Raw genomic sequence first — 72089 nt, 5'->3', positions numbered from 1 at the left:
GGTGGAGTCTCTGTAGCCAATCATGGCCTAAAAGACTGGGTCCAGGCTCCTGCACCACTCTCAGTGCCAGGCGAACTGAATGCTGCCCATGGGTACCCAGAGTCGTCATTGTTCCAGTGATGGTTAATGGCTCTCCGGTATAGGTCGGCAACCGTGCCTTAGCGTGCCAGGTATTGGATCCCCACGCGGACTTTCCCGTATGTTTTCTGTCCAATGACCAAGACAACAACCCCTGTCTATTTCCACCTCTACTGAATGGCCATTTACTTGGATGGTGATCTTGATGGCAACTACGTTTGATGCCGTAATTAAATTGAATTGCATGCAATCATCCTCCTCGGGTTGCGCTAAGTGTAAAGCTCTGGCTGTGGGTAGACGTGTCCCCGACCAGGATGACGTGCTCGCTGGGACAGATAGGCGGTTCTGTGGCAACGAAAGAGACTCACGGATGGTATGTTGCCTCCCGGGTGACAGGGTCCGTGACGTCTCGGACCGTGTTTTCAGAATCCTTAAGGGGGAAGGGGAACAGTCACAAGTCGTGGTACACATCGGTATTAACGACATAGGTAAGAGAAGGGACGGGGATTTAAAACAGGAATTTAGGGAGCTAGGGTGAAAGCTGAGAGCCAGGACAAACCATGTTGTCATCTCTGGTTTGTTGCCGGTGCCACGTGCTAGTGAGGTGAGGAACAGGGAGAGAGTGCAGACAAACACGTGGCTGCAGGGATGGTGTAGGAGGGAGGGTTTCAGTTACATGGATAATTGGAGCACATTCTGGGGAAGGTGGTACCTGTACAGCCAGGATGGTTTGCACCTGAACGAGATCGGCACCAACATCCTGGGAGGGAAATTTGCTACGGCTCTTCGGGGGGGGGGTTAAACTAATTTGTCCCAGGGGAGATGGGAAAGCGAGCTATAGTCCAGAAGCCAGTGTTGAGAGTAGTGAGGTACTGAGGAGGGTATCAAGGTCGCAGGAGTGTACCAGTAGACAGAAAGGTGGGTTGAAGTGTGTCTACTTCAGTGCAAGGAGCATCCGGAATAAGGTAGGTGAACTTGGAGCAAGGACTGGTACTTGTGACCTACGATGTTGTGGCCATTACGGAGACATGGTTAGAACAGGGACAGGAATGGTTGTTGGACGTTCCGGGGTATAGATGTTTCAGTAAGAGTAGAGAAGGTGGTAAAAGAGGTGGAGGAGTAGCATTGTTAATCAAGGATAGTTTAACGGCTGCAGAAAGGTAGTTCGAGGGGGATCTACCTACTGAGGTAATATGGGCTGAAGTTAGAAATAGGAAAGGAGCGGTCATGTTGTTAGGAGTTTTCTATAGACCCCCAAATAGTAATAGAGATGTTGAGGAAGAAATTGCAAAACAGATTATGGATAGGTGTGGAGGTCACAGGGTAGTTGTCATGGGTGACTTCAACTTTCCAAATATTGTTTGGAACCTCTATAGGTCGAATAGTTCAGATGGGGCAGTTTTTGTACAGTGTGTGCAGGAGGGTTTCCTGACACAATATGTGGATAGGCCGACAAGAAGGGGGGCAACATTGGATTTGGTACTGGGTAATGAACCGGGCCAAGTGTTAGATTTGTTTGTGGGAGAGCACTTTGGAGATAGTGACCACAATTCGGTGTCTTTCACTATTGCAATGGAGAGGGATAGGGCCATACGGCAGGGCAAAGTTTATAATTGGGGGAGGGGTAATTATGATGTGATTAGGCAAGAATTAGGGAGCATAAGATTGGAACAGAAACTGTCAGGGAAAGGCACAAATGAAAACTGGAGTTTGTTCAAGGAACAAATACTGTGTGTCCTTGATAGGTATTATTAGGCAGGGAGGAAATGGCCATGTGAGGGAACCATGGTTCATAAAAGAGGTTGAATGTCTTGTCAAGAGGAAAAAGGAAGAGTATGTAAGGATGAGAAAACAAGGTTCAGTTGGGTCGCTTGAGGGTTACAAGGTAGCAAGGAATGAGCTAAAAAAAAAGGGCTTAGGAGAGCTAGGAGGGGGCATGAGAAGTCCTTGGTGGGTCGGATCAAGGAAAACCCAAAGGCTTTTTACTCTTATGTGAGAAATAAAAGAATGACCAGGGTGAGGGTAGGGCCGGTCAAGGTCAGTAGTGGGAACTTGTGCATGGAGTCAGAAGAAATAGGAGAGGCGTTGAATGAATACTTTTCTTCAGTGTTCACCAAGGAGAGGGGCCATGTTTTTGAGGATGAGAGTGTGATACAGGCGGATAGGCTGGAGGAGGTAGATGTTCTGAGGAAGGATGTATTAGCAATTTTGAAAAACCTTAGGGTCGACAAGTCCCCTGTGCCAGATGAGATATATCCTAGGATTCTTTGGGAGGCAAGGGATGAGATTTCAGAGCCTTTGGCTTTGACCTGTGGGTCCTTGCTGTCCACGGGGATAGTGCCAGAGGACTAGAGAGTGGCAAATGTTGTTCCTCTGTTCAAGAAAGGGAATGACCCTGGTAATTATAGGCCAGTTAGTCTTACTTTGGTGGTCGGTAAGTTAATGGAAAAGGTCCTGAAGGATAGGATTTATGACCATTTGGAAAGATGTAGCTTAATCCGGGATAGTCAACACGGATTCTTGCCTCACAAATTTGATTGAATTCTTTGAGGAGGTAACTAAGTGTGTAGATGAAGGTAGAGCAGTTGATGTCGTATGGATTTTAGTAAGGCGTTTGATAAGGTTCCCCATGGTCGGCTCATGAAGAAAGTAAGGAGATGTGGGATAGAGGGAAATTTGGCCAATTGGATAAGTAACTGGCTATCACATAGAAGACAGAGAGCGGTGGTGAATGGAAAATGTTCAGACTGGAGACCAGTTACCAGCGGTGTACCGCAGGGATCAGTGCTGGGTCCTCTACTATTTGTGATTTTTATCAATGACTTGGAGGAGGGGGCTGAAGGGTGGGTCAGTAAATTCGCTGATGACACCAAGATTGGTGGAGTAGTGGATGAGGTGGAGGGCTGTTGTAGGCTGCAAAGAGACATTGATAGGATGCAGAGCTGGGCCGAAAAATGGCAGATGGAGTTTAACCCTAATAAATGCGAGGTGATTCATTTTGGTAGAAAAGAATTGAATACGGATTACAGGGTCAATGGCAGGGTTCTGAGGAATGTGGAGGAACAGAGAGATCTTGGGGTTCATGTCCACAGATGTCTGAAGGTTGCCACTCAAGGGGATAGAGCCGTGAAGAAGGCTTATAATGTGTTAGTGTTTATTTACAGGGGGCTTGAGTTTAAGAGCCACGGGGTTATGCTGCAAGTATACATGACCCTGGTGAGACCACATTTGGAGTATTGTGCGCAGTTCTGGTCACCTCACTATAGGAAGGATGTGGAAGCATTGGAAAGGGTGCAAAGGAGATTTACCAGGATGCTGCCTGGTTTGCAGGATAGGTCTTATGAGGAAAGGTTGAGGGAGCTAGGGCTTTTCTCTTTGGAGTGGAGGAGGATGAGAGGCGACTTAATAGAGGTTTATAAGATGATGAGGGGGATAGATAGAGTGAACATTCAGAGACTATTTCCTCGGGTGGATGTAGCTGTTACAAGGGAGCATAACTAGAAGATTCAGGGTGGGAGATATAGGAGGGATGTCCGAGGTAGGTTCTTTACTCAGAGTGGTTAGGGTGTGGAATGGACTGCCTGCTGTGATAGTGGAGTCGGACACTTTAGGAACTTTCAAGCGGTTATTGGAATAGGAATGATCCTGGTAATTAAGGTAAGGCACATGGAGCATGCCAGAATGACAGGGAGTGGGATAGCATGATCTTGGTATCGGAGAATGCTCGGCACAACATCGAGGGCCGAAGGGCCTGTTCTGTGATGTTCTATGATGACTCTGGCTACCCGGGCCCCACAGGTTCAGGACCCCTGGAGCTCAGGAGAGATGTCTTGCCGCCTGCAGAAAAGGGTTTCCTTTACTCCACAACAGGCTGGTACTGGGTGTCACAGGTAACTGTGGGTGTCTCTCCCTCTCCTGCAGGTGTTGAAACCACGACCCGGAAGTGTCGCACTGGGACAGCTTCACAAGAGAGAGGGAACAAGTCTCACTGTTTATACCTAACCAGTGAGGTTGTCCTTATGCCACACCAGTCACCTTGACTGCCACCTGTGTGAATCTCTCTCCTGTGATGGTGAAATGTCACCCGGAAGCGCCCCACTAGTGCAACTTCACGAGAGAGAGAGAAAGAGGGACAACTGTTTATTCCTAACCAGTAGCCTCTCTTGAGTGACCGTGTTCAGATCCCCTTTTCTGGTCTTTGATGACGGGATTATGTCCTGGCAATTATTGTGACTTGACCAGCACGGACAGTGAAAGGAAGGTATGATAATAATGGTAATTTTAAAAATAATTCATTTATTCAAGAGAAATTGGGCCTTCTGCAACTCAGATTAACCCACACACACAAACACCAATTATGAAATACTATGTGTAAAACAAGAGATTAAACGGCACATTGAAAAATCCTTACTTTAAACAGTTTTAGCAATGTTTTACAGGAGGTTTTATATATATACACCGTCCCTTACCATCCCTCCTCAACAAGCCTAGCCTGATTGGCGGTTTCTGTAAACTGACAAAATATACTCACCACTTCCTAGCTGAATGGGTCTGTTTAAAAACACACATCTTAGGCTCCCCTCTGGCTTCTTGGGTCCTAGTTTATTACGTCTGTCTCTGCACCTGGTTCATGGAGACTTGCTTCTCCTGTTGAGTTCGTAGTTCTACCTTGGGGTGGTCGCTTCGTAGGTTTCTAGTTTCTTCTTCTTGGTTTACAAATCTCCTCCAGCCCAAATTTCTGTGCCAAACTTCTCAATCAGAAATTCTGAGTAACCAACCCAAGATCTCGCCCTACTTTTCTGTGTCTTGCATCTTCAAGCGAGCATGTTTCAAAGGAGCCGGCTGGCTCCTCCGAGTTCAAAGATTTCAAAGACAAAAGGCGCCCTAATCACCCTCAGGAAGAAGTTAACCTGACCAGTTCCTTCACAACAGCTGATGATGTCACCAGAGCTTGCCTGATTGCTTGCAAATGGCTCCCAGGAGATACTGGGACAGTGTGAATTGGTTTGCCATTAGTGGAATAGGTTTCTGCCTGGTTTGGGCAGAAACTCATTTCCATGGTCATTGCCTTCCTCAGTTCACTCTGAGCCATCCACATTCCTGGCATCATTTTTCAGTTAGCCCTGCCCTGGCCCATTGTCCCCTTTGTTCTTCTCTGGGATGATTTTGTGATGTGTATACCTCTGTCTGGCTGCTTCCAGCCATTTTGTTGCAGGCTTTTTGCAGGAAAGCTTTCTTATTTTAAAGTGTCTGTAAGCCTTGCCATTCCTGTAGCAATATTGCCCTAACTGGCACAGATGGAGAGTTGCCATAACTTACATGTACTGACCTTTTCCTCACGGAGGCTGAGCGCTAACTCTCATACACTTCCTCTGTTCTCCCCCTTGACCACAATTCCACCACCGAACACCAAGCTATTATTTCCAGGACTGTCATTGGCCTCATCACTTTTGGAGATCTTCCCTCCACAGCCTCCGACCTCATAGTTCCCCAACCCTGCACAGCCCACTTCTACCTCCTTCCCAAAATCCACAAACTGCACTGTCCCGGTAGGTCTATCGTATCAGCCTTTTTCTGCCCTAAGGAATTCATTTCTTCCTACCGTGACTCTATCCTCTCTCCCCTTGTCCAGTCCCACCTCACTTAGGTTCGTGGTTACCCTGATGCCCCATGTCACATCAACAATCTCCAGCTCCCCAGTCCTAACTGCCTCCCCCTCATTATGGATATCCAATCCCTCGACACCTACATCCCACATCAGGAGGATCTGAGGACCCTCCGCTTCTGCCTCGAGCAGAGGCCTGAACAGTTCCCGTCCACCACCACCACTCTCCTCCGCCTGGCTGAACTTGTTCGCTAACTCGATAATTTCTCCTTTAACTTGTTTCACTTCTTGCAAGTTCCAGAATCTGCAGCATTTTACTCTTATATTAAGGAATTGGGGACAGCCGGACTTACAGCTGCAGAGTTTTGTTGTCAATTAACTTTCCCCCATGGCTGAGTGAGAGCACGCTATCGTCAGAAAACGGTGAATATCTTATAAGGAAAGCCAAACTTTTCAAACTAACCAAAACAAATGAAAATACCTTATATAGAAATACATAGAAAAGAAAGGAACTTGCATTGTTGCACCATAGAGAGCATCCTAGAGAGCATCCTATCTGGCTACATCACAGCCTGGCACGGCAACTGCTCAGCCCAAGACTGTAAGAAACCACAGAGAGTCGTGAACACAGCCCAGTCCATCTCACAAAGCTGTCTCCCATCCACAGACTCTGACAACACCTCCCGCTACCTTGGGAAAGCAGGCAGCATAATCAAAGACCCCTTCCACCCGGGATGGGGCGATATGGTAGCACAGTGGCCAGTACTATTGCTTCACAGCACCAGGGACCCGGGTTCGATTCCTGGCTCGGGTCACTGTCTATGCAGAGTCTGCACGTTCTCCCCGTGTCTGCGTGGGTTTCCTCCCACAAGTCCCGAAAGACCTGCTTGCTGGATGAATTGGACATTCTGAATTCTCCCTCAGTGTACCCGAACAGGCATCAGAATGTAGCGACTGGGGATTTTCACAGTAATTTCATTGCAGTGTTAAGATAAACCGACTTGTGACACTAATAATTCTCTTTCAACCTCTTCCATCGAGCAAGAGATACAAAAGCCTGAGAACACATAATAACAGATTCAAAAACAGCTTCTTCCCCCCCCCCACTGTTTTTTTTTTAATGATTTTTTTTTAAATTTAGAGTGCCCAATTATTTTTTTCCAATTAAGGGGCAATTTAGCGTGGCCAATCCACCTATCCTGCACATCTTTGGGTTGTGGGGGTGAAACCCACGCAGACACTGGGAGAATGTGCAAACTCCACACGGACAGTGACCCAGAGCCGGGATTCGAACCCGGGTCCTCAGCTCCGTAGGCAGCAATGCTAACCACTGTGCCACCGTACTGCCCTTCTTCCCCACTGTTACCAGACTTCTGAATGACCCTCTTGTAGACTGAATTGATCTCTCCACGCATCTTCCCTACTGAGTAGCACTACACTCCGTATGCTTCACCCGATGCCTGTATCTATGTATTTACACTGTGTCACACCCAAGGTGCAGCAGACAGATGAGTAACCGCTAGAAAGGGCGGGCAGGCAGCCAGTGCAGGAATCCCCTGCGGCTGTCCCCCTCTCTAACAGGTATACCGTTTTGGATACTGTTAGAGGGGTTAGCCTGTCAGGGGAAAACAACAGCTGCCAGAATAGTGGCACCACAACTGGCTCTGTTGCTCAGCAGGAGAGGGAAAAGTGCAGGAGAAATGAAAAAAAATGAAAATCGCTTATTGTCACGAGTAGGCTTCAATGAAGTTACTGTGAAAAGCCCCTAGTCACCACATTCCGGCGCCTGTCCGGGGAGGCTGGAATTGAACCGTGCTGCTGGCCTGCTTGGTCTGCTTTAAAAGCCAGCGATTTAGCTGAGTGAGCTAAACCAGCCCCTTTGATAGAGCAATAGTTACAGGGGAAAGAGACTCCACGATGGTGTGTTGCCTCCCTGGTGCCAGGGTCAAGGATGTCCTGAAGGGGGAGGGCAAACAGCCAGAGGTCATAGTACACATAGGTACTAATGACATAGGCAGGAAGCGTGATGAGGTCCTGCAGAAGGAGTTCAGGGAGTTGGGCTGAAAGTTAAAAAGCAGGAACTCTAGGGTTGTATTCTCAAGATTACTGCCACATGCCAGTGAGGCTAGAAATAGGAGGACAGTGCAGCTAATCACGTGGCTAAACCGGTGGTGTAGGACGGAGAGTTTCATATTTCTGGACCTCTTCCGGGGCAGGTGGGACCGTACAAGAAGGACGGGGTCATCTAAACTGGAGGGGCACTGATATCCTGGCTGGGAGGTTTACTAGAGTCACTCGGGAGGATTTAAACTAGTCTGGCTGGGGGTGGGGAACCAGAGCGTTAGCATAGAGGGTGTAATAACTGAAGGGGAAATGGAGAACAAAAATAAGAGAACAACATCACCCTCAGGCAGAGCAAAAAGGTGACAAGTGTGAGAAGGGAGATGGTCAATGCAGGACTGAGGGTGTTGTACCTAAATGTGTGCAATATACGGAACAAGGTAAATGAACTTGTTGCACACATTGAAATTGGCCGGTACAATGTTGTGGGCATCACCGAGACGTGGCTGCAAGGGGATCAGGGCTGGGTCTAAATATACAAGGATATGTGTCCTATCGAAAGGACAGGCAGATGGGCAAAGGGGGCGGGGTTGCATTGTTTGTAAGGAATGAAGTTAAATCGATAGCAAGGAGTGATATTGGATCAGAAGGCATAGAATCTCTGTGGGTAGAGTTGAGGAATCGCAAAGGTAAAAAGACCCTGACGGGATTTATGTACAGGCACCCCGAGCAGTAATCAGGCTGTGGGGCAGAAAATAAATCAGGAGATAAAAAAGGCAATATCACAATAATCATGGGGACGTCAATATGCAGGTGGACAGGACTGGTGCAGTGGTTAGCACTCCAGCTTCACGGCGTCGAGGTCCCAGGTTCGATCCCGGCTTTGGGTCACTGTCTATGTGGAGTTTGCACATTCTCCTCATGTCTGAATGGGTTTCACCCCCACAATCCAAAGATGTGCAGGGTAAGGTGGATTGGCCACGCTAAATTACCCCTTAATTAGAAAGAATGAATTGGGTATTCTAAATTTATTTTTTAAAATATGCAGGTGGACTGGGAAAATTAGTTTGATCGTGGATCCCAAGAAAAAGAATTTGCTGAATGTCTAAGAGATTTTTTTGGAGCAGCTTGTGACAGAGCCTACTAGGGAACAGGCAATTCTGGATTTGGTGATGTGTAATGAGGCAGACTTGATTAGGGAACTTAAAGAACAAAGAACAAAGAAAAGCACAGCCCTCCAAACCTGTGCACGACCATGCTGCCCGTCTAAACTAAAATCTTCTACACTTCCGGGGTCCGTATCCCTCTATTCCCATCCTATTCATGTATTTGTCAAGATGCCGTTTAAATGTCACTATCGTCCCTGCTTCCAGCACCACCTCCGGCAACGAGTTCCAGGCACCCACTACCCTGTGTAAAAAAACTTGCTTTGTACATCTCCTCTAAACCTTGCCCCTCGCACCTTAAACCTATGCCTCCTAGTAATTGACCCCTCTACCCTGGGGAAAAGCCTCTGACTATCCACTCTGTCTATGCCCCTCATAATTTTGTAGACCTCTATCAGATCGCCCCTCAACCTCCGTCATTCCAGTGAGAACAAACCGAGTTTATTCAACCTCTCCACATAGCTAATGCCCTCCATACCAGGCAACATTCTAGTAAATCTCTTCTGCACCCTCTCTAAAGCCTCCACATCCTTCTGGTAGTGTGGCGACCAGAATTGAACACTATACTCCAAGTGTGGCCTAACTAAGGTTCTATACAGCTGCAACATGACTTGCCAATTTTTATACTCAATGCCCTGGCCAATGAAGGCAAGCATGCCGTATGCCTTCTTGACTACCTTCTCCACCTGTGTTGCTCCTTTCAATGACCTGTGGACCTGTACACCTAGATCTCTCTGACTGTCAATAGGGTTCTACCATTCACTGTATATCCCCTTCCTGCATTAGACTTTCCAAAATGCATTACCTCACATTTGTCCGGATTAAACTCCATCTGCCATCTCTCTGCCCAAGTCTCCAAACGATCTAAATCCTGCTGTATCCTCTGACAGTCCTCATCGCTATCCGCAATTCCACCAACCTTTGTGTCAGCCGCAAACTTACTAATCAGACCAGTTACATTTTCCTCAAAATCATTTATATATATTATGAACAGCAAAGATCCCAGCACTGATCACTGCGGAACACCACTAGTCACAGCCCTCCAAACAGAAAAGCACCTTTCCACTGCTACTCTCTGCCTTCTATGACCTAGCCAGTTCTGTATCCATCTTGCCAGCTCACCGCTGATCCCGTGTGACTTCACCTTCCCATGAGGGACCTTGTCAAAGGCCTTACTGAAGTCCATATAGACAACATCCACTGCCCTACCTGCATCAATCATCTTTGTACATCTACTGCCCGACATGCATCAATCATCTTTGTACATCCACTGCCCGACATGCATCAATCATCTTTGTGAAGGAGAAGGAACCCTTAGGGAGCTGTGACCACAATATGATAGAATTTACCCTGCAGTTTGAGAGGGAGAAGCTGGAATCAGATGTAACGGTATTGCAATTAAATAAGGGTAACTGCAAAGGGCAGCACAAGCGCCAGGGTCTCAGGTTCGATTCCCCGCTGGGTTGTTGTCTGTGCGGAGTCTGCACGTTCTCCCCGTGTCTGCGTGGGTTTCCTCTGGATGCTCCGGTTTCTTCCCACAGTCCAAAGACGTGCAGGTTAGGTGGATTGGCCATGCTAAATTGCCCTTAGTGTCCAAAAAAAAAAGGTTAGGAGGGGTTATTGGGTTATGGGGATGGGGTGGAAGTGAGGGCTTAAGTGGGTCAATGCAGACTCGATGGGCTGAATGGCCTCCTTCTGCACTGTATGTTCTATGAGGGAGGAGCTGGCCAGAGTTGATTGGAGAAGGAGCCTAGCAGGGAAGACAGAGGAACAGCAATGGCAGGAGTTTTTCGGAGTTATTCAGGAGGCAGAACAAAAATTCATCCCAAGGAGGAGGAAACATGCTAAGGGGAGGACAAGGCATCCATGGCTGACGAGGAAGTCAAGGACAACATAAAAGCAAAAGAAGAAGCAGACAAAATGGCAAGGATTAGTGGGAAGCCAAAGGATTGGGAAGCCTTTAAAAGCAAGCAGAGGACAACTAAAAAAGCAATAAGGGGGGAAAAGATGAAATATGAGTGCAAGCTAGCTCGTAATATAAAAGAAGATAGGAAGAGTTAAGACGTTATCCTTAGGAGAATCATGAACAAGGACTCCCAAGTCCCTTTGTGTTTCTGATTTCCGAAGCATTTCCCCATTTAGAAAATAGTCTATGCCTAAATTCCTCCTTCCAAAGTGCATAACCTCACACTTTTACACATTGTGTTCCATCTGCCACTTCATTGCCCACTCTCCTAGCTTGTCCAAATCCTTCTGCAACCCCCTTGCTTCCTCAATACTACCTGACCCTCTGCAGAACTTTGTATCATCTGTAAACATAGCAACAGTGCCTTCAGTTCCTTCTTTCAGACCATTAATGTATATAGTGAAATGTTGTAGTCCCAGCACCGACTCCTGAGGCACTCCACCAGTCACCGGCTGCCATCCTGAAAAAGACCCCTTTATCCCCACACTCTGCCTTCTGCCAGTCCTCTATCCATGCCAGGATCTTACCCTTAACACCATGGGCTCTTAACTTATACACAGAACAATACTTTTCACTGCACCTTGGTACATGTGGCAATAAATCTAATCTCAATCTTTATAGCCCCTTTCATTGCCTAATGGCATCTCAAAGTTCTTTATTTCTGAAGGGTTGTAAGATAAGAAACAGAACACAAGAACTGCAGCAGTTCAAGAAAAGCAACCATAAGAGCCACCATCTTCTCAAGCGCAACTAGGGATGGGCAATAGCTGCTGACCTGACCAGTGACATTCACATCCCATGAACCAATTTTGAAAAATCAAGTTGCGCAGCAAGGTCCCGACACAGTCATGTGATAGTGATCAGATTTTAGTAGAGGTTGGGTAGGGGATATTGGGCAGGGCTTCAGAAAGGACTGTCCTGCTCTTTGTGGAAGTAGTGGCGTAGATATCTCAGAGCCATGAGAGGGCAGATGAGGTCGCAGGTCAATGAAAGCACCTCTGACAGAGCAGCACTCCCTCAGTGTTAGACTGGACCTTCTGACAGTGCAGAACTCCCTCAGTGTTAGACTGGACCTTCTGACAGAGCAGCACTCCCTCAGTGTTAGACTGGACCTTCTGACAGAGCAGCACTCCCTCAGTGTTAGACTGGACCTTCTGACAGAGCAGAACTCCCTCAGTGTTAGACTGGACCTTCTGACAGAGCAGCACTCCCTCAGTGTTAGACTGGACCTTCTGACAGTGCAGAACTCCCTCAGTGTTAGACTGGACCTTCTGACAGAGCAGCACTCCCTCAGTGTTAGACTGGACCTTTTGACAGAGCAGCACTCCCTCAGTGTTAGACTGGACCTTCTGACAGAGCAGCACTCCCTCAGTGTTAGACTGGACCTTCTGACAGAGCAGCACTCCCTCAGTGTTAGACTGGACTTTCTGACAGTGCAGCACTTCCTCAGTTTTAGACTGGACCTCCTGACAGTGCAGCACTCCATCAGTGTTAGACTGGACTTTCTGACAGTGCAGAACTCCCTCAGTGTTAGACTAGACATTCTGACAGTGCAGAGCATGTAGAAGTGCACTGAAACGGCTGGTGATTTCAGTAAGATTGGGTTAAATTTGAAAATGAATCATTAACCACAGAGCAGGAATTGAATCTATGACACTCTGCTTTGCACAGCTCAGTTTAACCAGCTGAGCTGCCAGGACCGTGGCTGTGATGATGAGGAGTATGTTTGCAGGTTCACAGGATGGAGTGGAGGAAGATATGGAGTTCCATTCTGTACTGGGGCAATGCCCATGTTTGTGTTTGTGGACAGAGGTAATCCTCAGAGCTTCATCTGGCAGCCAACACAGCTCCCAAATGAAAGGTCTGTTTGTTTGTGAAAGGATCATTCCAGCTCCAGGGAACACCATACAAACAGAGAGGGAAGAGGAGGATAAACTCCGGTCCTTGCCATTACCTCTCACTCAAATTCACAATAATTTCACTGCAGTGTTAATGTAAGCCTACTTGTGACACTAATAAAGATCATTGTTAAAAACCCCACCCCTCCTGAAGGTAGGGGACCTTGCTGTGGCACTTTGTTGCCTTGCACAATGAGGGGGAGGGTAGGGGGAGGGTGGGGGCACGCAGGCAATCTCCATGTGTGTGTTGCAGTGCTATTTGACCACAGGTGGCATCACTGTCGAGCCATACCCTAGCCTTGTCCAACTTCCAGCTGTGCAATTTTCAGCAAAGTTGCTGGATTGTGATCTGAAGCAGATGCCTTGCTTCATTTTACCCCTCCCCAACCCCAGGGGTCCCGAGTCCCCCCGCCCCCGCTCCCCCCGGGAGCCCGTCTGTCGGTCTGGGGTGAGCTGGGCTGGTTTCTGCGCTGGGCTGGGCTTGGTGGGGGGGTTGCCTCTTGTCCAGCTTCTTTTTGCCTCTTTCACGACAAACACTGAGTCGATTTTTTAATTTAGGTTCCACCAATCACATTGCACGATTTAGCTCGGCAGCCAATCAGAGGGGAGGCGGCCGAGGCGGGAAAGATTTTTGTTACAAAGTGAAACTAACCGGAAACAATGAAAACGTCTGAGCGACATAGGGGGAGTGAGGGGTAAGAGAGAGACCCCCAGACAGGGGGAGTGAGGGGTAAGAGAGAGACCCCCAGATAGGGGGAGTGAGGGGTAAGAGAGAGACCCCCAGACAGGGGGAGTGAGGGGTAAGAGAGAGACCCCCAGATAGGGGGAGTGAGGGGTAAGAGAGAGACCCCCAGATAGGGGGAGTGAGGGGGTAAGAGAGAGACCCCCAGACAGGGGGAGTGAGGGGTAAGAGAGAGACCCCCCAGACAGGGGGAGTGAGGGGTAAGAGAGAGACCCCCAGACAGGGGGAGTGAGGGGTAAGAGAGACCCCCCAGACAGGGGGTGAGGGGTAAGCGAGAGACCCCCCTCCCAGACAGGGGGAGTGAGGGGTAAGAGAGAGACCCCCAGACAGGGGGAGTGAGGGGTAAGAGAGAGACCCCCAGACGGGGGAGAGTGAGGGGTAAGAGAGAGACCCCCAGACAGGGGAGAGTGAGGGGTAAGAGAGAGACCCCCAGACAGAGTGAGAGGGGAATAGGGGGAATGAGGGGGGAATAGGGGGGACAGGGGGAGTGAGGGTGGGCAGGGGGAGTGAGGGTGGGCAGGGGGAGTGAGGGTGGGCAGAGGGAGTGAGGGTGGGATAGGGGGTTAGCAGGCTCTGAGCCGGGCCAGGGGGAGCAGCCGCGGGCTGATGGAGCTGCTGGTCCCGGGCGCTGGGCAGGCGGAGCCCGGGAGTGGGCCTGTCCCCCCGGAGCTGCCCCGGGGTTTCCTGCACAGTCTCCAGACCCTGTTCGATATCCTGGACGATGAGCGGAGGGGGTCGGTTCACATCCTGGAGATCGAGTCCCGCTGGCAGGGTGGCTCTGGCCGGGCACTACCCCCGGGGGTGCTGCAGTGCCTGCGGAGAGTGGCACCGGCCTCCGGGTATCTCACCTTCGACAGCTTTGTGTCCGGGCTCCGCTCATCCCTGCTCAGCCCCGGGAACAACCGCTACCCGGGCCACAGGGGAGAGGCTGAGGAACACAGAGAGGGTGAGTGAGTGGAGGGGGGAGTGAGGGACCCAACCCACACCCTGAGAGAGCCACCTCATGCCCCCCTTACCCTCATGCCCACCTTACCCTCGTGCCCACCTCTCATCCCCCTTACCCTCTTGCCCACTGCATGCCCCCCTTGCTCTCGCCCACTCCCTCACACATACCCCCATGCCCACCCTTCACCTGCATGCTGTACCTGTCCTGGGAGTGTTTGATGGGGACAGTGTAGTGGGAGCTTTACTCTGTATCTAACCCCATGCTGTACCTGTCCTGGGAGTGTTTGGTGGGGACAATGTGGAGGGAGCTTTACTCTGTATCTAACCCCGTGCTGTACCTGTCCTGGGAGTGTTTGATGGGGACAGTGTGGAGGGAGCTTTACTCTGTATCTAACCCCGTGCTGTACCTGTCCTGGGAGTGTTTGATGGGGACAGTGTAGAGGGAACTTTACTCTGTATCTAACCCCGTGCTGTACCTGTCCTGGGAGTGTTTGATGGGGACAGTGTAGAGGGAACTTTACTCTGTATCTGACCCCGTGCTGTACCTGTCCTGGGAGTGTTTGATGGGGACAGTGTAGAGGGAACTTTACTCTGTATCTAACCCCGTGCTGTACCTGTCCTGGGAGTGTTTGATGGGGACAGTGTAGAGGGAACTTTACTCTGTATCTAACCCCGTGCTGTACCTGTCCTGGGAGTGTTTGATGGGGACAGTGTAGAGGGAACTTTACTCTGTATCTAACCCCATGCTGTACCTGATCTAGCTGCATTTGACCAAGTGTAGCATCAGGGAGCCCTAGCAAACTATGGTGACATAATGGTTAGCACTGGCTTTACAGTGCCAGGGTCCCAGGTTCGATTTACCAGCTTGGGTCACTGTCTGTGTGGAATCTGCACGTTCTCTCCGTGTCTGCGTAGGTATCCTCCAGGTGCTCCGGGTTTCTCCCACAAGTCCCAATAGACGTTCTTGTTCGGTGAATTGGACATTCTGAATTCTCCCTCTGTGTACCCGAACAGGTGCTGGAATGTGGCGACGAGGGGATTTTCACAGTAACCTGATTGCAACGTAAGCCTACTTGTGACAATAAAGATTATTATTGTTAACCGGCGTCGTTGGGACTCGGGGGGAAATTCTCCGCTGATCGGAGTCATACCTGGCACAAAGGACAATAGGTGATTCTGTTTATTGAAGATCAGTTATCTTAGCCCCATAGGATTGTGTCCTCGGATCAATCATCCTTAGCTCCATGGAATTCCTACAATCCATTCGGATCATCAAGTCAGCACTGACCCTCCGAAAGAGAATTCTACCGAGGCCCACTCCCCCACCCTATCCCTGTAACCCCGTGCATTGACCATGCCTCTGAAAGAGCATTCTGCAGAGGCCCACTCCCCCACCCTATCCCTGTAACCCCGCGCATTGACCATGCCTCTGAAAGAGAATTCTGCAGAGGCCCATTCCCCCACCCTATCCCTGTAACCCCGCGCATTGACCATGCCTCTGAAAGAGAATTCTACCGAGGCCCACTCCCCCACCCTATCCCTGTAACCCCGTGCATTGACCATGCCTCTGAAAGAGCATTCTGCAGAGGCCCATTCCCCCACCCTATCCCTGTAACCCCGTGCATTGACCATGCCTCTGAAAGGGCATTCTGCAGAGGCCCATTCCCCCACCCTATCCCTGTAACTTATTGACGGGGTTAACCATTGACCATGGCTAATCCACCTAACCTGCACATCTTTGGAGGAAACCGGAGCACCCGGATGAAACCCACGCAGATACGGGGAGAACGTGCAAACTCCACGTAGACAGTCACTCAAGAGTCAAACATGGGTCCCTGCTGCTGTGGGGGGCAGCAGTGCTGAACGCTGTGGGGGGGGGGCAGCAGTGCTGAACGCTGTGGGGGGGCAGCAGTGCTGAACGCTGTGGGGGGGCAGCAGTGCTGAACGCTGTGGGGGGGCAGCAGTGCTGAACGCTGTGGGGGGGCAGCAGTGCTGAACGCTGTGGGGGGGCAGCAGTGCTGAACGCTGTGAGGGGGGGCAGCAGTGCTGAACGCTGTGGGGGGGGCAGCAGTGCTGAACGCTGTGGGGGGGGCAGCAGTGCTGAACGCTGTGGGGGGGCAGCAGTGCTGAACGCTGTGGGGGGGGGCAGCAGTGCTGAACGCTGTGGGGGGGCAGCAGTGCTGAACGCTGTGGGGGGGCAGCAGTGCTGAACGCTGTGGGGGGGGCAGCAGTGCTGAACGCTGTGGGGGGGGCAGCAGTGCTGAACGCTGTGGGGGGGCAGCAGTGCTGAACGCTGTGGGGGGGCAGCAGTGCTGAACGCTGTGGGGGGGCAGCAGTGCTGAACGCTGTGGGGGGGGCAGCAGTGCTGAACGCTGTGGGGGGGGGCAGCAGTGCTGAACGCTGTGGGGGGGGCAGCAGTGCTGAACACTGCCACCGTGCTGCTTCATCAATGACCTTCCCACCATCATAAGGTTAGAAGTGGGGTTGTTCTCTTGTTCAGTTCCCTTTGTAACTCCAGAGATACTGTAGCAGTTAATGTCCAAATGCAGCAAGACCGGGACAATATCCAGGCTTGGGCTGACCAGTGGCAAGTAACGTTCATGCCACACCAGTGCTCAGCAATGACCATCCCAATAAGAGAGAATCAAAATATCACCCCTTGACATTCAATGGCATTAACATCACTGAATCACCCACCATCAACAACTTGGGAGTTACCATTGACCAAAAACTGAACTGAACTCCCCATTATATACTATGCTACCAGAGCAGGTCAGAGGCTAGCAATTCTGTGACGAGTAACTCTCCTCCCGAACTCCCCTCCTGACCCCCCCCCAACCCTGTTGACCACCTACAAGGCACATGTCAGGAATATCATGAATACTCTCCACTTGCCTGGATAAGTGCAGCTCCAACAACAATCAAGAAGCTTGACACCATCCAGGACAAAGCAGCCCACTTGATTAGCACCCCTTCCACAAACATTCACTCCATCCGTGCACAGTGGCAGCCCTGTTAACCTTCTCCAAGATGCACTGCAGGAACTTGCCATGGCTCCTTAAGCAGCACCTTCCAAACCCACGACTACTACCATTTAGAAGGACAACAGGGGCAGATATCTGGGAACCCCACATTCTGGATGTTACCCTCCAAATCACTCACTAACCTGACTTCGAAATATATCGCCATTCCTTCACTGTCACTGGGTCAAAATCCTAGAACTCCTTCCCTAACAGCACTGAGGGTGTACCTACACCTATGGAATACAGCAGCTCAAGAAGGTATCTCAAGGGTAATGGGCCATAAATGCTGGCCCAGCCAGCGATGCCCACATCCCATGAATGAATATAGAAAGCTGCAGTTTCTGAGATTGAGCTGCAAGGTGTTGAGTTGTCACGTCTCTCAGTAATTGTGATCTGGTGATGTTTGGTGAATCTCAGCGCTGCCTTGTGTAACCCCAGCTCTGTTTGCTGATGTATTACAGTGGGGAAGAGAAATAAGACTGACCCAGGGAGGAGGAGTGGACAGCAGCCATGCTCTAGAGGATCCAGTGTGTTGAAGCGGACGCAGCCAGTGATGATACATCACTGTCCAAAGTCAGATGTATATCGGGGTCATGGGGATCGGGCGAAGTCACCCCTGAGGATCAGATCCATGAACATTCCTGAGACGAGGACAGAGCTGGGTGGCAGCCCACGGAAGCAGTGCGAGTGCAAACCTGCTGAAATTGGCAGGGAGCTGCGAGTTGAAGAGAGAAAAACAAAGGCCGATCCGCGGCTCCAAGTCATTGAGTCTCTTGCATTGGAGGGGCAGAGATATCTCAAAGCAGGTGAGTGAGAGTGGAGGCAGTGTCAAAGGGAGAGGAATCTAAACGTCTTCGAACATTTCCAAGTGGCTCAGGCTGAGTTGGTGAAGGGGTCAGGACATTTGGCTTTCAGACAGGATTAGGAACAATTGCCATCATGGACAGGGTGCGCTGCATGGCCTGTGTGAGCGTACAAGATTCTGAGTTAATCTCTGAGCATGGATCCCAGAGTTTCCCTTTCTGTAAACTGTCGGTTTCCATTTGACAAAACCCAAGCGGTCAGAGTTTACAGCACAGACAGACCACTCACAACCCTGCTCACTGGCCCCTGGCAAGTCCACTGCCCCACTCTCTCCCCATAGCCCAGTATCAAACCCAAACTAATCCCATTGCCCCACTCTCTCCCCATAGCCCTGTATCAATCCCAAACTAATCCCATTGCCCCACTCTCTCCCCATAGCCCTGTATCTATCTCCAAACTAATCCCACTGCCCCACTCTCTCCCCATAGCCCTGTATCAATCTCAAACTACTCCCACTGCCCCATTCTCTCCCCATAGCCCTGTATCAATCCCCAAACTAATCCCACTGCCCCACACTCTCCCCATAGCCCAGTATCAATCCCAAACTACTCCCACTGCCCCACTCTCTCCCCATAGCCCAGTATCAATCCCAAACTACTCCCACTGCCCCACTCTCTCCCCATAGCCCAGTATCAATCCCAAACTACTCCCACTGCCCCACTCTCTCCCCATAGCCCTGTATCTATCTCCAAACTAATCCCACTGCCCCACTCTCTCCCCATAGCCCTGTATCTATCTCCACGGAGTCTGCACGTTCTCCCTGTGTGTGCGTGGGTTTCCTCCGGGTGCTCCGGTTTCCTCCCACAATCCAAAGATGTGCAGGTTAGGTGGATTGGTCATGATAAATTGCTTTTAGTGTCCAAAATTGCCCTTAGTGTTGGGTGGGGTTACTGGGTTATGGGCATAGGGTGGAGGTGTGGGTTTGGATAGGGTGCTCTTTCCAAGAGCCGGTGCAGACTCGATGGGCCGAATGGCCTCCTTCTGCACTGTAAATTCTAAGAAATAGATCCTTGCGGGACACCACTGGTCACTGACCTCCAGGCGGAATACTTTCCATCCACTACCACTCGCTGTCTTCTTTCGGCCAGCCAATTCTGTATCCAGACAGCCACATTTCCCTGTATCCGATGCCCGCTAACTTTCTGAATGAGCCTACCATGGGGAACCTTATCAAATGCCTTACTGAAATCCATATACACCACATCCACTGCCCGACCTTCATCAATGTGTCTCGTCACATCCTCAAAGAATTCAATGAGGCATGACTTGCCCCTCACAAAGCCATGCTGACTATCTTTAATCAAACTATGTTTTTCTAAATAATCATTAATCCTATCTCTCTGCATTCTTTCCAATATTTTGCTCACCACAGACGTAAGACTGACGGGTCTGTAATTCCCAGGGATTTCCCTATTCCCTTTCTTGAACAGCGGAACAACATTCGCCTCCCTCCAATCATCCAGTACTACTCCAGTGGAGAGTGAGGATGCAAAGATCATCGGCAACGGCGCAGCAATCTCCTCCCTCGCTTCCTGTAGTAACCTTGGGTATATCTCGTCAGGCCCAGGGGACTTATCTATCCTTTTTTTTTTGTGGACACTATGGGCAATTTATCATGGCCAATCCACCTAACCTGCACATCTTTGGACTGTGGGAGGAAACCGGAGCACCCGGAGGAAACCCACGCACACACGGGGAGGATGTGCAGACTCCGCACAGACAGTGACCCAAGCCGGAATCGAACCTGGGACCCTGGAGCTGTGAAGCGATTGTGCGGGGACTTATCTATCCTGATGCTTTTCAAAATTTCCAGAACATCCTCCTTCTTAATAGCAACCTGTTTGAGTCTATTAACCCGGTTCACATTGTTCTCATGAGCAACAAGGTCCCTCTGTCTAGTGAATACTGAAGCAAAATATTCATTTAGGGCCTCCCCCATCTCCCCAATCTCCCCAGACTCCAGGCACAAGTTCCCTCCACTATCCCGAATCGGCCCTACTCTTACTCTGATCATCCTCTTATTTCTCACAAGTGTAGAACGCCTTGGGGTTTTCCCTAATCCTACCCGCCAGGGCTTTTGCATTCCCCCTTCTAGCTCTCCTCAGTCCATTTTTGAGTTCCTTCCGGCTACCTTGTAACCCTCGAGAGCTGAGTCAGATCCTTGCTTCCTCAACCTTACATAAGCTTCCTCCTTCTTCTTGACTAGAAGCTCCACTTCTCTTGTCATCCAAGGCTCCTTCACCTTACCATTCCTTCATAGATAGAACAGTACAGCACAGAACAGGCCCTTCGGCCCTCTATGTTGTGCCGAGCAATGATCACCCTACTCAAACCCACGTATCCACCCTATACCCGTAACCCAACACCCCCCCCCCCCCCCCCCCCCCCCCCCCCCCCCCCCCCAACCTTACTTTTTAGGATATTAAGGGCAATTTAGCATGGCCAATCCACCTAACCCGCACATCTTTGGACTGTGGGAGGAAACCGGAGCACCCGGAGCAAACCCACGCACACACGGGGAGGACGTGCAGACTCTGCACAGACAGTGACCCAGCTGGGAACCGAACCTGGGACCCTGGAGCTGTGAAACATTGACGCTAACCACCATGCTACCGTGCTGCCCTCGTCTCAGTGGGACAAAACTATCCAGCACTCGCAGCAAGTGCTCCTTAAACAATCCCCACATTACTGTTGTGCATTTCCCCAAGAACAATTGTTCCCATTTTATGCTCCTCAGCTCCTGTCTAATAGCAGTATAATTTCCCCTCCCCCAATTAAATACCTTCCCATACTGTCTGCTCCGATCCCTCTCCATGACTATGGTAAAGGTAAAGGAGTTGTGGTTACTGTCACCAAAATGCTCTCCCACCTAGACATCTGACACCTGGCCTGGTTTGCTGCCGAGCACCAAGTCCAATATGGCCTCCCCCCTAGTCGGCCTATCAACATATTGAGTCAGGAATCCTTCCTGTACACACCTGACAAAATCTGCTCCATCCAAACCATTTGCACTAAGGATGTTCCAGTCAATATTAGGGAAGTTGAAGTCACCCATGACAACAACTCTGTTACTTCTGGACTTTTCCAAGATCTGCCACCCAATCTGTTGCTCTATCTCTCTGCTGCTATTGGGGGGTTCTGTAGAAAACTCCCAATAAAGTGACTGCTCCTTTCCTGTTTCTGACTTCCACCCATACTGACTCAGTAGACAAACCCTCCTCAACTACCTCCTTTTCTGCAGCTGTGGTGCACTCCCTAATTAACAGTGCCACTCCCCCTCCTCTTTTACCTCCCTCCCTATTCTTCTGAAAACATCTAAATCCTGGAACATCTAATAACCATTCCTGCCCCTGTGAAATCCATGTCTCCGTAATGGCCACAACATCGTAGTTCCAAGTACTGATCCATGCTCCAAGTTCATCTCCCTTATTCCTGACACTCCTTGCATTGAAACAGACACATTTTAACCCATTCCGCTGAGTGCAACTTTGGCCTATCAACTGTCTATCCTTCCTCACAGACTGGCTGCATACTATTCTTGCCTGTTCAACAGCTGCCCTGCCCTCTGATCCATAGCTCTGGTTCCCATTCCCCTGCCAAATAGTTTAAACCCTCCCGAAGAGCTCTAGCAAACCTCCCACCCAGGATATTGGTGCCCCTCCAGTTTAGGTGCAATTCGTCCTTCATTTACAGGTCCCACCTTCCCCAGACGATATCCCAATGATCCACATATCTGAAGCCTTCCCTCTTGCACCAGCCCTGTAGCCACGTGTTCAGCTGCACTCGCTCTCTGTTCCTTGCCTCACTTGCACGTGGCACCGGTAGCAATCCTGAGATCACTACTCTGCTTGTCCTGCTCTTTAGCTTCCAACCTAACTCCCTAAAATCACTTTTTAGATCCTCATCCCTTTTCTTAGTTATGTCGTTAGTGCCAATGTGCACCACGACTTCTGATTGCTCACCCTCCCCCTTAAGAATCCTGTAGACTCGATCCGAGACATCCCTGGCACCCGGGAGGCAACATACCTTCCAGGAGTCTCGCTCGCGACCACAGAATCTCCTATCCGTTCCCCTAACCATTCAGTCTCCCTATCAGTATTACTTTTCTATTCTTCCCCATCTCTTCTGAGCCACAGAGCCAGACTCAGTGCCAGAGACCTGGCCGCTGGGCCCTTCCCCGGTAGGGTGTACCCTGGGTGTGACTACCACCCTGTAACTCTTAATGTGAGTTAAGGGAGGTATCCACACCAGGGAGGGTTCATCTACTGAGTGATCTTGATGAACAGACTCTATCAGTGGAACTGCCTACTCCTCATCCTATTTCTTATGACTGCACAAAAGTCTTAACTGTTTCCTTTGGCATTATTTGTTCTTTCTCCAGTTCCTTTCCAGTCTGTCTAATGCCATTTTCCACCTGCCCACTCCCTCTGACCACTTATGGCACTGCCTGCCCTCACTTTCTCACATGCCTACATTTTAAATTTCTTTACTTAATCTGTTCATCCAGCAAACTCCATTCTTTTGAGCATGGCCTTTTTACTAGTGGATCATTTTGTTTTGTACTGTGTCCTGATCTCCTGCAGAAGCATCACAATTGCATCAGAGCCCAATTCTGACCTCGTCCCACGGGAAGTAGGAGCCTCACTGGGAGTAGGAAAGAGTCACTTATGCCAAATTGTGCCCCCCGCCCCCCAACCCCAACAGTCCAGGATCTGTTTGTGCATCTCCTCCCATGCATCTTATGAGTGGATGGTGGGGTTTGGCACTTTTTTGAAAATTCATGTACGGGATGTGGGCATCGCTGGTTAGGCCAGCATTTATTGTGTTTAAGAAGGTGGTGGTGAGTTGCCTTCTTGAACCGATGCAGTCCTTGACGTGTAGGTACACCCACTGTGCTGTAAGGGAGAGAGTTCCAGGATGTTGCCCCAGCGACAGTGCAGGAACAGCGATATATTTCCAAGCCTTGGTGGTGAGTGACTTGGAGCGGAACCTCCAGGTGGTGGGGTTCCCAGGTATCTACTGCTCTTGTCCTTCTAGATGGTAGTGGTGGTAGCTTTGGAAGGTGCTGACTAAGGAACCTTGGCGAGTTACTGCAGTGCATCTTGTAGCTGGTACACACGGCTGCCACTATGCATTAGTGTTGGAGGATTGACTGTGGCAACCCCGAGGAGATGTGGGCGCACAGTGTTGGCACCTTGGACTTTATGATGGTTTAAATTTGATCTTCTTTCCACACCTGCAGGCGGGAGGCCCATGGGCCGCTACCAAAGCGAGACCACCTGTGGCGGAACATCCAGCCGGCGACAGGCCCGAAATCGGAGTGAGCTCAGGCGCCACACTATAACCAGTGGGGTCGATTATGACAGGGTGAGTCACAGCCTCAGTCAGGGCAATAATCTCTCATTGTTATTCAGCTGCAACAGCCATGGACCTGGGTGTGGGGGGGGGGGGGGGGGGGGGAGGCCCTCGGCCCAAGGATCTCACTGCTGGCTTCACTGCTGCATTCCCAAAATAATGGGCGGAATTCTCCGCAGGGGGTCGAATTCGTGAAGGCCGTCGTGAACTCGGCCGAGGTTCAAGGCGGCCTCGGAGCCCGCTCCCCGCACCTAATTCACCCCCACCCGGGGGGGGCTAGGTGCGGGCCTCCGTCTTTCAGGGCCGTGACCTTGTCGCGCCGAGAATGTGAAGTCATCCACGCATGCGTGGGTTGCCGGTTCCAATCCGCGCATGCGCGGATGACTTCATCGCGCAGACGGCACAAACCCGCGCATGCGCGGTGGCTGTCTTTCTCCACCACCGCCCGGCAAGACGTGGCGGCTTCATCTTGCCGGGTGGCGGAGGGGAAAGAGTGCGTACGTTTTGGACGCTGGCCTGACGATCGGTGGGCACCAATCGCGGGCCTGTCCCCTCACAGTCGCGGTGCTCCAATCCAAATCGGGCCCCTAGATGCCCCAAACGGGCATCTGGTGCCCGTTTCATGAATGCAGCGACCAGGTGTGGTTGCTGCCGTGGTGAAACGGGCGTGAAGGGCCGGCCACTCGGCCCATCGGGCTTGGAGAATCGCCGTCGGCGAGCGGCGATTTTTCCGAGCCGGGGGGGGGGTGGGGGGATCACTGGGGGCGCCAGGGGGGTGTAAAAAATGTCGGGAGGCCCTCCCACGATTCTCCCACGCCGCGTGGGGAGGGGAGAATTCCGCCCAATGTTTGTTACACTTGCAGCACAAAATTGGTTGTTAAAGAATTTGGGATGTCATAATAAATAGTTGCAGGGACAGGCCTCGAGCCTGCTCTGCTATTCAATATGATTGTGGCTCATTGTCTGCCTCAATTCACTTTCCCACCGGACCCCCATATCCCCTGTTCCTCTGAGAGATGACAAATCTGTCCATCCCAGCCGAGAATACAGCTATATTCAGCTACCCTCTGTGACCGAGAATTCCAAAACGACTGAGTGAAGACATTTCTCCTCATTTCAATCTGAAACAATCAGCCCATAATCCTGAGACTGTGCCCTGGTGTTCTTCACTTCCAGCCAGGGCAACCCCCTGGGGCCTCCCCTTTCCAGCCCCTTGCAGGGAATGTGAAAGGTTCTATACGAATGTGTGGCTATATTCATTCAGTGTCCCTGTCGCATAACTGACAGATATTTTATTTTCATTTAATACTCTGCTGTAATTGGCGGGTTTGCGGTACGGTTCCTGTGCTGTGATTGGCTGGTTTGTGGTACGGTTCCTGTGCTGTCATTGGCTGGTTTGCGGTACGGTTCTTGTGCTGTGATTGGCCAGTTAAAGGCGGCATGGTAGCACAGTGGTTAGCACTGTTGCTTCACAGCTCCAAGGTCCCATGTTCAATTCCCGGCTCGGGTCACTGTTTGCGGAATCTGCACGTTCTCCCCGTGGCTGCGTGGGTTTCCTCCCACAAGTCCCAAAAGATGTGCTGTTAGGTAATTTGGACATTCTGAATTCTGCCTGTGTATCTGAAGAGGCGCCGGAATGTGGCGACTAGGGGCTTTTCACAGTAACTTCATTACTTACTTGTGAGAATAAAGATTATTTAAAAAAAAATATTCCTGACACTGTTTTGATTTTTCTGCAGCTCAAGTGCATGAAGGAGCTGGAGCGGGAGAAGGATGCCTTGCTGCAGGGTCTAGAGATGGTGGATTCTGCCCGAGGCTGGTACATCCAACAGATCCAGGAAACCCAGGAGCGCCAGAGGAACATCAGCAAGTCAGCCGCTGGCAGTGTGAGTAGGTCCTGGGAGAGACTGATCTCTATGCAGTGACTGAAGGCGAGCTGATTCACAAGCCAAACTCCTGGCACATTTCCTGCTCTTTGTATAAACTTTAAGGAATCTATTTTCTGCTTTGAGTACAATTAGCAAATCATTCTGCTGGTTTGAGATGTGTTTATGTGGTTTTTTTTCTCCTCTCCCCATCCTTCTCTAAATCTATCATCGTAACCCTCCTCCCTTCTGTATCCTCCCTTAAATACATCAATAATATTCACTTCAGCTGCTCCCTGTGGGAGTGGGTTACACATTCTCACCGTTCTTCGCATAAAGTGGTTTCTCCTAAATTCTACATACGAATGTTTGAGCTCAGAGCACCAGGCCACTCGGCCCCTCGAGCCTGCTCCGCCATTCGATAAGATCATTCTGATCTGATTGTGACCTCAACTCCACATTCCTGCTGATCCCTGATAACCTTTCACCCTCTTGTTAGTTAAAACTCTATCCAGTTCTGCCTTAAAAGTATTTAAAGATTCTGCTTCCACTGCCTTTTGAGGAAGAGAGTTCCAGAGACTCCCTCTCCTGTGGGAGAAATCTCCTCATTTCCATTTTAAATGGGTGACACCTCATTTTTAAACAGTGACCCTCTGGTTCTAGATTCTCGGACAAGAGGAAACATCCTCTCCGCATCCATCCTATCAGTACCCCTCAGCATCTTAAAGGTTTCAATCAAATCGCCTCTGACTCACAAGACAACCCACCCTTCCCTGGTATCAGTCAAAGAAAGTAAAGCCGCCAAAGTCCCAGATGACCATAGGCTGCTTTCCCCCATGAGAGGGAGAGCCGATTGGTGGTGATTTACCTGAGGGTCAACACGCCTCCGGTGAGGGTCAAGGTTGAAATACCTCAGCCGGTACGGGGATTGAACCCACACTGTTGGCCTCATTCTGCATCAGAAGCCAGCTAACCAGCCAACTGAGCGAACCCCCCCCCCCCCCCCCCCCCCCAATCCCGATTAGTAAACCTTCTATGAATGCCTTTGAACGCATTTATATATTTCCTTGAATAAGGAGACCAATACTGTACACAATACTCCAGATGGGCGGCATGGTGGCACAATGGCTAGCACTGCTGCCTCACAGCGCCAGGGACCTGGGTTCAATTCTGGCCTTGGGTGACTGTCTTTCTGGAGTTTGCATGTTCTCCTTGTGTCTGCGAGGGTTCCCTCCCACAGTCCAAAGATGTGCAGGTTTAGTTGATTGCCCGTTCTAAGTTCTCCCTTATAAATGTTAGGTTTAATGTTTAGTGATTCATGCGCTCGGGCACCCAGATCCCTCTTGCATCTCAGAGCACTGCAATCTCTCACCGTTTAGATTATATGCTTTTTGTATTCTTCCTGCAAAAATGGACATTTTCCCACATCGTACTCCATTTGCCAGATTTTTGCCCTATTACGATCCTGGAACTGGACAGAATCCCCAATATTTAATTTTAATTTTGTAAGGCGGTGAGGAAAAGATACCTCACTCCAGGAGTGATTTCACTGAAAATAGGGATATGGACATTAAAACAAACCTTATTGCTGATACAGTATTAAAATCTTTAACATCACACCAGAAAGTAGCTTACAATTACCCCTTAAACAATACTACTCAAAACAATACTACTCAACACTCAATATAATACCCTTAATTGCTCTCTTTATTCACATTTAAACAACAAGAAAATAGACCATCTCCGCTCTCTATCCACCTTAAATGCCAATGGCACAGAGGAATACTTGCTTTACAGAGTTACTCTTTGAGAAGCAGATCTCTTGACAATGCTTTAACAAATAGATCTGACTCCGGTCTGACCAGTCGGCACTGCTTTAAATACCGTTAATCTCTTTTAACTAATCCACAGTGAGAACAAACTGCCTTACTTGCTCTCCGCTTCAGCCAGATCAGACCTGAAAAATGCTTTCTCAAAATGCCTGATGCCTTAGTTCCATCCAGCAATTACATCATCTCACTCGATAATGACCTCTCAGGGAATCCCCTTAATCAAAGCATAATTGCATCATCCCAAGTTTTTACGATGGTTAAGTGTACCTCAGGCTCCAAAAAGCTTTGTTGTCTTTCAAACCAAGATTACTTTAGAAACATGACTGCAGCAGTCAAACACACTCTGACCCAGGCTTTTAACCCTTTACTTCACCAAATACTTGCAAAACAGTATATCCAAAATCCTACCTTCATTACAGCACACTCACTTCACCCCTCTATCTCCCTTTATAACCAACCTTTTTCTCAAGTTACTTCCCTACCTGTTGTCAGCAAATTTAGCAGCCATACCTCAAGCCCCTTCTTCCAACTCATTTATGTAAATCTCATTTTGAATTTTGGATGACTGGTGTCCTCTATCCTATAATTCAAACCACTTGTGTCTATTTCCGTAACTTTAAAATAACTCATTACATCACCCCTCGGCCGTAGCTTTTTGAGAAAAGGAGACCTTTCCTTTTCTTCATAGGTGTAACAAAACATAGGAACATGAGGACCCCATCCACCATTCAATAAGATCATGGCTGATATACTTGCCTTTGCCACGTATTCCTCAATGTCTTTGGATAACAAATATTTTGTCAACCTCAGAATGGTCTGAGACTTTTTGCCATTACTCCCTAATCGTTGCCTTCAATTCTAGGAACCAGATGGGGTTTTACAACAGTCGGTGATAGTTTCACAGCACCATTACTGAGATCAGCTTTCAATTCTAGATAATTTTATTGAATTTAAGTATTTAAAGCATAGAATTGTAAAGAGATATTGATGGTGTCTAGGCAAGAGTGATTCAAATAGCCAAATACGAGATTATTCCGCTGCTGCGATGGGTTTGAACCCATATCCTCAGGGCACTAATCCTGGGCCTCTGGATTAATAGTCCAGTAACTACCTCCCCCAGTGCTTCTATATCCTTTATAGTGGCCAGAACTGTGCATCGTACTCCCAAGTCTATTGTAACCTAGGTTAAATACAAGTTTAGCGTGACCTTACTTTTAAATGAATACTATTTCTCACAAAATAAACCCTGGTTCTTTTTTTAAAATACAATTAGCGTACCCAATTCATTTTTTCCAATTAAGGGGTAATTTAGCAGGCCAATACACCTAGCCTGCATATCTTTGGGTTGTGGGTTGGGTTGTGGCAGCAGGGTAGCATGGTGGTTAGCATAAATGCTTCACAGCTCCAGGGTCCCAGGTTCGATTCCCGGCTGGGTCACTGCCTGTGTGGAGTCTGCACGTCCTCCCCCTGTGTGCGTGGGTTTCCTCCGGGTGCTCCGGTTTCCTCCCACAGTCCAAAGATGTGCGGGTTAGGTGGATTGGCCATGCTAAATTGCCCGTAATGTCCTAATAAAAAAAGTAAGGTTAAGGGGGGGGTTGTTGGGTTACGGGTATAGGGTGGATACGTGAGTTTGAGTAGGGTGATCATGGCTCGGCACAACATTGAGGGCCGAAGGGCCTGTTCTGTGCTGTACTGTTCTATGTTCTATGTTCTAAACCCACGCAAACACTGGGAGAATGTGCAAACTCCACACGGACAGTGACCCAGAGCCGGGATCGAACCTGGGGCCTTGGTGCTGTGAGGCAGCAGTGCTAACCACTGAGCCACTGTACTGCCCATAAACCCTGGTTCTTAGTTTGCTTTAGTTATGGTTTTAATGATCCTCATTGCAACTTTTAGTGATTTGTGCATTCGTACCCCCCGATCCCTTCTCTTCCCCAGCCCATTTAGATTCTTCCATTTGACATACTAATTCCTCTTGACAAGTTCTAGTCATAATAATCAACTTCATTAATGTCACTAATGTCACAAGCAGGCTTACATTAACAATGCAATGGAGTTACTGTGAAAATCCCCTAGTCACTACATTCCGGCACCTGTTCAGGTACACCGAGGGAGAATTCAGAATGTCCAATTCACCTAACAGCACGTCTTTCGAGACTTGTGGGAGGAAACCGGAGCACCCGGAGGAAACCTACTCCGACACGAGAGAACGTGCAGACTCCGCACAGACAGTGACCCAAGCTGGGAATCGAACCCGGGTCCCTGGCGCCGTGAAACCACAGTGCCAACTACTGCGCTACAGTGCTGTCCCGAATACCTCTGCTTAGGAAGGTGACATTTAGGGGTGGCACGGTGGTGCTGCTGTCTCACAGCGCTGAGGACCCGGGTTCGATCCCGGACCCAGGTCACTATCCGTGTGGAGTTTGCATACTCTATCCATGTCTGCGTGGGTCTCACCCCCACAAGCCAAAAATGTGGCCATGCTAAATTGCCCCTTAATAAAACAAAAAGGATGTTGACATTTATTTTCCAATCGTATTCCCATTTTCAAGTACATTGATGACTTTTTGTCATTTGTGGCAGGTCTTCTCAGCGTTGACCACCCTCTTAAATTAGTCATGATGTGGAGATGCCGGCGTTGGACTGGGGTGAGCACAGTAAGAAGTCTTACAACACCAGGTTAAAGTCCAACAGGTTTGTTTCAAACACGAGCTTTCGGAGCACGGCTCCTTCTTCAGGTGAATGAAGAAGGAGCCGTGCTCCGAAAGCTCGTGTTTGAAACAAACCTGTTGGACTTTAACCTGGTGTTGTAAGACTTCTTACTGTCTTAAATTAGTGTCATTGGCAAATTTCAAAATTGTGATTTTTCTTATTTTATTCCTATCTAAATCTAAATTGTTGTTGGAAATGAGCAGTTCCAACGCAGACATCTGCTCCAAACACCCTTTACCCTCATTCTCTGCCTTTTGCACTTCCAGGTCAGCTATTCTACCATTTGTCCCCTGATTCCGTACGTCCTGACTTTATTCATTATGTGGTACCTCATCAAAAGCCTTTTGTAGCCTTCGGTTTACCTAATTTCTGTTTACTCCCTATTACATCCTCCAAGAATTCAGATGAGATTGGTCAAGTAAGACTTTCCTTTTTGAAATTAGCGTCAACTTTACAGCATAATATTTGGTTTGGGCTATATTTCTACTTTTTCCTTTAGTCAATATTCCATTATCTTCCCCACATCAATGTGAAGCTGACTGGTCTCCAGTTCCCCCGACAATGTGTTGTTAAATTGTTGTCAAAGTTTACTATCTGCCACTCCTCTGGTACTGCACCTTATACGTAGCTGTGTCCCTGCTATGCCTTCCCTACTTTATTTCAGAAGGTACAGAGGTGTTCTATCTGGTTCGGGGGTTTTATCCACTGAGTTCAAAAATTTAATTCAATAATTCTCCTCGTCTCATTTTAAATGTGATGATTTCATTTCTAATTTTGTCTTCTGATGCCATGTCCCCCTAATCTGCCTCCCTGCTAAATGCTGAAGCAAATTAATATTTCATGGAACCCCTACGGTGCAGGAGGAGTCTGTTCGCCCAGCAGGTCCACACCTACCCTCCGAAAGAGCACCCTACCTAGCCCCACTCCCCCGCCGTATCCCCAGAGCCCCGTGACGAGTTGCTCAGGCTAATCCTACCTAACCTGCATATCTTTGGACTGTGGGAGGAAACCTGAGCACCCGGAGGAAACCCACGCACACACGGGGAGAACGTGCTAACTCCACACAGACAGTGGCCCGAGGCCAGACTGAACCCAGATCCCTGGCGCTGTGAGGCATCAGTGCTAACCACTGTGCCATCATGCCGCCACCGCTACCAATGATTTTATCCTGTTCGTGTCTGAGTGCCCCATTCCCATCCTTACTTATTTGAATTGATCTAGAATATTTTAATGTTTTGTTTAATATTCTTTGATAAATTAATTTTGTCGTTTCTCTTCACTTTGCCAATTATCTATTTTTCACTTTTCTCCTAAACTCTTGTGTTCCTGCTTGTCGTACCCCGCTTCTTTCCACCTATGTCTTGTAAGTTTCTCTTGCCTTGGCCTTGATTTTTCTCAAGTCATTTATTCACTCGCCGTGTCTCAGTCGTACGTAGCTTGTTCTTATTTTGTTTTGAGCAGAATATATCTTTCCTGGACAGTCTCCTATTGTTCATGGATAGATAGAATTTACAGCGCAGAAGGAGGCCATTCGGCCCATTGAGTCTGTACAGCCCTTGGAAAGAGCACCCTAGCTAAGCCTACACCTCCACCCTATCCCCGTAACCCAACCTTCTGTTTGGACATTAAGGGCAATTTAGCAAGACCAATCCACCTAACCTGCACATCTTTTGACTGTGGGAGGAAACCGGAGCACCCGGAGGAAACCCACGCAGACACGGGGAGAATGTGCAGACTCCGCATAGACAGTGACCCAGCATGGAATCAAACCTGGGACCCTGGAGCTGTGAAGCAGCAGTGCTAACCACTGAGCCACCGTGCTGCCCTTTCTTTGTCAATTCTTGTCAATATTGTTTCCTCAACTTCTATTCTCAGACCTTCGCAAAACTAGTTTGCGTCCAATCTCTTATCAATTTATATCTTCTATCCGTATTATATTATGGTCACTGTTGTCTAGATGTTCCCCAACTTTTACTTCTCTAATCTGCTTTGATTTATTCCCCATTACTTGATCCAGTAGCAAATTCTCCCATTCGGGGCTTTTTGCATTCTGGGTTAGATAGGATTCCTGTGCACGTTGTAGGAACTGTGTTCATTTATCCCTTTCGCCAAGCTCTTCTGGCCAATTTTTGGGTAGTTGAAATTTCCTATGGGTTATTCTACATTTTTATTTTTAGACATTTTGTGATTTATTTTATTGTTTTCCACAGGCTCCCTTCCAATATTAGAAAGTTTGTAAACTTCAGCTATTGGCCTGATTGGACCTTTTATCTCGGTCTTGCTGAGGACTATGCTGTTATTTTGCCATTATGTTAGGATAGAATCCCAAAGTGCAGAAGGAGGTCATTCAGCCCATTGAATCTGCACCGACCATCCGAAAGAGCACCCCACCCAGGCCCATTTCCCCACCCTATCTACGTAACCCAGTAACTCCATCTAACCTTTCGACACTTGTGGGGCAATTTAGCATGGTGGCACTGTAGCACAGTGGTTAGCACTGTTGTTTCAGCTCCAGGGTCCCAGGTTCGATTGCTGGCTTTGGTCACTGAAGGTGAAGCCCACACCTTCACCTTATCCCCGTAACCCAGTAACCATACTAACCTTTTTTTGGACACGGATGGCAATTGACCATGGTCAATCCACCTAACCTGCACATCTTTGGACTGTGGGAGGAAACCGGAGCACCCGGAGGAAACACACGGGGAGAACGTGCAGACTCCGCACATTCAGAATGACCGGAGAATATGCTAGAGTCCACACAGCCGGTCACTCAAGGTCAGAATTGAACCCGGGTCCCTGTGAGGCAGCAGTGCTAACCACTGTGACATCGGGCCGCAGTGTAGTCTGAACGTAACTTTAATCTTTATCTAACTGGTACTGAAACTACATTTTTGCAGCAAGAGGAGGCCATTCAGCTCTTCATGTCCATGCTGTCTCTCTTCAAGAGCATCTTGGTTAATCACCCCCCCCCCCCCCCCCCCCTTCCCCAGTGGCTCAGCAGTTTTTCCCTTTAGGCAATTATCCAATCCTCTGAAAGCCGCAACTAACTTTGTCCATCCAGTGTCTCAGCTGCCTCCTCAGTCACTCCGCCTTCAGCAGCATCTTCCTGAATAAGACAGACACAAAGCATTCTTTTAATGCCTCCAACATTCTTCCTTTTTTAGTCCATAATCAGCCACACGCCACCTCTGACGATCCTGTTACTATTGAAATATTGACAGAAAACTCTTCAATCCATTTTTATGTCAGCTGCCAGTCTCTTCCCATACTATCACTTTGCTTCTCAATTCCATTTACCTTTCTTGTCTCCCCTCTGAACCTTCTATAACCAGACTGGTTTCACCTCTGTTCTCATCTTGACATCTGTTCTATGCACCTTTCCTGTTCCACCGCAGTCTCTCACGTCATCCAGAGAACTCTGGATTTGATTGCCCTACCTCCCTCACCGCAATATTCCTCGACTGTACCCAAGTAATCTTTTTTTTTTATAAGGACAGCACATCAATCTTTGATTCCAGTTTAATTGGGTAAAATACGTCCTCATCCCATTGACATTGGCTCTGACCCAAGGAATCATTTATCCTTGTCCTTTACAGAGCCAACCTAAACTAAAACAAACCGTCCCTGAGGTGTTTTCCCCACTGACATTTAATCTATTTGATCCACTACATTCCCCAGAACCAGATCCCGAAATCTTCTTTTCTCACTGGGCCGGAGACACGTTGATGGAGAAAATTCTCCTGAACGGTCCTGGGAGTCTTTGATGGGGACAGTGTAGAGGGAGCTTTACTCTGTATCTAACCCCGTGCTGTACCTGTCCTGGGAGTGTTTGATGGGGACAGTGTAGAGGGAGCTTTACTCTGTATCTAACCCCGAGCTGTACCTGTCCTAGGAGGGTGTAATGGGGACAGTGTAGGGGGAGCTTTACTCTGTATCTAACCCCGTGCTGTACCTGTCCTGGGAGTGTTTGATGGGGACAGTGTAGAGGGAGCTTTACTCTGTATCTAACCCCGTGCTGTACCTGTCCTGGGAGTGTTTGATGGGGACAGTGTAGAGAGAGCTTTACTCTGTATCTAACCCCGTGCTGTACCTGTCCTGGGAGTGTTTGATGGGGACAGTGTAGAGGGAGCTTTACTCTGTATCTAACCCTGTGCCGTACCTGTCCTGGGAGTGTTTGATGGGGACAGTGTGGAGGGAGCTTTACTCTGTATCTAACCCCGTGCTGTACCTGTCCTGGGAGTGTTTGATGGGGACAGTGTGGAGGGAGCTTTACTCTGTATCTAACCCCGTGCTGTACCTGTCCTGGGAGTGTTTGATGGGGACAGTGTGGAGGGAGCTTTACTCTGTATCTAACCCCGTGCTGTACCTGTCCTGGGAGTGTTTGATGGGGACAGTGTAGAGGGAGCTTTACTCTGTAACTAACCCTGTGCCGTACCTGTCCTGGGAGTGTTTGATGGGGACAGTGTGGAGGGAGCTTTACTCTGTATCTAACCCCGTGCTGTACCTGTCCTGGGAGTGTTTGATGGGACAGTGTAGAGGGAGCTTTACTCTGTATCTAACCCCGTGCTGTACCTGTCCTGGGAGTGTTTGATGGGGACAGTGTAGAGGGAGCTTTACTCTGTATCTAACCACGTGCTGTACCTGTCCTGGGAGTGTTTGATGGGGACAGTGTAGAGGGAGCTTTACTCTCTATCTAACCCCGTGCTGTACCTGTCCTGGGAGTGTTTGATGAGACAGTGTAGAGGATGCTTTACTCTGAATCTGACCCTGTGCTGTACCTGTCCTGGGAGTGTTTATGCTCATTCTGGGTGCCTGGGAGGTGAAAGAAATAACAGTTGTCACAGATTGGAGGACCAGAGGCTGCTCTCCCTTTTGACAGCTTACCTGAGGGTGACCACACCTCAGGCGAGGATGAGAAGGGGTCTTCATGGATAACCTCAGTCGGAATTGAACCTGAGCTGTTGGCCTCCCTCCTCATCAAGAACCAGCCCTCCAACCATCTGAGCTAACCGCCCCCCAGAGGTCATGTGCCATTGTCCTCGCTGTGCCCATTGCCCTGACAATGGAAGTTGGTGTTGTCCGTGGAGTGTTTGCATGGTTACTGCTCCTCGGTGTACATAGTTTACATAGAACATACAGTGCAGAAGGAGGCCATTTGGCCCATCGAGTCTGCACCGACCCACTTAAGCCCTCACTCCCACCCTATCCCCGTAACCCCATCTAACCTTTTTTTTTGGTCACTAAAGACAATTTAGCATGGCCAATCCACCTAACCCGCACGTCTTTGGACTGTGGGAGGAAACCGGAGCACCCGGAGGAAACCCGCGCAGACACGGGTAGAACGTGCAGACACCACACAGACAGTGACCCAGCAGGGAATCGAACCTGGGACCGTGGCGCTGTGAAGCCACAGTGCGAATCACTTGTGCTGCCCACTGTAGGGTGTGATGGATTGTGTTCAGGCCGAGTTTGGTGTTTGTCTGCTAAGAGCTGAATCTTGAGTTGTGGATTGAGGAGGTGAGTGCTGAGCAGTGATCATTTTTGTTTTCATCTCCTCCTGCAGGACGCCGATGCTGAAGGAAACACGGTACGATTGGAGCAACTACTGTCCAAGCTGCAGGAAGTGAAACGCTGCCTTGCTGACCTGACTTCCTGCCCTGCTCAGGTCAGTTCTGGTGAAATAATCCTCCCCACCCCCACCTCACCCTCGCCCTGACCCTCCACCCACCCACCCCCACACCCCCCAATCACCAATCCCTGGATCGGTGCTCTGTCCCTGAGCCGCAGATTATCTCTGCATGGACTGTATCTGTGTCACAGCAAAGCTCTCCCTCCACTTCCAATTACTCACTCCCCCAGGGTGCTGAGGTTTTACTGCTGAGTTTAGCTGCTGCAGTGTCTTTGTGCACCTCGCCCACTTAGCCTTTCTTCATCTGACAGCCTAGCTGATGGAGTGATGGCTAACTATTTGACTACTACAGGCATCACAGCAGTGCTGACCTGCCTCAGTGAGCTATTGTCAGTTGGTTGTGTGGGTCTCTGATACTTTTCCGTGTGAACTCGGCGTTTTTGTCCGACTGACACCGAAGCTTTGGGCGCCTCAGCTCCCGAGTTTTTGAGTCAGAGAATCGCTGCGTGCACCTGGGAATGTCGTGCACCTGGGAATGCCGCGCACCCATGTTGAGCAGAGCACTCAACAGCAAAGTACCCGGTGACTGTGGTGACGGCTGGTGCCAGCAATGGGTCAATTCGCCACACCTCCGGGCCCAGGAACCGAATCGCGCACTGCGGGACGGTGCTGACCGATTGGTGAAGAATTTGTAATCTCTCTCAGGTGAAATGTTAAAACTGAACACCCCCCACCTGCCCGGTGGAATTATGTCAAAGAAGGGCAGGCAAGTTATCCCTCGTGTCCTGGTCAATATTTATCCCTGAATCACCAGGTTCTGTGGGAGATAGCTGTCCACCGATTGAATGTTGTGTTTTCTGCGTGTGAAGAGTGACTAACAGCAAAAATAATTCACTGCTACAGAACCTTTAGAAGCTGCTGAGCTTGTGAAAGATGCGATAGAGAATGTTAGTCCATTCACCACAGTCCAGATCCCTGTGGGTAAATGCTGATGAAAGGAGCCCACCCCTAGATGACCAGCCTCCATTCTAAGTGTTGCTGAAAGACTGGGTTAAACAGGAAATAGTTCTTCCATGTTTATGATTAAGATACTCGGCAAGAATTCATTCTTTCTCCTTTTCTTGAGATGCACTGGGTGGATGGGACAGGGTAAGGTGAGCTTTCCTCTGTACCTAACCCCGTGCTGTACCTGTCCTGGGAGTGTTTGATGGGGACAGTGTAGAGGGAGCTTTACTCTGTATCTAACCCCGTGCTGTACCTGTCCTGGGAGTGTTTGATGGGGACAGTGTAGAGGGAGCTTTACTCTGTATCTAACCCCGTGCTGTACCTGTCCTGGGAGTGTTTGATGGGGACAGTGTAGAGGACGCTTTACTCTGTATTTAACCCTGTGCTGTACCTGTCCTGGGAGTGTTTGATGGGGACAGTGTAGAGGGAGCTTTACTCTGTATCTAACCCCATGCTGTACCTGTCCTGGGAATGTTTGATGGGGACAGTGTAGAGGGAGCTTTACTCTGTATCTAACCCCGTGCTGTACCTGTCCTGGGAATGTTTGATGGGGACAGTGTAGAGGGAGCTTTACTCTGTATCTAACCCCGTGCTGTACCTGTCCTGGGATTGTTTGATGGGGATAGTGTAGAGGGAACTTTACTCTGTATCTAACCCCATGCTTTACCTGTCCTGGGAGTGTTTGATGGGGATAGTGTAGAGGGAGCTTTACTCTGTATCTAACCCTGTGCTGTATCTGTCCTGGGAGTGTTTGATGGGGACAGTGTAGAGGGAGGTTTACTCTGTATCTAACCCCGTGCTGTACCTGTCCTGGGAGTGTTTGATGGGGACAGTGTAGAGGGAGCTTTACTCTGTATCTAACCCTGTGCTGTTCCTGTCCTGGGAGTGTTTGATGGGGACAATGTAGAGGGAGCTTTACTCTGTATCTAACCCCGTGCTGTACCTGTCCTGGGAGTGTTTGATGGGGACAGTGTAGAGGGAGCTTTACTCTGTATCTAACCCTGTGCTGTACCTGTCCTGGGAGTGTTTGATGGGGACAGTGTAGAGGGACAATGTCTGTAATTTCTTGCAGTTGTGTTTGATTGATGAGCATGCTGTTGTTTGTGAATTGGGAAGTTGTAGGAAGTGTGACTTGTCCAGTTTGTGTGATCCTGTGACAGCTTTCCCCTTTCTCTCTGATGATTGGATGCTGACATTAATCTCTGGTTCTGTAGTGTCTGTGTGGTTTCAAACACTGATCTCCTGCTTCACAGAGACTGGCCAGATCGTCCACCGCAGTAAATGTACACGATTGCCATGCCCAATGCAGCATTCCGGCTCGCGGGAACACTCCACAGGTAGTCCTCATGCTGAAAGAGCAAAACCGACAGCTCACACAGGTAAAGTGTCAGGATCGGGAGGAGGGCCATTCAGCCCTTGAGGCTGCTATCCGTTTCAGCTGGATTAGGGCGGGTCAGTATCTTGCCTCATGTACTTTTATACCCTCATTAACATCCATCAACCTCTGATGTGAAATCTCCAACTGCCCTCCGGCCTTCACAGCATTTGGGGACAGACCGGCATGGGTCACTATCTGTGCCGAGTCTGTATGTTCTCCCAGTGTCTGTGTGGATTTCCTCCGGGTGCTCCGGTTTCCTCCCACAGTCCAAAGATGTGCAGGTTAGGTGGGTTGGCCGTGCTAAATTGCCCTTGGTGTCCAAAACAAAAAGGTTGGGGGGTGGGGTTATGGGGATGGGGTGGAGACATGGGGTGCTCTTACCAATGGCCAGTGCAGACTCGACGGGCCGAATGGCCTCCTTCTGCACACTGTAAATTCTATGATTCCCACTCTGGTACTGCCCCCTGTCCCCCCTGAATAGGCCTGGCTCTCATTTCAGGTTCTGCTCCTCCCCCTCCATTAGCTTCTTTAATTATTACTTTTGTCGCTGCTGAATTGGTGAGGTTTAAACCAGAGCTCTATACAACTGGGACATAACTTCCACCCTGTGTATCGCAGCTCTATTGAGATCGAAGCTAACATTCCCGTAGCTTCTCCAATTATTAATTTTGTACCGGCTCAATTGCTTTTTGTGATTTCTTTCCTTGAGCCTGTAAATCACTGCTCATCCACAGTTCCCAGCTTCTCCCCATTCAGAATAATTCCCCACTCCATCACTCTTTGTCCAATATGGGTGAGCTCACACTTTGACACAATAAACTCCGGCTCCCACAGTTAGACCCAGTCCCTTTAGTAACCTGCTGTTCTCGTCCACACTAATTACTGACTCCTAACTTAGTGCTGTCAACAAACTTCAATAGACAACTCTCTATATCGACGGAACTCTCTGTATCGACGGAACTCTCTGTATCGACGGAACTCTCTATATCGACGGAACTCTCTGTAGCGACGGGGAACTCTCTGTAGCGACGGAACTCTCTGTATCGACGGAACTCTCTGTGGCGACGGGGAACTCTCTGTAGCGACGGGGAACTCTCTGTAGCGACGGGGAACTCTCTGTAGCGACGGGGAACTCTCTGTAGCGACGGGGAACTCTCTGTAGCGACGGGGAACTCTCTGTAGCGACGGGGAACTCTCTGTAGCGACGGGGAACTCTCTGTAGCGACGGGGAACTCTCTGTAGCGACGGGGAACTCTCTGTAGCGACGGGGAACTCTCTGTATCGACGGAACTCTCTGTGGCGACGGGGAACTCTCTGTAGCGACGGAACTCTCTGTATCGACGGAACTCTCTGTATCGACGGAACTCTCTGTATCGACAGAACTCTCTTTTTTTTTTAAATAATTTTTATTGAAGAGATTTTTCAAAATACAAACATTTTAACCCTCCCTACATTTACATTTAAATTATAACAAAACAAAGTCAAACCCCCCTACTTAACAAAAAAAGTCCCCCCCACCCCCTACTCGCGCCCCCCCCCCCCCCCCCCCCCGCCGGCGAACCGACAGTCAGACCAACTTATCATTTCTAACAGCGTCCTCGGGCAGGCCTTGCCCGTGCCACCACCGCTACCGTACTTCCTTCGTCGTTGTCCCTCCCCCCCCCCCCCCCCGCCCTCCCCTCCCCTCCCGGGTTGCTGCTGTCACGGCCTCAGTTTCTATCTCTGATCCAAGAGGTCTAGGAAGGGTTGCCATCGCCTGGAAAACCCCTGCACCGACCCTCTCAGGGTGAATTTGATCCTTTCCAATTGGATGAAGTTTGCCATGTCGTTTAACCAGGTGTTAACACTCGGAGGCCTTTCGTCCCTCCACTGAATCAGGATCCTCCTCCGAGCCACCAAGGACGCAAAGGCCAATATTCCAGCCTCCCTCGCCTCCTGTACCCCCGGTTCCACCCCAACCCCGAAGATCGCAAGTCCCCATCCTGGCTTGACCCTGGACCCCACCACTCTCGACACCGTCCCTGCCACCCCCTTCCAGAACTCCTCCAGTGCCGGACATGCCCAAAACATATGTGCATGATTCGCAGGGCTTCCCGAACATCTAATACACCTGTCTTCACCCCCGAAAAACCGACTCATCCTTGTCCCCGTCATGTGGGCTCTATGCAGTACCTTAAATTGAATGAGACTTAGTCTCGCACATGACGACGACGAGTTGACCCTCTCCAGGGCGTCTGCCCATGTCCCGTCCTCTATCTGTTCCCCCAGCTCTAACTCCCACTTATCTTTCAGCTCCACTACTGGTACCTCCTCCACCTCCTGCATAATCTTATAGATGTCCGAGATCTTCCCCTCCCCGACCCAGACCCCTGATAGCACCCTATCACTCACCCCCCTGTCGGGAAGCGCGGGGAACCCCTCTACCTGTCGTCTGGCAAATGCCTTCACTTGGAGGTACCTGAACGTGTTCCCCGGGGGGAGCCCAAATTTCTCCTCCAGCTCTCCCAAGCTCGCAAACCTCCCCTCTATAAACAAGTCCCTCAGTTGTCTAATACCCGCCCTCTGCCAGCTCTGGAATCCCCCTCCTGTATTTCCCGGCGCAAATCTGTGGTTCCCTCTTAGTGGTGCCCCTATCAGACCTCCCACTTCCCCCCTGTGTCGCCTCCACTGCCCCCAGATCTTGAGGGTGGCCGCCACCACCGGGCTCGTGGTATACCTCGTGGGAGGGAGCGGCCATGGTGCCGTTACCAGTGCCCCTAAGCTTATGCTGCCGCAGGACGCCCTCTCCAATCGACAGAACTCTCTGTATCGACGGAACTCTCTGTATCGACGGGGAACTCTCTGCAGCGACGGGGAACTCTCTGCAGCGACGGGGAACTCTCTGCAGCGACGGGGAACTCTCTGCAGCGACGGGGAACTCTCTGCAGCGACGGGGAACTCTCTGCAGCGACGGGGAACTCTCTGCAGCGACGGGGAACTCTCTGCAGCGACGGGGAACTCTCTGCAGCGACGGGGAACTCTCTGCAGCGACGGGGAACTCTCTGCATCGACGGAACTCTCTGTATCGACGGAACTCTCTGTATCGACGGAACTCTCTGTATCGACGGGGAACTCTCTGTATCGACGGGGAACTCTCTGCAGCGACGGGGAACTCTCTGCAGCGACGGGGAACTCTCTGCAGCGACGGGGAACTCTCTGTAGCGACGGGGAACTCTCTGTAGCGACGGGGAACTCTCTGTAGCGACGGGGAACTCTCTGTAGCGACGGGGAACTCTCTGTAGCGAGGGGGAACTCTCTGTAGCGACGGGGAACTCTCTGTAGCGACGGGGAACTCTCTGTAGCGACGGGGAACTCTCTGTAGCGACGGGGAACTCTCTGTAGCGACGGGGAACTCTCTGTAGCGACGGAGAACTCTCTGTAGCGACGGAGAACTCTCTGTAGCGACGGGGAACTCTCTGTAGCGACGGGGAACTCTCTGTAGCGACGGGGAACTCTCTAGCGACGGGGAACTCTCTGTATCGACGGAACTCTCTGTATCGACGGGGAACTCTCTGTAGCGACGGGGAACTCTCTGTATCGACGAACTCTCTGTAGCGACGGAACTCTCTGTATCGACGGGGAACTCTCTGTAGCGACGGGGAACTCTCTGTAGCGACGGGGAACTCTCTGTAGCGACGGGGAACTCTCTGTAGCGACGGGGAACTCTCTGTAGCGACGGGGAACTCTCTGTATCGACAGAACTCTCTGTTGCGACGGGGAACTCTCTATATCGACGGAACTCTCTGTATCGATGGGGAACTCTCTATATCGACGGAACTCTCTGTATCGACGGGGAACTCTCTGTATCGACGGAACTCTCTGTAGCGACGGGGAACTCTCTGTAGCGACGGGGAACTCTCTGTATCGACGGAACTCTCTGTATCGACGGGGAACTCTCTGTAGCGACGGGGAACTCTCTGTATCGACGAACTCTCTGTAGCGACGGAACTCTCTGTATCGACGGGGAACTCTCTGTAGCGACGGGGAACTCTCTGTAGCGACGGGGAACTCTCTGTAGCGACGGGGAACTCTCTGTAGCGACGGGGAACTCTCTGTAGCGACGGGGAACTCTCTGTATCGACAGAACTCTCTGTTGCGACGGGGAACTCTCTATATCGACGGAACTCTCTGTATCGATGGGGAACTCTCTATATCGACGGAACTCTCTGTATCGACGGGGAACTCTCTGTATCGACGGAACTCTCTGTAGCGACGGGGAACTCTCTGTAGCGACGGGGAACTCTCTGTAGCGACGGGGAACTCTCTGTAGCGACGGGGAACTCTCTGTAGCGACGGGGAACTCTCTGTAGCGACGGGGAACTCTCTGTAGCGACGGGGAACTCTCTGTAGCGACGGGGAACTCTCTGTAGCGACGGGGAACTCTCTCTATCGACGGGGAACTCTCTGTAGCGACGGGGAACTCTCTCTATCGACGGGGAACTCTCTGTAGCGACGGGGAACTCTCTGTAGCGACGGGGAACTCTCTGTAGCGACGGGGAACTCTCTGTAGCGACGGGGAACTCTCTCTATCGACGGGGAACTCTCTCTATCGACGGGGAACTCTCTGTAGCGACGGGGAACTCTCTGTAGCGACGGGGAACTCTCTGTATTGACAGGGAACTCTCTGTAGCGACGGGGAACTCTCTGTATCAACAGACAATGCTCCAGTCCGACGTACAAATCGTTTATAAATACAGTGAAACCCTACAGCTCCAGTGCAGATATCTCGGGAACACCACAAGTCCCATCTTGCCTACATGAGAACATCCTCATTAACCCTACACTCTGTCTCCTATCGGGGAACCAATTCCATTTTTTAAAATTTAGAGTACCCAATTCATTTTTTACAATTAAGGGGCAATTTAACGTGGCCAATCCACCTACTCTGCACATCTTTGGGTTGTGGGGGCAAAACCAACGCAAACACAGGGATAATGTGCAAACTCCACAAGGACAGTGACCCAGAGCCGGGATCGAACCTGAGACCTCAGCGCCGTGAGGCAGCAGTGCTAACCCACTGCGCCACCGTGCTGCCCTGACCTGGGAACCAATTCCTGATCCAAACCAACAGGCTGCCTCCAATTCTATCCATTCTCATTTTTGAGTTCAGTTTCCTAAATGGAAATTTGTAGAATGTCTTCTGGAAGTCCACATAAATAACATTCTAAGACATTCCTTTATTTACCATAACATTTACTTCCTCAAAATAATTTGAACGGTTCACCGGACATGAGTTACAAATCCACTCGCTCTCTCTGATCAAATTATATAGTTCTGTCGCTCTGTCCTTAATAACAAATTCCAGTAACTGCTTCATAATTGACCTTTGGATACCAGGCGCCTCATTTCCCAGTTTCCCTTTTCTGGTTCAGCTGAAGTTTATGGAGTCTGATTATGGATATGTAAGGCGGGTTTTTGGAGAGTTGGAATAATTGAGTGTGGAGGTAATAGAGACAGAGGAGATGGTTGATGTGATAGGTGGAGGGAGATGACGGTGGGGAGCCGGGGTGCTCTGGCTGCGTCTAGCCGGGGCGCTCTGGCTGTGTCTAGCCGGGGCGCTCTGGCTGTGTCTAGCCGGGGCGCTCTGGCTGTGTCTAGCCGGGGCGCTCTGGCTGTGTCTAGCCGGGGCGCTCTGGCTGTGTCTAGCCGGGGCGCTCTGGCTGTGTCTAGCCGGGGCGCTCTGGCTGTGTCTAGCCGGGGCGCTCTGGCTGTGTCTAGCCGGGGCGCTCCGGGCTGCGTCTGGCCGGGGCGCTCCGGGCTGCGTCTGGCCGGGGCGCTCCGGGCTGCGTCTGGCCGGGGCGCTCCGGGCTGCGTCTGGCCGGGGCGCTCCGGGCTGCGTCTGGCCGGGGCGCTCCGGGCTGCGTCTGGCCGGGGCGCTCCGGGCTGCGTCTGGCCGGGGCGCTCCGGGCTGCGTCTGGCCGGGGCGCTCCGGCTGCGTCTGGCCGGGGCGCTCCGGGCTGCGTCTGGCCGGGGCGCTCCGGGCTGCGTCTGGCCGGGGCGCTCCGGCTGCGTCTGGCCGGGGCGCTCCGGCTGCGTCTGGCCGGGGCGCTCCGGGCTGCGTCTAGCCGGGGCGCTCGGGCTGCGTCTAGCCGGGGCGCTCGGGCTGCGTCTAGCTGGGGCGCTCGGGCTGCGTCTAGCCGGGGCGCTCGGGCTGCGTCTAGCCGGGGCGCTCCGGTCTGCGTCTAGCTGGGGGGCGGCACGCTCTGGCTGTGGTCTAATCATTTGTCTTGTTGCAGGAGGTGAGTGTCAAGAGTGATCGTATTACTCAGCTGGAGCAGGAGAAGTCAGCTCTCATCAAACAGCTCTTTACTGCTCGATCACGCAACCATCACGAAAGCAGCCAGCTCGACTCCACTTTCATCTGACACCCCAAATTCTGTCTGGGTATGGGCTTCCGCCAAGAGAGCTGCCTGACTGACACTCCTGAGCTACAATCGTCCTCACTCACTCCAGCTTCAGCTAGTCCGGATGGACTGAGAGCAGCCGGCACTTTACAGGCAAGTCCCCCTCCTCACTGTCAGTCCACACCTGGACTGGGCCTTCTGTACAAGGCCAGCAAAGCTGAACCCCACATTTGGTTTGACAGGGTACAAGGAGGTTCTGGCTGTCCATGGTACAGGAGAGGAATGGAGATTGGCTGTGATCCAATCCCTCTCTCTTTCGCTCTGTGTCTTTGTGAAGCCCAGACATTGTTTACACGCACATTTCTGAATGTCTCCACATTGTAGCCTCTCTCTACCTCTCTCTACCTCTACCTCTCTCTCTCTCTCTCTCTCTCTGAGGCAGGTGGTCACAACACTGCCGCGATACACTCCCCCATTTTGAGTTTACATTTTGTTATTGTTGTTAGAAAAGGTACTGGACGAAACCTCCATCTCCTCATTGGTTGGAGAGACTTCAGGTGGAGATCCCATTGTAATGATCATCTGATTGATAATAAAGTTCCCCTTCCTATCTCTGTGTGTTTGTCAGTATAAAGTACTCAGTGGAAACGCGCTGCTTCCAGCTTTGGTGCCAGAGGTGCCTGGATTCATGTTCCTGTCAGGTCTGGAATGTCAGAATCCAGATTGAATCAAGTGCAGTAACGAGAGAACTTTGCCCTGTGGTGGGGCAATGCCCAGGGTGTGCGGCTCTGTGGAGAGGGCAGTGGTGTGGGTGTCAGGGTGACCTTGTAGGAGGGGGCAGGGCTGTGGAAGCTCCGAGGAGGGGGGGGGACAAATTGTCTGGGATATTTGGAACAGCAGAGGGATGTCAGGGTCTCCGGGAGAAGTGGTGTTTTATTATTGTAGGAACTAATTGTTATGAGAATGTTGATTGTGTGGTGGTGTGAACACACTGTCACATTGTAATTGTGCTGTGTCGATGCGTCAGTCACACAGAGAACTGCAAGAAATGCACCTGATGAAGCTCCAGATTTTGAGTCCAAAGTGTGATTGTTTCAAACTTATGGGAATGAGAAGACACCACATGGTGGCAGTGGGGCCGTCTGTCAGTTTAAAAACCCAACAATTTAAACCAACTGCTGAATTGGATCGAAAAATCAACTCAAAAGAAATAAACTTTTTTGCAGAAATAGTGAAAACAAAATGGAACCCTGCAGTGATAAACCACCACTTCGGTTCCTCGTGAAGTGAAAGACTAGCGATGCTGTACAGCCGTTTGAGATGTTTAAACAAAAGTGCAGACTGACATTCAGTAGTTTTCTAAAAGGCTCCAGTGCAGAGAAAAGGGTCAGCTGCATCTTTCTGTGGGCAGGAGAGAAAAGGGTTAAATTAGTTTAACTGCAGGTGAGTGAGAATGATGGTGACAACCATCTTGAAAAGAGAGCGAGAGGAGCCGGAGATTTAAAAGAGCGCAGGAGGATGCCTGACCTGTCCTGGAGTAAGCACACACTGCGCCTGGCCAGAGTGGAGTAAGACATACTGCACCTTGCCAGAGTGGAGTAAGCACACACTGCGCCTGGCCAGAGTGGAGTAAGACATACTGCACCTTGCCAGAGTGGAGTAAGACATACTGTGCCTGGCCAGAGTGGAGTAAGACATACTGCGCCCGGCCAGAGTGGAGTAAGCACACACTGCGCCTGGCCAGAGTGGAGTAAGCACACACTGCCCCCTGCTGGAGTGGAGTAAGCACACACTGCGCCTGGCCAGAGTGGAGTAAGACATACTGTGCCTGGCCAGAGTGGAGTAAGACATACTGCGCCCGGTCAGAGTGGAGTAAGCACACACTGCCCCCTGCTGGAGTGGAGTAAGCACACACTGCGCCTGGCCAGAGTGGAGTAAGACATACTGCGCCTTGCCGGAGTGGAGTAAGACATACTGCGCCTGGCCAGAGTGGAGTAAGACACACTGCCCCCTGCTGGAGTGGAGTAAGCACACACTGCCCCCTGCTGGAGTGGAGTAAGCACACACTGCCCCCTGCTGGAGTGGAGGAAGCACACACTGCCCCCGAATGGAGTGGAGTAAGCACACACTATCCCCTAATGGAGTGGAGTAAGCACACACACTGCCCCCTGCTGGGGTGGAGTAAGCACACACTGCCCCCTGCTGGAGTGGAGTAAGCACACACTGCCCCCTAATGGAGTGGAGTAAGCACACACTGCCCCCTAATGGAGTGGAGTAAGCACACACTGCCCCCTAATGGAGTGGAGTAAGCACACACTGCCCCCTGCTGGAGTGGAGTAAGCACACACTGCCCCCTGCTGGAGTGGAGTAAGCACACACTGCCCCCTAATGGAGTGGAGTAAGCAGACACTGTCCCCTAATGGAGTGGAGTAAGCACACACCACACACTGCCCCCTGCTGGAGTGGAGTAAGCACACACTGGCCCGTGCTGGAGTGGAGTAAGCACACACTGCCCCCCCCCCCCCCCCTGCTGGGGTGGAGTAAGCACACACTGCCCCCTGCTGGAGTGGCGTAAGCACACACCGCCCCCTGCTGGAGTGGAGTAAGCACATATTGCCCCCTGCTGGAGTGGAGTAAGCACACACTGGCCCGTGCTGGAGTGCAGTAAGCACACACTGCCCCCTGCTGGAGTGCAGTAAGCACACACGGCCCCTTGCTGGAGTGGAGTAAGCACACACTGCCCCCTAATGGAGTGGAGTAAGCAGACACTGTCCCCTAATGGAGTGGAGTAAGCACACACTGCCCCCTGCTGGAGTGGCGTAAGCACACACCGCCCCCTGCTGGAGTGGAGTAAGCACATATTGCCCCCTGCTGGAGTGGAGTAAGCACACACTGGCCCGTGCTGGAGTGCAGTAAGCACACACTGCCCCCTGCTGGAGTGCAGTAAGCACACACGGCCCCTTGCTGGAGTGGAGTAAGCGCACACGGCCCCTTGCTGGAGTGGAGTAAGCACACACTGCCCCCTGCTGGAGTGGAGTAAGCACACACTGCCCCCTGCTGGAGTGCAGTAAGCACACACAGCCCCTTGCTGGAGTGGAGTAAGCACACACTGCCCCCTGCTGGAGTGGAGTAAGCACACACTGCCCCCTGCTGGAGTGCAGTAAGCACACATGGCCACTTGCTGGAGTGGAGTAAGCACACACTGCCCCTTGTTGGAGTGGAGAAAGCGCACACTGCCCTGTGCTGGAGTGGAGGAAGCACACACTGCCCCGTGCTGGAGTGCAGTAAGCACACACTGCCCTGTGCTGGAGTGGAGTAAGCACACACTGCCCCCTGCTGGAGTGCAGTAAGCACACACTGCCCCTTGCTGGAGTGGAGTAAGCACACACTGCCCCCTGCTGGAGTGGAGTAAGCACATATTGCCCTGCCTGGAATGGAGTAAGCACACACTGCCCCCTGTTGGAGCAGTGCAAGAATAGGCTGACCTCTGCTGGAGTGGAGGAAGCACACATTCTGGACACCAGCAGGATGTAGTGTATTGTTCACCAGCTCCAGCAGGAGGCAATCTGCTATTCCTCCCACTCGAGCTGGAGGGGGCAGCATAATGTTACTCCACTCCATTAGAGTATGGTGTTATTCCACTCCTGCAATGTGGAGTGTGTGGTTAATCTACACTAGCTGGGGGCAGAGTGATGCTACTCTGTAGCTGAATGTGGGCACTGTGATGTTCCCCACTCCAGCAGAGAGCAGGTATTGTTGCTCCACTCCAACTGGGTTATTGCGTCTTTACTCCACTCCAGCAGGGGCCATGTGACGTTGCTTCACTCCAGCAGGGGGCAATGTGATGTTACGATGGGAGCAGTCTGTCTCAACTCCATACCAAGTGGGTTAAATGTATTATTAATCCGCTCCAGCAGAGGTCAGAGTAATGTTACTCTGCTTCAGCATGGATGTGTCTTGGTATCTGCTTCGACAGATGGCAATGATTTGTTACTCCACTCAGCCGAATGCAGTATGTTGTTACTCTGCACAGTAGACAGCAGTGTATTGGTTACTCTGCTCTAGCAGCGGGCATTGTAATGTTATTCTATTCCAGCAGGGGCTAGTATGATTTTACGGAATCATTAGAATCATAGAATTTATAGTGCAGAAGGAGGCCATTCGGCCCATCAAGTCTGCACTGGCCCTTCGAAAGAGCACTCTACCTAAGCCCACACCTCCACCCTATCCCAGTAACCCCACCCAACCTTTTTGGACACTAAGGGCAATTTAGCATGGCCAATCCACCTAACCTGCACATCTTTGGATTGTGGGAGGAAACCGGAGTATCCAGAGGAAACCCACGCACACACGGGGAGGATGTGCAGACTCCGCACAGACAGTGACCCAAGCTGGAATCGAACCTGGGACCCTGGAGCTGTGAAGCAACTGTGCTAACCACTGTGCCCCCACAAATGCTTCGCTACAAAGAGTTTTTAAAACCAGCATATTAGCTAGATATCACTAAGCAGCAACAAAAGTAAAAATAAGTTTTCCACTCGCATCACTAGTGTTTCTTTGAATATAAAAATAACAAATTTATTTTTCTAAACGGCAACATGATCCCTTATAGTTTTCTCTGGATGCTACAGATGTGACCCGAGCATGTAAGGTACCTAATTGATAATTCAAACTGCACCTCTGCCCTGCTATCTAATGGTTTGTTTTTAAACCAATAGCGTCAAAATGCCACTTTTCTTTGCAAAATATCACCCCACTGCCATGTGAAAGTTGGTCCTTCCCTCACCTGTTATCCCTTCCATAAAATTTAAACCAATTTCCTGAATCAGATGCAATATTATCACATTTCACCTGCACCTTGTGAACCCGCTAGACAAAAAAAAATCACTTGTGGGAGTGGTTAACGACCCCCCCCCCCCCCCCCCCCCCCCCCACACACACACACACACACACACACACCCGAACAGTAATCACATGGTAGGACAGGGTATGAAAGAAGAAATAAAGGGAGCCTGCCAGAAAGAGGGGGGGGGGGGGGGCAGCACGGTGGTTAGCATTGTCGCCTATGGCGCTCAGGATCCGGGTTCGAATCCCAGCCCTGGGTCACTGTCCGTGTGGAGTTTGCACATTCTCCCCGTGTCTGCGTGGGTTTTGCCGCACAACCCAAAAATGAGCAGGTTGGGTGGATTGACCACGCTAAATTGCCCCTTAATTGGAAAAAATAATTGGGTACTCTAAATTTATTTAAAAAAATAAAGGAAGGAAACCCACGCAGACACTGGGAAGACTCCAGACAGACAGTGACCCAAGGCCGGAATCAAACCCCGGTCCCTGGTGCTGTGAGGCAGCAGTGCTGCCCACTGTGGTACCATGCTGCCCTTAATTAATTGCTTAATTTCCAATTAATTAATATATTAATTTCCAATTAAGGGTCAATTTAGTGCGGCATGTAGCACAGTGGTTAGCACTGTTGCTTCACAGCCTCAGGGTCCCAGGTTTGATTCCCGTCTTGGGTCACTGCTTGTGCGGAGTCTACACATTCTCCCCATCACTCAGTGGGTTTCCTCCGGATGCTCCGGTTTCCGCCCACAAGTCCTGAAAGACGTGCTGTTAGTAATTTGGACATTCTGAATTCTCCCTCTGTGTACCCGAACAGGTGCCAGAATGTGGCGACTAGGGGCTTTTCACAGTAACTTCATTGCAGTGTTAATGTTAGCCTATTTGTGACAATAAAGATTATTATTATTACACTACACATCAGTGGGTTATGCGTGTGAGACCCACGCAGACATGAGGAGAATGTGCAAACTCCACACGGCCAGTGACCCGGGGCCAGGATCGAACCCATGTCCTCGGCGCCGTGAGGCAGCCGTGCTAGACGTGGATTAATTACTGACCTCATAGCGAAGAGACCCAGAGAGGTAGAAGTGATCCTAATATTTTACATTTAGATTGAGGGAGAGTAAAGTAGGTCTGAGACTCGTATCTTAAAACAAAAATAAGGGCAATTCTGAGGACATGAAAGCAGAGCTAGCGAAAGTGAACTAGCAAATGAGGCTGAGGGAAAGGTCAATAGTGGTACAATAGTAAATACTCTAAGGGATATTTTACAATACTCGGAAAAGAAAAATTCCAAGGGAGGAGCCACCACCAGTGGTTAACTGAAAAAGTTAAAGATAGGATCACATTGGCTGTTTTTGGAGCAGCAAAACTATCTATACTGGAATGGAGAAATAAATTCCTGCCCCCTGCTGGAGATAAGCAAGCACACACTGCCCCTGTTGGAGCAGGGTAAACACACACTGCCCCTGTTGGAGCAGGGTAAGCACACACTGCCCCTGTTGGAGCAGGGTAAGCACACACTGCCCCCTGTTGGAGCAGGGTAAGCACACACTGCCCCTGTTGGAGCAGGGTAAGCACACACTGCCCCTGTTGGAGCAGGGTAAGCACACACTGCCCCTGTTGGAGCAGGGTAAGCACACACTGCCCCCTGTTGGAGCAGGGTAAGCACACACTGCCCCTGTTGGAGCAGGGTAAGCACACACTGCCCCTGTTGGAGCAGGGTAAGCACACACTGCCCCCTGTTGGAGCAGGGTAAGCACACACTGCCCCTGTTGGAGCAGGGTAAGCACACACTGCCCCTGTTGGAGCAGGGTAAGCACACACTGCCCCCTGTTGGAGCAGGGTAAGCACACACTGCCCCTGTTGGAGCAGGGTGAGCACACACTGCCCCCTGCTGGAGCAGGGTGAGCACACACTGCCCCCTGCTGGAGATGAGCAAGCACACACTGCCCCTGTTGGAGTAGGGTAAGCACACACTGCACCCTGTTGGAGCAGGGTAAGCACACACTGCCCCCTGTTGGAGCAGGTTAAGCACACACTGCCCCCTGTTGGAGCAGGGTAAGCACACACTGCCTCCTGTTGGAGCAGAGTAAGCACACACTGCCCCCTGTTGGAGCAGGGTAAGCACACACTGCCTCCTGTTGGAGACCTGCCTGTCATAATATACATCCATGTATAAAATGGAGTGCAGACAGGCAGTGACACACAGGATGACCAGTAAGCACACAGAACACAGCAGCCAATCACCAGACAGGACATGACCACTATAAAGCCAGAGGGCACTAGTTTTCCCGCTCTCTCGGGATCCAGCCTCTGAGACAGTCAGAGCTCGTGAGCATAGCCAGTGCAAACACCATGTGGTAGTCAGTTAGTCTGGTCAGGCTAACCTCAGGTCTCCAGTCAAGTCAGCATAGTGTCAACCCAAAGTTGATCATGTAAAATAGTTAGATGTTAAATAAAATCGTGTTGCATCTCATCAAGTGTTGGAAGTCTGTCTCTCGCTATACTGCATCAAACGCAGTCCACATAGACCCAGCCTGCCCAACACATCATGGTACCAGGTAGTGATGCTGCAATTTGACGGACCTACCTTGAGTGAATCAGCGTTGACCAGCAAACAGCCATCCGGTGACATGGACAACGTCCGCCCTCCTCCGCAGCTCCGCATCGCCGACAACCACGGTGCAAATTGGAAGATCTTCAAACAGAAGTTCCAACTATATATCGAAGCCACCGACCTCAAGGCCGCATTGGAAGCCAGGAAGATCGCACTATTCCTCTCCACAGCCGGGGACCACGCCATCCACATCTACAACTCCCTTACATTCGCTGAAGGCGAAGACAAGACAAAATTTAAAACAGTCCTGCTGAAGTTCGACAGCCACTGCGACATTGAGGTGAATGAGAGCTTTGAACGGTACGTATTGCAGCAGAGGCTTCAGGGTAAGGCTGAACCATTTCAGTCCTTTCTGACCCATCTCCGCATCCTCGTGCAGTCATGTAACTATAACTCGACAGCTGATTCCATGATCTGGGATCAGATTGTTTTCGGGGTCGACTCCGATTCACTTCGCCAGCAGCTCCTGAAAATCAAGCAGCTCACCCTCACCATCGCCATCGAAACATGCGTTCTCCATGCTAACAACCGGTACCCCCACATCAGGGTGGCAGAAACGGCAAAGCTAGCCTCCCATGAGGCAGAACGGGTGCAGGCCATCGCACAAATGCAGGGCCTGAGTCTTGAGTGGCCATTTCACGCGCTTTTCCCGCGCTCCAGCGCATGCGCGCCACGACCGAGGGGGTGGCGAGAACGCCGACCAGCCTGCGCAGGTGCATACGTCATTTGACTGCACTGCGCATGCGCGTTGGCACACGGAAGGTGCTGACGTTGGTGTCATGATGTGTCCGAATTGTGGCTCCGCGATTTAAAGCGGCAATGTCCGGCAAAATCACGACGGTGTCTACAGTGTGGCAAGCTTGGCCACTACGCAGACCTTTGCAGATCTGCTCCACTGTCCAGCATCCAGCGATCCCAGACACGGTGCAGAAGCGTCCGTTTGATGCAGCAGGCCGTGCCAGACTCCGACCCCGACAGCCCAACAGATCCTGACGCCGAGTGCCTCAAATCCCCATTCCGGGTGGGCATCATGACGAAGCATGCGCTACCTTTCTCAAAGATGGTGAAACACTTCCCAATCCTGAACATTGATCCTGACGACGAGTGGTGTGCTATCCTTACAGTTAGCAAGGCTCGCATCCGTTTCAAGCTGGACACGGGCGCTTCAGCGAACCTCATATCGAAATCCGATCTCGACACCATCCGCGTCAGACCAAGCATTCTTCCACCGGCTTGCCAGCTACTTGACTACAATGGCAATGCCATAGCTGCCAGTGGCTCGTGTCAACGCACACTGGGCTAAATCGCTGGCTTTGAAAGCAGGCCAGCAGCACGGTTTAATTCCCGTACCAGCCTCCCCGAACAGGCGCCGGAATGTGGCAACTAGGGGCTTTTCACAGTAACTTCATTGAAGCCTACTTGTGACAATAAGCGATTTTCATTTTTCATTTCATTTCAACTCGGAGTATCCAATAGGTCACTTAAAGCGACGCTGTGATTTGAGATAGTAGGACCTGACAGAGCTTCCCTGCTCGGTGCTCGGGCCTGCAAACTCCTGAACCTGGTTTAGCAAGTCCACACCATGTCATCCTCACAGGCGACGGCCTCACCTGATGAAAACTTCCAGGCTCAAATTGATGACATCATAGTGCAATACCATAGCGTGTTCGAAGGTATGGGCACGCTCCCATACCGATACAAAATCCTACTGAAACCAAACGCCACCCCTGTGGTTCACACACCACGTCGGGTGCCGACACCCCTCAGGGGCCGCCTCAAGCAGCAGTTGCAAGACCTCCAGGACCAGGGCATCATATCAAAGGTCACAGAACCCACGGGCTGGGTTAGCTCCATGGTCTGCGTCAAGAAGCCGTCAGGGGAGCTTCGAATCTGTATCGCCCCCAAAAATTTAAACCGCAACATCATGAGGGAGCATTAGCCGATGCCAAAACGAGAAGAGTTAACCAGCGAGATGGCTCTTGCCAAATTCTTTACAAAGCTGGACGCCTCCAAGGGGTTCTGGCAAATACAGCTGGATGCATCCAGTCGCAAGCTGTGAACATTCAATACCCCATTGGTCGCTACTGCTGCAACCGAATGCCCTTTGGCATCATCTCTACCTCAGAGGTATTTCACCGCATCATGGAACAGATGATGGAGGGCATCGAGGGCGTGTGAGTGTACGTCGATGATGTCATAATCTGGTCCACAACTCCTCAAGAATACATTGATCACCTCAAGCGAGTTTTCCACAGGATCTACAAGCATAGCCTCCAACTCAACAGGGCCAAATGCTCATTCGGTCAATCAGAAATCAAATTCCTTGGCGACCACATCCCGCACCAAGGCGTGCAGCCAGATGCTCTCAAGGTTTCGGCGATCAACGCCTTGAAGATCCCAGAGGACAAGAAGGCGGTCCTCCACTTTCTAGGGATGGTCAACTTCCTTGGGAAGTTCATTCTGAACATGGCGTCCCACACTACAGCCCTCTGCCACCTCGCCAGAAAGTCGACGGAATTCCAGTGGCTGCCCGCTCATGAGAAAGAATGGCGTGAGCTGAGGGCAAAACTCATGAAAGCCCCGGTGCTGGCGTTTTTCGACCCCGCCAAGGAAACAAAAATATCCACTGACACGAACCAGAACGGTATTGGGGTGGTGCTCCTTCAATGGGATGACTCCTCCTCCTGGGCCCCAGTTGCGTATGTATCCAGAGCCATGACTCCCACGAAGTAACGGTACGCTCAGATTGAGAAGGAATGCCTGGACCTCCTAACGGGAATTGACAAGTTTCACGACTATGTATATGGCCCCCCTAAATTCACGATAGAGACAGACCACAGGCCATTGGTCCACATCATCCAAAAAGACCTCAGTGACATGACGTCACGGTTACAACGCATCCTTCTCAAGCTACGCCGCTACGATTTTGAACTGGTCTACACCCCAGGCAAAGAACTCATTGGTGCAGATGCACTTTCCAGGTCTATCACCACACCGTGTGAGCAAACTGACATTGTATGTCAAATCGACGCGTAGGGGCAATTCTGTGCCTCCAACTTTCCGGCCTCTGATGAGAGGGTCATTCAAATTTGTGAGGAAACGGCCAGGGATCCTCTGCTCCAGCGGGTGATGCAACACCTCATGAATGGCTGGCAGAAGGGACAGTGTCCCCAGTTTTACAACGTCAAGGACGATCTGACAATGGTGGACAGCATCCTCATGAAGCTTGACAGAATCGTGATCCCGCAGAGCATGCGAGCTATGGTGCTCGGCCAAATCCACGAGGGTCACCTGGGGGTCGAGAAATGTCGACGCAGAGCTGGGGAGGCAGTCTACTGGCCGGACATCAGCCAGGACATTGCCAACACGGTCCTCAACTGCCCTACATGTCAAAAATTTCAGCCAGCTCAGCCTAAAGAAACCCTGCAGCAACATGAGATGGTGACCTCCCCATGGTCCAAAGTCGGTGTCGACATTTTCCATGCCAAAGGGCGTGACTATGTCCTCCTGGTCGTCTACTTTTCCAATTACCCCGAAGTGGTGAGACTGTCCGACCTCACGTCGGCGGCAGTGATTAAGGAATGCAAAGAAACATTTGGCAGACATGGGATACCACTCACGGTGATGAGTGACAACGGCCCCGGTTTTTACAGCCAGGAGTGGTCTGATTTTGCCCGGCTATACAACTTTCGTCACGTCACATCCAACCCCTGCTACCCACAGTCAAACGGGAAGGCCTAAAAAGGGGTCCACATCGTCAAAAGATTACTATGTAAGGCTGCAAACTCAGGCTCCGACTTCAACCTGGCGCTGTTGGCATACAGAGCGACCCCGCTGTCCACTGGTTTGTCTCCAGCGCAGATGCTCATGAACCACACGCTGCGAACAACGGTTCCAGCCATCCACATTCCAGACCTTGACAACTTCCCGGTCATACAGAAGATGCAGCAGTCTCGGGCCCAACAGAAATCAGCATACAACGCTCATGCCACGGATCTCCCCGAGCATCTCTCCGCCACAGCAATGGCCAAGCAAATGGCCCCGAGATCGTTCCTCGTTCGCATGGCTGATGGCTCTTTCCTACGACGCAACAGGCGGGCACTGCGCAGACTTCCACGCCCGCCACCCAACCGTGATGTCCCACCTCACACACTGCTTCCTCCAGTCGCGCCCTGCCACGAGGCCACCCATCTACCAGTAATCCTGCCGACCTCTGCGACCACTGCATTGCCGGCAGTCCCGCCCATCCAAGTGCAGGCGGCCCCTGCTCCACCCTTGAGGCAGTCAACCAGAATTCATCGCCCACCACAGACTCTAAACTTATAGACTGAATGTTTGCACAACTTTGTTACCTCATCGTTTTGACATCTGTACATATAGTTTTTTTAACCATTTCATCTGCCCTATATCTGCACTAGCAACACCTTCCTATGTATATAAGTCCGTTTTAGCATATTCTGTATATAGTCACGTACATATACACATCCACACGCACACGCACCTTTATTATCTGAACACAAACTTAAAAAAAGGGGGAGACGTCATAATATACATCTATGTATATAATAGAGTGCAGACAGGCAGTGATTGACACACAGGATGACCAGTAAGCACACAGAACAAAGCAGCCAATCACCAGACAGGACACGACCACTATAAAGCCAGAGGGCACTGGGTTTCCCACTCTCTCTGGATCCAGCCTCTGAGACAGTCAGAGCTCGTGAGCATAGCCAGTGCAAACACATGTGGTTGTCAGTAAGTCTGGTCAGGCTAGCCTCAGGTCTCCAGTCAAGTCAGCATAGTGTCAACCCGCAGTTGAAAATGTATAATAGTTAGATGTTAAATAAAATTGTTTTGCATTTCATCAAGTGTTGGAAGTCTGTCTCTCGCTACACTGCATCAAGTGCAGTCCACATCGACTCAGCCTGCCCAACACATCACTCCCCATTCTGGTTGTTGGTAACATGATGCTCTATGGCCTGTGATATCCATTCGCCAAATGCCTTATTGGCCAGGAGGGCCGTGTCCAGACTCAGAGTGCCACTTCACATCCACGTAGTGTAGAGCGTGGTCAGTGAATACTATTGTGGAGTACTCGGCTCCAACCACACCTGGAATCGCTCCTTTTCCCACTATAAAGAAGTCAATTCTAGTATATACCCTGTGCACCTGGGAGAAGAGTGGGAACTCCTTCTCCTCTGGGTGCGTGAACCTCCATGGGTCCACCGCCCCCATCTGTTCCATTAAAACATTCAATTCCTTTGCCATGTTTGAGTTTTTTCCTGACTTGGGGTTTGATCTGTCTCTCCATGGGTCCTGTGCACAGTTAAGTTCCCCCCCCCCCCAAAATGAGTCGGTGTGAGTCTATGTCAGGGATTTCCTTTTAAAATAAATTTAGAGTACCCAAGTCGTTTTTTCCAATTAAGGGGCAATATAGCGTGGCTAATCCACCTAACCTGCAGATCTTTGGGTTGTGGGGGCGAAACCCACGCAAATACGGGGAGAATGTGCAAACACCACACGGACAGTGACCCAGAGCCGGGATCCAACCTGGGACCTCGATGCTGAGAGGTAGCAATGCTCACCACTGTGCCACTGATAACAAAAGGTGAAGTCACATGGGATCAGGGGTGAGCTGGCAAGATGGATACAGAACTGGCTAGTTCATAGAAGACAGAGAGTAGCAATGGAAGAGTGCTTTTCTAATTGGAGGGCTGTGACTAGTGGTGTTCCGCAGGGATCAGTGCTGGGACCTTTGCTGTTCATAGTATATATAAATGATTTGGAGGGAAATGTAACTGGTCTGATCAGTAAATTTGCAGATGACACAAAGGTTGGTGGAATTGCGGATAGCGATGAGGACTGTCAGAGAATACAGCAGGATTTAGATCATTTGGAGACTTGGCGGAGAGATGGCAGATGGAGTGTAATCCAGACAAATGTGAGGTAATGCATTTTGGAAGGTTTAATACAGGTAGGGAATATACAGTGAATGGTAGAACCCTCAAGAGTATTGACAGTCAGAGGGATCTAGGTGTACAGGTCCACAGGTCACTGAAAGGGGCAACACAGGTGGAGAAGGTAGTCAAGAAGACATACGGCATGCTTGCCTTCATTGGCCGGGGCATTGAGTATAAGAATTGGCAAGTCATGTTGCAGGTGTATGGAACCTTAGTTAGACCACACTTGGAGTGTAGTGTTCAATTTTGGTCGCCACACTACCAGAAGGATGTGGCGGCTTTAGAGAGGGTGCAGAAGAGATTTACCAGGATGTTGCCTGGTATGGAGGGCATTAGCTACGAGGAGAGGTTGAATAAACTTGTTTTGTTCTCACTGGAACGACAGAGGTTGAGGGGCGACCTGATGGAGGTCTACAAAATTATGAGGGAGGTCTACAAAATTATGAGGGGTATAGACAGAGTGGATAATCAGAGACTTTTTCCCAGAGGAGAGAGGTCAATTACTCGGGGGCATAGGTTTAAGATGGGAAGGGCAAGGTTTAGAGGAGATGTACGAGGCAAGTTTTTTACACAGAGGGTAGTGGGTGCCTGGAACTCGCTGCCGGAGGAGGTGGTGGAAGCAGGGACGGTAGTGACGTTTAAGGCAGTGTTCTTCAAACTCAGGGGCGGTGGGTGTCGGGAGGGTCGTGGAGCCATCCTTCGCGGCGCTCCCGATCGCACGAATCAGCAGCAGCAGCCGGCTGCAAGCGGCCTTCAAAATGGCCGCAAACATATTTTTAAAAATCGGCCGCAAACTATATAGTGCGCAGTGCAGCCGCTTTTTTTAAAAACGGTCGCAGCTTTTTGTTTTACAAGTTCGGGGGGTGGGGGGGGGGGGGGGGGGGGGGGGGTTCATTCATTTGTTTTATTCATTTAATTATTATTTTTTTGATTTATTTTATTCATATTATTTTATTTCTTTTTACAATTTTGGGGGCTTTCATTTGATAAAATATAACAGGAAAAAAATGCAGAACTTTGGACAGTTGGAGATTCCATACTTTCCAACACTGCAAGGTGAAGCTTTGCAGTGTTGGAAAGTATGGAATCTCTAACTGTCCAAAGTACGAGGGCCAAAGGGACCCAAAACCATTTCCTCCATTTTTGTCAGCAGCAAACAAGGTAAGAGAAAATGGTGGGTCGCGCAGCTCGGCCGGCGCGGGTCCTGAAGGTTGGCCGGTTGGTAAAAATGGGTCCCCGGAAAAAAAAGTTTGAAGAACATTGGTTTAAGGGGCATCTTGACAAATACATGAATAGGATGGGAATAGAGGGATACGAACCCAGGAAGTGCAGAAGATTTTAGTTTAGACGGGCAGCATGGTCGGCACAGGCTTGGAGGGCCGAAGGGCCTGTTCCTGTGCTGTACTTTTCTTTGTTCTTTGTTCACTGTGCTGCCCATGAGATAGATAGATAAGGTAGCCGACATCTTTTCCCAAAAGTAGAGGAGTCTAGAACTAGAGGGCATAGATTTAAGGTGAGAGGGGAGAGATACAAAAGAGACCAGAGGGGAAATTTCTTCACACAGAGGGTGGTGAGCAACTGGAACGGGCTGCCAGAGGCAGTGGTAGAGGTGGGTACGATTTTGTCTTTTAAAAAGCAGTTGGACAATTATATGGGCAGGGTGGGTATGGAGGGATATGGGCCAAATGCGGGCAAGTGGGACTAGCTTAGTGATAGAAACTGGGAGGCATGGCCAAGCTGGGCCGAAGGGCCTGTTTCCATGCTGTAAACACCTGTGATACGATGACTCCTTCCCCGCTCCTGGTCTCTCTGATTTAATTCCCAGGAATTTCCATTGCTCTTCCCGCTCAGCTCTGCAAACACCCAGTTTAACCATCGGATGAAGTGAAGTCGTGATCACAATATCTTCTCCTTGTATTTCTTGCAGTAATTGCTCCCAGAGGGACAGTGAGTGAGCCTCTGTTAACAAATCTACTGCCTGTACAGGATTATTTACTTTGTTATTAACTCTGAGCTTCAGTTCATTAAGGTAGGATTGTGTGTGAGTAAGAATTTGAACATTGAACTCCAAACAGAAGGTGTGTTCAGCTGCTAATTAACGGTACAGACAGTGCTGAGCACTGTAAGTTCTGGTAATTGTAGCTTGTTTGTGTTTGTTAAACCTGCCAACACAGCAGTCCTTCCTTTGGCCGCCATGATGTGTCACAGACCAAGGCTCTGACTCTGCAGGGTGAGAACAAATACCAAATATAGAATCGCTACAATACTCAATGCTGTTCGGCCCATTGAGTCTGCACCGGCCCTGCCTTGTCCCACTCCCCTGCCCTATCCCTGTGACCCGACATAACCTGGACATCTTTGGACTGTGGGAGGAAACCCACGCAGACACGGAGAGAATGTTGAAATTCCACATAGTCACCCGAGATTGGAATCGAAACCGAGACCCTGGCACTGTGAGGCAGCAGTGCTAACCCACTCTGTCACTGTGCCGTCAGGGATTTGAAGCTTCTGCTTAACTGGTATCTCTCCCAGTGAATCCCATTGGCTGAAGACTGTGATGCCGTGGACCCCAGGAGGAGACCAAGATGCATCATCCACTCAATCAGCATTTCTGCTGATTTGTCTTTTGCACAGATGTGCTGGGGTCCCTCGTCAGTGAGGATGGGGATATTTGCGGAGTCTCTGCTCCTGTTAGTTGTTTAATCATCCACCACCATTCATGGCTGAATGTGACAGCGGTGATAATAAGACCAGAAGGATGCCATTCAGCCCCTCAAGCCTGTTCTGCCATTCATTTTGGAACACGGTCTGATCTAATATTCCTCACATTTACATCCTGCCCTTTCCCCGTAACCCCTAATTTCCTTACTGATCGAGAATCTGTCTCAGCCTTAAATATACACAAGGACTCTGCCCCCACAGCTCTCTGTTACCTGCGTGGGTTTCACCCCCACAACACAAAGATGTGCAGGTTAGGTGGATTGATCACGCTAAGTTGCCCCTTAATTAGAAAAAAATAATTGGATACTCTAAATTTATGTTAAAAATTACTAAAAATGAGGGGCTCCCTGTCTCCAATACTAACACAGACCACCATATCGCTGATACTAAAAAAGACAAATACTCAAAGGAATGCCAATCCTCCAGATTTTGCTGCTTCATGTCGATGCGAAAGACTCGCAAAAGTCCTGGCCAAGCGGCTGGAGAACTGTGTACCAGAGGTGGTCACAGAGGACCTGACGGGCTTTGTTTTTTTAAAGTATTTTTATTCAACAAATTTTCACCATTTTCATAATACAACATCCAAACAGCCCCAAGCAGCCCCCCAAACAAACAAGATGTTTCTCCTCCCCCCCCCCCCCCTCCACCAATCAACGGTAACCAATTCCTGAAAATGTATAATGAACAAACCCCAAGAATTGTACAGCCCCTCCTTCATCCCCTTCGGTTCGAAGTTTACCTTCTCTCGGGTCAAAAACTCTAGTAAATCCCCCCCACCATACCAAGGCGCAGGGTGGAGAGGCAGACCTTCACCCCAACAAAACCTGCCTTTAAGCGATCAACGAGGCAAAGCCTAAGGTGTCCACCTGTAGCCCGACCTGGTCCGATACCCCGAATATGGCTTCTAGGGGGCCGGGCTTCACATCCACGTGTCGGACCCCCAGAATTGTCCTGAATACCAACCTCCAAACATTTTCTAGTTTCGGACAAGACAAAAACATGTGAACGTGATTTGCGGGGCCCCTCCCACATCACTCACAGGTATCCTCCACCCCCTTGAACAGCCGGTTCATCATTAATTTAATAAGGTTTGCCCTATACACTACCTTCAGCTGTATCAGCTCCAACCTTGCACAAGAAGTCACGGCATTCACCCTCCATAGCACCGCAAACCACAGTCCCTCTTCCAGCACCATCCCCAGCTCCTCTTCCCATTTCATCTTAATCCCCTTCATGGACACCCCATCCTCCTCCAGTAAATCGGCGAGATGATTTTAGTCCCCTCGCTGACAACACTTCCTCCAACAATGGATCGAACTTCGCTGTAGCCCCTTCCTCTTAACCAGGAGACCGGGGTCCGTGCCCTCAGCAAACTTCCCATCTACCTCCAAAATCTTCTCTATCAGTCTTTGGCGTTCTTCCCTCTGCACCCTGTCTACCCTAGCTTTGAACAAAACCGCCTCCCCCATTATTACCGCCTTCAACGCCTCCCAGACCACCGATTGAGAAACGTTCCCCATACAATTAAACATTACATATTCCTCGATCACCTTCCCACTCTTCTCTCAGAAACTCTGGTCTGCTGTAACCCCACATCCATTCTCCACCCCTGCCTCTGAGCTACCCTCATTTCCAGTACCACATCCACCCAGTGCGGGCCATGATCCAAAATCACGATTGCGGAGTACTCAGATCTCTGAATCCCAGCCAATAGTGCCTTTTCCACCCCAAAGAAGTCAATTCTTGAGTACACTTTGTGCACTGGGGAGAAAAAAGAATACTCCAGTACCTCTGGATTTAGGCACCTCCATGGATCTACTCCTCCTAGCTCCCCCAGAAGCCCAGCCAATGCTTTTGCGCCCCCCCCCCTCCCCGCCCGCCAAATTGGGGCAGTGAGCGCAGCTGGCACTTGTCCACTTTCGGATCTAACACCATGTTCCAATCTCCCCCTACCATCAGCTCATGGATATCCAGAGCCAGGATAGCACCCAACACCTGTTGAAGTGGAAGTACCTCATTGCGGTACTGGAGCAGTTTGGGCTGGGGATGTATTCTTCTTTGTTAACAGAGGATGGAAGGATGAATCCACATGGAGGCCCGGCCAGGATTACTCCAAGGCCCGACTCCAGGAGCAGCCAACCAGACCACCAACTGCTGGAGCAGAACACGAGACCCGGCCCAAGTTGACACAGGAAGCCCCTGCCTGTGACCCAAACCCGGATTAAAGCTCCCTGAAATAGCGGAGATCCTGCGCGAAAAGCCAAAGGCGCTGCAAGGTAGACCCTTCCTCACAGAACTCCGAGGTCCAAACCGATCGCAAACATGTCTGACTCCCGGCAACCCCAAAATCGCAACCAGTGCCCGGCGTGAACCCGAACAAAACCCATCGCCCCAGCCCCCGCCAGACACAACCACCTACCTTCCACACAGTCAGATTTCTCCCATCAGATCCCGAGACCATCCAGACGCAACTGGCGACCGAGGAAGCAAGGGAAACGCGGCGATCTGCTGGTGAGTCTAAAGCAACGCGGTTTCAAGACACCTCTCCCCAACATACTCCTGGCAAATGTCCGAGCGATCGAAAACAAGCTGGACAAACTTAACGCTAGATGTACCTCTAGAAGTAAGAGACTGCTGTGTGCTCTGTTTTATAGAATCACAGAAATTACACTGCAGAAGGAGGCCATTCAGCCCATCGAGTCTACATCAGCCCCTGAAAGAGCACCCTACCAAAGCCCACACCTCCAACCTATCCCTGTATCCCAGCAACTCCACTTTTGGACACTACGGGGCAATTTATCATGGCCAATTCACCTAACCTGCACATCTTTGGAAATCCACGCAGTCACGGGGAACATGTGCAGACTCCGCACAGACAGGGACCCAAGCCGGGAATTGATCCTGGGTCCCTGGCACTGTGAAACAACAGTGTTAACCACTGTGCTACCGTGCCGCCCACAGAGACATGGCTCACCTCTGCCTCACAGGTCTGTGCCATACAACCTGAAGGCTTCTCAATGCACCAGACAGATCGCACGGCGTCATCAGGCAAAGCGAAGGGTGAAGGGGTTTGCCTCCTCATCATCTCCTCCCTGTGCTCGGATGTGGTGACCCTGATGACCTACTGCTCTCCGGACCTTTAATGCCTGACCCTGAAATGCTGCCCGTACTACCTTCCAAGTGAGTTCACTTCAGCCATTATCACAGCGGTCTACACCCCACCCCAGGCAGAAGTGAAGAAGGCGCTGGATGAACTGTACATAGTTATAAATAACAATGAAACAGAACACCCTTGTTCATTGTGGCCGGGGACTTCAAAAAGGCCAACCTCAAGAGTGTACTGCCAAAATTCCACCAACACATCTCCTGTCCCACCAGGGGCGCCAACACTCTCAACCACTGCTACACAAAAATCAGGGGTACCTACCCTTCCATCACCTGTCCGCACTTTGGGAAATCAGACCATAACACGGTGCTCTTTCTCCTGGCATACAAGCAGAAACTTAAGCAGGAGAATCCAGTTAAGAAGGTCATGCAGCGCTGGTCCAAGGCAACAGAAGAACTGCTACGTGACTGCTTGGAATCAGTGGACTGGTTCAAATTTAAGAACTCAGTGACCAATCTAAACGAGTATGCCACCACCGTCACAGACTTTATCAGCAAATGTGTAGACGACTACGTGCCAAAGAAAGAGGTACGTACGTTCCCCAACCAGGGAGCTGCAGCTCCTAAAGTTACGTTGCTGACTATTCCTTTACTCTCTGCCCTCTTGGAACTATATTGGATTTGGAACTATAATGAGTTCCCCTGAGGCCTGCCCTTCCTCCCTATTTGCTAGTTTAAAGTCCTTGAGACCACCCACTTTATCCTTTCCGCTAGAACACTGGTCCCAGATCGATTCAGGTGAAGACCGTCCCAATGGTACAGATCCCTCCCGTCCCAATGGTACAGATCCCTCCCGTCCCAATGGTACAGATCCCTCCCGTCCCAATGGTACAGATCCCTCCCGTCCCAATGGTACAGATCCCTCCGTGTCCCAATGGTACAGATCCCTCCCGTCCCAATGGTACAGATCCCTCCCGTCCCAATGGTACAGATCCCTCCCGTCCCAATGGTACAGATCCCTCCCGTCCCAATATTGATTCCAGGCCCATAAAATTGAATTCTTCTGTCCTGCACCATTCCTTTAGCCACATGTTTACTTCCCTATTTTTCTCATCCCTGTGCCAATTTGCACATGACTTGGGTAGCAATCCAGATATTATAACCCTTGAGGACCTGTTCTTTAATTTTGTTCCGAGTTCCTGATAACCCCCAATCAGGCCCTCTTTCCTAGTCTTCATAGAATTTCATAGAATTTACAGTGCAGAAGGAGGCCATTCAGCCCATCGAGTCTGCACCGGCTCTTGGAAAGAGCACCCTACCCAAGGTCAACAACTCCACCCTATCCCCATAACCCCATAACCCAGTAACCCCACCCAACACTAAGGGCAATTTTGGACTCTAAGGGCAATTTATCATGGCCAATCCACCTAACCTGCACATCTTTGGACTGTGGGAGGAAACCGGAGCACCCGGAGGAAACCCACGCACACACGGGGAGGATGTGCAGACTCTGCACAGACAGTGACCCAAGCCGGAATCGAACCTGGGACCCTGGAGCTGTGAAGCGATTGTGCTATCCAAAATGCTACCGTCTTGCCTGTGTTATTCATCCCACCAACTGGATCCTCCCCCTCACACTCCAATATCCTTTCAAGCTGGTCAGGGATGTCCCTCATCCTGGCACTGAGCAGGCAACATACAACCCGGGATTCTCGATCCTGCTTACATAAGAACATAAGAACTAGGAGCAGGAGTAGGCCATCTGGCCCTTCGAGCCTGCTCCGCCATTCAATTAGATCATGGCTGATTTGCCTACGGCGCTGAGGACCCGGGTTCGAATCCCGGCCCTGGGTCACTGTCCGTGAGGAGTTTGCACATTCTCCCCGTGTCTGTGTGGGTTTCGCCCCCACAACCCAAAGATGTGCAGGGTAGGTGGATTGGCTACGCTAAATTGCCCCTTAATTGAAAAAAATAATTGAGTACGCTAAATTTATAAAAAAAAAAGATCATGGCTGATCTTTTGTGGACTCAGCTCCACTTTCTGGCCCGAACACCATAACCCTTAATCCCTTTATTCTTCAAAAAACTATCTATCTTTACCTTAAAAACATGTAATGAAGGAGCCTCAACTGCTTCACTGGGCAAGGAATTCCATAGATTCACAACCCTTTGGGTGAAGAAGTTCCTCCTAAACTCAGTCCTAAATCTACTTCCCCTTATTTTGAGGCTATGCCCCCTAGTTCTGCTGTCACCCGCCAGAGGATTCCATCAGTTCCCCTAATTATAGAATCCCCTACAGCTGCCACTTGTCATTTATCAGAGTAAGAGGCGACTTGATCAAAACCTTTCAGATCCTGAGGGGTATTGACAGGGTGGATGTGGAGAGGATGTTTCCTCTTGTGGGAGAATCTAGAACCAGAGGGTCATTGCGCGGCACGGTAGAACAGTGGCTAGCACTGCTGCTTCACAACGACAAGGTCCCAGGTTCGATTCCCAGCTTGGAACACTGTCTGTGCGGGTCTACACATTCTCCCCGTGTCTGCGTGGGTTTCCTCCGGGTGCTCCGGTTTCCTCCCACAAGTCCTGAAAGACGTGCTGTTAGGTCATTTGGACATTCTGAATTCTCCCTTTGTGTACCTGAACAGGCGCTGGAATGTGGCAACGAGGGGATTTTCACAGTAACTTCATTGCAGTGTTAATGTAAGCCTACTTGTGACAATAAAGATTATTATTCTTATTGTTCAAAAATAAGGGATCGCTCATTTAAAACGGAGATGAGGAGAGTATTTTCTCTCTGACGATGGTGAGTCTCTGGAACTCTCTTCCTCAAAAGGCAACTGAAGCAGAATCTTTTAATATATTTAAGATTGAGATGGATCGATTCTTGATGAACAAGAGGGTGAAAGGTTATAGAGGCGGGTAGGTAATCCTATGTTCATGTGAGCTAGCTCATCTGACCTGAAGACATTCCTGAGTAAATATGAGGATTGGGAAAGTGCAACTTGAAGATCACCTCTGGAGATAGCTCCGTGCTCCATGTCCTCCATTACCTCCTCCCTCTTCTGGTAATTCCTCGTGTCCTGAGATATTTCCCTTGCTGCTGACTCTCATCGCCTCGTATGGAGTGGACCACCCAGACTACTTTCGAGACAAAGAGCAGTAACAGTGCGAGAGTCGCAGGAACCCCCTCCTTACACCAGAAATCAGCCATAAATCAGGCAGCGTAACAGATAACAGGAATGATGCTATGATTCCTTTCAGCTGGATTGGTGATCACCAGGTCGTACATTGTAAGGTCGGACTCTGGTGAGCGAAATGCATGATCCAAACCGGGAATCCTAATTCATAAATGTTTTTTAGAGTTCAGAATGCTCCCGTCTGCCCTCCTGCCCTCAGTGAAACCTCCTGCACCAACATGACGAGTGATAAACCTCCAGCCTTAAGTGAATGTGTAACCTGCCTGATACCATGGGCATTTACTGACAGCTGAAGTATGGTCAGGTTGTGAGGCAGGCCCCTTGGTCCTTCCTTTACTTTTTAAAATTATATTTATTAAGATTTTACCAATACAACAAGAATGATACCGCACAGCAGCAAAAACAAGGCTCTGCAGACATATATACAGAGGGGGAGAGGTGAACATCAGTATACCCAACTCAGTGGGGGTGGCACAGTGTTTAGCACTGCTGCCTCATAGTGCCAGGGACCCGGGTTCAATTCCCAACTTGGGTGATTGTGTGGAGTTTGCACTTTCTCCCCATGTCTGCGTGGGTTTCCTCCGGGTGCTCTGGTTTCCTCCCGCAATCCAAAGATGTGCAGGTTAGGTGGATTGGACATGCTAAATTGCCCTTTTGGGTGAGGTTGCGGGGCAGGGCCTCGGGCCTAGGTAGGGCACCTTTTCAAATGGTGGGTGCAGACTCGATGGCCAAATGGCCTCTTTCTGTACTGTAGGGATTCTATGATTCTATGAGTCATGTAGAGGGATAAGGCACTAGGAAGTGCTGAGGGTTACATAGATACATAGAACATACAGTGCAGAAGGAGGCCATTTGGCCCATCGCGTCTGCACTTCCACCCTATCCCCATAACCCAATAACCCCTCCTACCCTTTTTGGACACAAAGGCAATTTTGCATGATTTTGGTCAAGGGTGGTATCATGACCGGTACAGGCTTGGAGGGCCAAAGGGCCTGTTCTTGTGTTGTTCTTTGTATAACTTTATTCCTCCAGAATCCCAACCAGGGAACAAGGGAGAAAGAGGCTAAGGCCATGCCCACCTTCCCACACAGCGATTGCTCACAATTGCTACCTGAGTTCAAGATAAATTTTCCGTGTCATGTTTTGGGCGCGAATCAATGTACATCTCCCTCAACTGCACCAGAGACACCAATAACACACCAACATCGTCTCTCCTCAGATACCAGACCCGTCTACACCCCAGCGAGAACCAATCACAGATTCTTTATACCCACCCTTTAAAAAATGAAACATAAAACAAAAATACATGAGAATCCCAGATCTAAATATGTATTTATCACAACGCAACATAACCCCAGTCTCAGGCCCAGTACAGAAATAACATAATTCCATACATTTACACAGAGAGGACCAGCAGCAACATGTTCGGATTATGATCGGTGTCATCCCCTGCCATGATATACAATAAGTGAGGAGAGTTAGAACTACCAGAGTGGTTCACAGGATAACAAATGGTCAGATCCCTACCATGGGTCTAAATCACCCATTAATAAAGAGAACAAGCTGCTCATACAAATAGGAAAGGGCCTGACCAACAGGGGGAGCAACAGGATATCAAGTGAAGTACAGGGCTCGGCCCCGTGTACAGAAGAATCAAATCCAGCCTCTCAGGGTGTTCCTAATAAGTGCCTTTGAGATCCTGGCAACAGGATACCAACAATAGCACCGGACCTGACCTAGCCCAGCACTCTCGGACACACAGGGATCAGTACTCCAGTACATCCCAGCCGATCCTGCATCTCACCAATCACAGCCACGGCAGTGCATTTACACTAAAATAAATTAAGCCAGTCCCAGCTGGGGAGACTCCCTCGCCAAAGAGAAGAAGAATCGTCAAGACACCAATAATTGGGCCTCCTGGGATGGGGGAGGGCAAATCCCCCCCCCCCCCCCCCCTACAATAAGGAGGAGCTCCCATAGACCTGGGTACCAGCCCAGGATTTATAACAACACATTGCTCACCCAGATGCTCACCCTGGGTAGCACGGTAGCATGGTGGTTAGCATAAATGCTTCACAGCTCCAGGGTCCCAGGTTCGATTCCCGGCTGGGTCACTGTCTGTGTGGAGTCTGCACGTCCTCCCCCTGTGTGCGTGGGTTTCCTCCGGGTGCTCCGGTTTCCTCCCACAGTCCAAAGATGGTAGGGTTAGGTGGATTGGCCATGCTAAATTGCCCGTAGTGTCCCAATAAAAGTCAGGTTAAGGGGGGGGGTTGTTGGGTTATGGATATAGGGTGGATACGTGGGATTGAGTAGGGTGATCATGGCTCGGCACAACATTGAGGGCCGAAGGGCCTGTTCTGTGCTGTACTGTTCTATGTTCTATGTTCTATGAAGAGAAGAGGGAAAAAACCCCTAAGGGAAGAATGCCCGAGCTGATCCAGGAATATTAGCCACCACCCCGCTCAGCACACCATCACAAGAAGGATATTAAAGAAAGCCACAGCGCTACCTCAAAAGAGACGCAAAAATTGCTTCTACTTGGAAAACCCAACCACAACGAGGAGGACACTCAGGAAATCACCGTATAAGACCACTTGAAGGATGGCGATTAACTTCCCATCAAACCTACCCCCACCCGAGGGAAGAGCTCCAACAAGATAGAGGCATGGCAAACAGTCTCTCTCTTCAACAGATCAGTCTAGGATTGAGCAAAGCAACCTCAGTTTGCACCGCTACTCAATTCCTCCTATTCTAACAGCTCGAAAGAAAAAAGACCCCAAAACAACACTCCAACCTCAAGGAAAAGTCAAAAACAACCCAGTCCACCCCAGGATGCATAATCTGCCCAGGCCATCCAAGGAGACAGCACAGATTCTTAAATTTAAAATAATAAAAAACAAAATAATCCGATACGGTTAGCTTTAACTAGAGGCATTCCGCAATCTCAGTGAGGATTTAACTAACCAACAGCCCAACTCCAACCAACCAACCACCCATCACCCATCCGTGGCTCCACTCGTCTTCATGCCTAAAAAGCACTCCCTTCCCATAACCACGAGGATTATCGCACATTATTTTAAAAGAGGTGTAAAACTGCACATTTCACACAATCGACTCAATATGGCTTTTGCTGGAACAGGATAACAGGCGACTCTCGCCCTCGTGCTCACACCTCGCATGCCCTTTCAGGTGAAAGGACAAGAGAAAATAAGCAACAACGTAATCAGAAGTGTGTAACGCCCAGGATTATTGAAGAATTGCAGGTTAATAGAACATAGAACATAGAACAGTACAGCACAGAACAGGCCCTTCGGCCCTCGATGTTGTGCCGAGCAATGATCACCCTACTTAAACCCACGTAACCCGTATACCCGTAACCCAACAATCCCCCCATTAACCTTACACTACGGGCAGTTTAGCATGGCCAATCCACCTAACCCGCACATCTTTGGACTGTGGGAGGAAACCGGAGCACCCGGAGGAAACCCACGCACACACGGGGAGGACGTGCAGACTCCACACAGACAGTGACCCAGCCGGGAATCGAACCTGGGACCCTGGAGCTGTGAAGCATTGATGCTAACCACCATGCTACCGTGAGGCCATAACACCATCTATATTGCTCAAAGAGGCCAAAGCCACGACAGGATAATCAAACACTCCTGGGGAACTCTCTAGGATACCAATGAACAAGGCATCTTCTCTTCTACCCCGATGAGCAAGTGATCCACAGTCAAGGCACTGTGGGGGGGGGGGGGGGGGGGGGGGGGGGGATGACTCCACACAATCGGCCACATCCAGCTCCTCACTACGAGCATCAAGAACAGAATAATATAGGGCCAGTGGTCAGGGGGCCCATGAACCCCAGGCCTTGAAGACCAGCTACACTGTGCTCCGTCGAACCTGATATGCCCAACCTCCAGATCAGGATTATTAAAGCTCCAGGTCAAGATTTCATATTCAATCGGGAACTTTCCTTCCATTTCTCACCAGGGAGCGGGGCTCACGGATACTCCTTGTCCGGCCCCTACCTCCGAACCTGTCAGGATAGACGACACACCATGCTGCAGGATTTCTACGAATCAAAGGTTGGTTCTTACCAGTGAAAGTGTTCTATAGAATAGAAGAATTCTCTCCGGCACTTCCACCATTCTCCCATGGATACCTGGCAGTCCTCAAAGTGATCTCCAAAAACCTGCACCATGGAGCTGAGATCCTCATCAACAATAACATTTCCAATGCTGGCCATCATCCCGATGCACACAGCGCTACTGAGGTGAAGGTTCACTCGCCACTAACAACGTCACTGCGAGCTGGGCCCCAACCCAGCCAACTCTGACTGCCACGGTCAAATGAGAATTCTCTCCAATTTAACTCTGCTCCGCATTGCAAAATGTGGACTTGGATAAAAGAAAGGATCGAAGGGTGAGCAGAGCCAGAGCTCGCACACCCACATCACGTGACCACCCCCCCCCCCCCCCCCCTCCTTCCTTTACTCTTGCTGAATGTTTGCAGCAGACTCTGTCCTTGTGTTCGATGTGAAGTATCCATAATAATTTTCCAGACTTTCCTGGCCTGGAGTTTTCAGTCAATGGATAGATTGGGAAATAGTGGCTGGAATGTTTCAGGCACAGTTTCATTGTGGCGACGTTGGCCGGAATTTTCCGACCGTTGGGATTCACTTTTCCCAGCGGCGCCACACCCCCACCCACGGGTTACCCGGCAGAAGAGGGCATCCCGCCGCCAGCGAAACAGCACACCTCTGGGAAACACGCTGCTGGGGTACCGGAGAATCGTGGCCGCTGTGTCAAAGATCCACTCCAACATCACGAGCATCAGCCCCTTCCCATGGCTGCATTTTCCAGTCACGTCAAAGTCAATGGAATTTTGAACGGTTAGAACATAGAACATAGAACAGTACAGCACAGAACAGGCCCTTCGGCCCTCAATGTTGTGCCGAGCCATGATCACCCTACTCAACCCACGTATCCACCCTATACCCGTAACCCAACAACCCCCCCCCTCCTTCCCCTTACTTTTATTAGGACACTACGGGCAATTTAACATGGCCAATCCACCTAACCCGCACATCTTTGGACTGTGGGAGGAAACCGGAGCACCCGGAGGAAACCCACGC

At 50.4% G+C, this 72089-nt stretch overlaps 1 protein-coding gene across 2 annotated transcripts; it reads left to right on the top strand.

Annotated features, from left to right (window-relative positions):
• Positions 1-14058: 14058 nt before the first annotated feature.
• On the top strand, positions 14059-45122 carry sapcd2 (suppressor APC domain containing 2). 2 transcript variants are annotated; one of them, XM_038781751.1, is made up of 7 exons: positions 14059-14462; positions 17946-18290; positions 23591-23715; positions 25443-25589; positions 35679-35780; positions 38003-38086; positions 44403-45122. In XM_038781751.1, the coding sequence occupies exons 1-7, from the start codon at positions 14123-14125 to the stop codon at positions 44529-44531; spliced, it is 1272 nt and encodes a 423-aa protein (XP_038637679.1). In that variant the 5' UTR covers positions 14059-14122; the 3' UTR covers positions 44532-45122. The 2 variants fall into 2 exon arrangements, with proteins under 2 accessions (XP_038637679.1, XP_038637678.1); XM_038781750.1 differs by having other exon boundaries at positions 14063-14462; positions 38003-38128.
• The last annotated feature ends 26967 nt before the right edge of the window (positions 45123-72089 follow it).

This window comes from Scyliorhinus canicula, chromosome 21, assembly GCF_902713615.1.
Source record: "Scyliorhinus canicula chromosome 21, sScyCan1.1, whole genome shotgun sequence".
NCBI classification, from domain to species: Eukaryota; Metazoa; Chordata; class Chondrichthyes; order Carcharhiniformes; family Scyliorhinidae; genus Scyliorhinus; species Scyliorhinus canicula.
Note: the sequence above shows the minus strand (reverse complement) of the source record. Positions and strands in the feature narration are given on the sequence as shown.

What these genes read in the sequence shown, in the direction of transcription:
- sapcd2 (XM_038781750.1), top strand. Translation starts at nt 14,123, where the DNA reads ATGGAGCTGCTGGTCCCGGGCGCTGGGCAGGCGGAGCCCGGGAGTGGG. An exon ending in GCAGAGATATCTCAAAGCAG is followed by an intron (nt 18,291 to 23,590) that starts GTGAGTGAGAGT and finishes CCACACCTGCAG; the next exon opens with GCGGGAGGCCCATGGGCCGC. An exon ending in TGACTTCCTGCCCTGCTCAG is followed by an intron (nt 35,781 to 38,002) that starts GTCAGTTCTGGT and finishes CCTGCTTCACAG; the next exon opens with AGACTGGCCAGATCGTCCAC.